Genomic DNA, 72089 nt, shown 5'->3' on the forward strand with positions numbered 1-72089 from the left:
ACTCTATTGAAATTGTATAATTCAATATCCAAAGTATAAAGTTTTGTAAAGAAAATAAATAACAGCAAGGCATTGCATAAAAGCTTTTGGAGGAATAAAGATATTAAGTTAATTTTTTGTCATTTAATATTGGGAGGATTTCAAAGCCTTGGTTATTGCATGCACCATTTTAAAACTTATTTCTTTTTAAGAATAAGCTGCATGTGTATTTAGATGCATTAAAGCATAAGATATTATTGTAATAAAAGTATAAATTCTAAAGTCATGCCCTTTTCTGAGATATTAACTTCAATTCTGTAATGGGTTTTTAGCCTGTCAAATTTAAAAACAACTGGAGTAAGAAAGATAAGTGAACAATACACATGAACAGAAGTTTAACGGAAATAAAAAAGTGAGAAATTTTGGTCAATGGAAGAGAAAAAGTAGAAGTCTTGGCAGAGAAATAAGTAGACCATACTTAGTTCTTAATGGCATGCTTATGGGACATAGCAATGTATGTAGACCCACAAAGCCAATTTATGGCACACTCTACAATTGCAGTGTTGTTGTGCAAAGGGGAATGTGCGGTTGTAATGTGTAAGCTCAAAAATAGAATATATGTCTTTTTAATGCAATATTTTGCAAGGGTGTGACCACTTTTAATAAACTTATAATTTCTACTCAGTCCAAATATCTACCAGGTATAATTCCAGATTTTATCAGTATAAAGTTTGTGTATGTGTGTCTTTGTGTGTGTGTGAATGAGAATGAGAGCAGAGAGGGCAGGGTGGGGGTTGGGAGAGGGAGAAAGGAAGGGAGGAGGTGCAAAGAAAAGGGAAAGAGAGAGAAAAAAAATATGCCTGAACCTCCGAGTGAGTAGGATTATATTGAATATTGAACTAACCTGGGCATAATTAGATTCAACAACTCTTATGTTTCCACATGTTGCTAATATCTACTTCTATTCCTGAGGAAGTGGTAAAAACTGCATAACATCGTTCTGCCTTGGTCTGAATTCTTCGTTTCATTGTGCAGCTTTGGCTTATCCTATTATTTCCTTCCACACTATTTATGCTCCATTCTGTTCTGTCCCGGTTTGGTCATCATCCTCTTGTAGGATACAGATCATGAGTCTTTACTTCCAAATTTGTTAAGTGTTCATTTTAAGACACACTGTTATTGCCAAAGAAGCTTTGCTTCTCCCCAATACACACTGCAAAACTCCAATGGCTTGAATGATTAGAGAGGGCTTAGATGGCTTTTGTGTTGTGTATTCAGTTAGCCATTCTCTCTAACCTGAGAAATCTTTGCTTATTTTCTCTATACTTGATTCTTTGTCAACTTTCAACAGGGGAGTTTGAAATAATTCTTGGAAAAAGAGTTGGACAGGGGGGAAGCAGTTGCCTGATTACAATCTATAGAAGTTCCTAACCAAACTGATTCTGTTAGATTCCACACCACATCCTTTATATCTATCTTTCATGGGAGATGGCCACTGTCCTCAGGCCCAAGAATGAATCATTATTTGTCTAAATGGGTCACACTGGTCTCATTCCCATTCACACTGGTCTTAATTCCCTGAAGTGATTACTTTAGGCCTGGCAGGTTACGTGGCTCTGGCCAATGTTACATGGGGGAACTCTGCTGCATGTCATTTGGGACAGATTTTCCACTCTGATAAAAACTCTTTTTCTGAACTGAGAGGTTATCATGAGAATGAAATCCACGGCATCTTGCAACCAAGAGAAAGCTCACCTGATGATGGTGGAGCAGAAACCTAGAAAAAACCCAGGTCTATGTACAGCTATGTATCACTATGCTGAGCAGTTTAACTAACCAATCCCAACATCTGTCCCAAATTCCACTGAAAGCAGAGATTGGTAAAAACACACACTATTATTTCATTAAGACACATAGCCTCAGTTTTTATAAATGATGAAGGAGAGAGTGAGTTAGAAAGGAAAAAAGCTTTTCTTTTTTTTTTGATGTGTTATCAAACTGATCACCCTTTGTATCAAATGTGGCTAATTGCTCCACCTGGAGCTACTTTCTTAAAGAATCCAAATAAAGAACATAGGGCAGCTCTAGAATTGGTTATTGTGATGTAGATTTGGAAGAAAAGTTTATCTAGGGGCTCGTTCCTCCATTGTGTAATTTGGTGTTCAAGAAGAGAAAGACAAAAAGATCTAGAGTGGTGCATAGCAACACATAATGGTACATATATGTACCTTCTATTTTACTACTTCTTGAGTGCTTCATTCCTTTTGTAGAGAAGTCTCTTCTGGCATATTTTTTCTAAATGAAGAACATCCCTTGTAGTGCAGGTCTGCTAAAAAAGAAATTCTCTCTCTTCAGGAAAAAAAAAAAGCTTCCATCTATTTTCATTTTTGAGAGATCTTTGAACTGGATATAAAATTGTGGGTTGACATTTTACTTCTTCTAATACAGCCATACCTCTTTTTATTGTGCTTCACTTTATTGTATCTCGAAGGTATTGCATTTTTTTTTTACAAATTGAAGGTTTGTGGCAACCTTGCATCAAGCAAATCTATCAGCGCCTTTTTTCCAACAGCATTTGCTCACTTCATATCTCTCTTTCACATTTTAGTGATTCTCACAGTATTTCAAACTTTTTCATTATTATTATATTTGTTATGGTGATCTGTGATCAGTGATCTTCAATGTTACTATTGTCATTGTTTTGAGGCACTGCATTAGAAGGGGAACTTAAGTGATAAATGTTGTGTCTGTTGTGACTGCTCCAGCAACTGATCATTCCCCCTCTCTCTTCATCTTCTCAGGCCTACCTCTTCCCTAAGATACAACAATATTGAAACTCTAAAATGGTGTCTAAGTGTTCTAGAGAAAGAAAGAGTCTCATGTCTTTCACTTTAAATTAAAAGCTAGAAATGATTAAGCTTAGTGAGGAAGCTATGTTGAAAGCTTAGATAGGCTCAAAGGCCTCCTGTGCCAAACAGTTAGCCAAGTTGTGAATGCAAAGGAAAGGTTCTTGAAGGAAATTAAAAGTGCTCCTCCAGTGAACACACAAACGATAAGAAAGCAAAACAGGCTTATTGATGATATGGAGAAAGTTTTATTGGTTTGGATAGAAAAATCAAACTAGCTACAATATTCCCTTAAGCCAAAACCTAATCCAGCACAAGCCCTAACTGCCTTCAATTCTATGAAGGTGGAGAGAGGTGAGGAAGCTGCAGAAGAAAAGTTTGAGGCTTTCATAGGTTGGTTTATGAGGTTTAAGGAAATATGTCATCTCCATAACGTAAAAGTGCAGGGTAAAGCATCTAGTGCTAATGTAGAAGCTGCAGAAAGTCATCCAGAAGATCTAGCTAAGATAATTCATGAAGGTGGCTACACTAAACAACAGATTTTCAATGTGAACAAAACAGCCTTCAATTGGAAGAAGATGCCATCTAGGATTTTCATAGCTAGAGAGGAGAAGTCAATGCCTGGCTTCAAAGTTTCAAAGGACAGACTGTATTGTGTTTGAATCTGGTCCTGTTGATTATTTATCACTTGACAATGACTAGTTTTTCTTATTTTTCTGCATATCTTATAATTTTTCACTGAATTCCAGATATGGGCTTTAGATCTATAGACACTGAGATAAATAATATTTAATATGAATATAGGCTCTTTATTCAGACCATTAGAATGGAGGGCTATTCAGTCAGTCTAATCAGAAACTTAGCTGGGTTTTGGTTTTGTTGCTTGTACAGTTAATGTCAGTATATTACAAGCTTCAGTTCCTCTGGTTGTCAACTAGCATTGCATTATGGGAGGGCAGATTGGGGTGCAACACAGTTTTATTTGAGCACTTATGTTCCACATTCAGCTTTCACCAACTTTGCATGCCCACACCACAGAAAGGGTCTCTCTCCACATTCTTGTCTTTCCCTCAGTCGTTGGCTGATATTGCTTGTTAATAAGTACCAACTTTGTTTTAGGGGTGGGAGGTTCTATGTAATCCTTGTCTCACTTCAGCCTTAGGGAGGCCATATACATCTGGACCTTGGGGTGGGATTATCTTAGCATTGATAATCCACTTCCTCATGGGAGCCAAATCCGACCTTGTATCTGTGGTTGGTACTAGGTGGGAGTTTCCTACCACTGCTCCAGTAGAAGGAAAACTCTGCTTGGTGTTCATATAAGATATAAGACCTAAGAACACTTGCCCTTCCCTCAGAGGCTAGTACTTCATCATAGAGAAGAACCTTGGAAAGAGAGCAGAGCTTTGCCCCTGTTCCTCGTGCTACTGCTTATTACTCCGTTCACATCTTATAGATGAGAGTGTTTGCTACCCCTCCCCAAGCAGCTTAAGGTTTTGTTCCATACAATAGAAAGGTCCACAGAGGTGTGCAGGATGTTGACCTCTCCCCCAACATCCAAAAATCACCTCCTGCTTGCTATCATCATGGATAAGCTCTGTCTCCCCTGACCTGCTCCCAAATTGCCACAATGATGGTGTTCCAGTTATCTATTGCTGCAAATAAACCATCCCAGTGCTCACTGGTTTAAACCATCAATTTGTTAGAATCGTTCATAGTTCTCTTTGTTGACAAGCTCACCTTGGCTATCCTTGAGGTCTTTTATGCAGTTGCAGTCAAAAGGAGGCTGGGGCTGGAGTCAAATTCCAATATAGCTCATTCCCATGACAGATAGTGGATTATGGCTCTAGACTAAAGCTCAACTGGATTTTTTAATGGAACAGCTATTCTTTGTACCTTGTGCTTCTTATAGTGTGGTGGGTTTTTATTAAGGATAAATTCTAAGAGTCAGCATTTTAAGATGCCCAAGTGTAGTGCAAGCCTTTTAACTTAGCCCCAGAATGTCACATTCACCATATTTTATGAGTTAAATAAGTCACTAGAAACAGTCCAGATTTAGGGAGAGAGGGGATTTCACCCTTTAATGTGAGGAGCAGTAGGCGTGGATAACAAGGGAAGGAACTGATGATGAGCATCTTCAGGACAATCCTCCACAGGCTGCCCTATGAGACCCATAATTCATGTCTCGTGGGACATCCAGTTATTCACCAAATAAGAGCTTGAAACTCACCTCATTACAGTACTAGTTTTAAACCCAGGATCTTAGCATCTAAATTGGGTCTAACTCCAGGTTATCAGGTATGAGTCCTCTCCCTCGCTGTCTGAAAATCTGTGAACTATAATGGCTCTGCCTCTTCTATGCCTTCTTCTCAAACCCAGTATAAAATGGTGATGCAGGGATAAGAAAATTGTAATAGACATTCCCATTTCAAAAGTGAAAAAGAGGATGGGGGCACATAACCATCACCAGTCCACCTCTGCGCATATCACCAGTTACCTGGTTAGCTTAAAATCTACCCTCTAGGAATGATTCTCCATTGCTCTTAAGTCCATTTTCCAGACTCTTGGTTCTGAGATCCAAGTCGTCCATAACAAATGACCAGTGTGTGCAGCTAAGTATCTCTCATCTTGCTTTCTGCCCATAGAAGGTTGCGGGCCCTGAAGGCTTTCATTTTGAACTGCCTCTGCCTTTTTTACTCCAAAGTGATGACATTTTTATTCATCCAATATCCCTAAAATGTTAGACGTTTCTTATAAATCTTATTAGGGTTCAATTTACTTGACTGAAGGCATAGTCAAAAATTTCTTTGAGACAAGCCCCATTCTGGTTAGAGCTGAGAATCATGACACAATGCTATAAAGATTTTAGAAATCTTTTTGTCGAGAGAGAGAGTCTAAAAGGTATATCATTATCATACTTCCCAGTTTAAAATGCCTAGGAAGTATACCCTTAAGATTCTTAGAAGTCTTCTTAGCTGAGATGGTACACAAAGCACTGCCTTAAATATTTCTGAAGTCGTAACAAAAGGCCTTATAACCACAACTTCAGTCTGAACATTGCTACCCCGAAGCCTCATTTTACTGGCAAGACCTTGTATTTGATCTTTGCCCAGAGTCCGTTCCTTATTTTGAAAGCTTTTTTGTCATTGTGAAAGTCCAAGATATTAGAAACGATTTAACTTTTGACCTAGAATATCCAGACTGTTATATTTCCTCAAAATTATTTTTGAAAATGAACAATTCGCTTTTCATCCCTTCTCTCTCTATCTGTACCTGATCATACACGGCTTTCAAAACACATTTGTACTTTTATGGTTCTGGAAATCTTAATCAAAATCCATTATAGTATTTTCTGTTTTCTGCTTAATCCCAAGTGTTGCCAAACATTTTTATACAACAAATATAAAATGGGTCACTTTTCTTTATCCTCGAACAAAATTCCCTCCATGCCTTTCAAATCTACCATAATAATCCTCTTGAGATCCCTTCAGCTTGTGTCTGCCTCTCAGTTTCAAAGAATGGCCACATGTTTTAAGTTCTTGTGAAGGCAGCAACCAACCTCTGGCACTGTATTTTTTCTAGTTATTTATTACTGTGGGAAAAAAGTACTGCAAAACTCAGGGGTTAAAACAACCATTTATTGTGATTTCCCATGGTTTTGTAGGTCGACTGATCTCAATTGGTTGATTGTTTTTTTGCATTTCTTATGAAGTTACAGTAAGTTGGCAGCTATGGCTGGAGTGATCTGAAGACTCCACGGGGCCAGACATCTAAGGTGGCTCATTCATATTGTCAGTGATGCTATCTGTTCAGCCTAGAAGCTCATCTTTGTTGTCTACCAGTGCAGCTATATGGTCTCTCCATGTGGTTTCAACTGACTTCCCACTGCCTGGGGGCTGGTTTCCAAATAGAAACATCCCCAAAGCAGGCATTCAAGAAGCCAAAGTAGAAGCTGCAAGACTGTTTTTGGACTAATCTTGTAAGACCCAGAATGTTACTTCTACTGCATTCTGTTGGATAAACAATGCACTAAGGCTAAACCAAGAGCAAATAACAAGCAGTATGTGCATATAGGGAGAGAAGGATATTATGGCAGTCATTTTGGAAACTATCTACCATGGAAGGTATGTGCAAATTCAGTAAAGGAATAATGCTCAGAATGGGCTAACTTGAGAAGTAGATCTTCCATAAAGCTTCTCTCTGTATCTGTGCACCACACATAGTCCATACAGAAAAACATATCATCTCGGTCCTCTACTAACTTCCTTGTCATTAATTTCTATCTTGCCTTTAATAATCATGTTAGAGATTAAACACTATGTCAATCTGTCAATTGCTAAATCATTTTGTTTTCATTGTTTTATAAAAAACTACCGCTTGTATGTGAGCCTCATTTTATGACCCCCCCCCCCACACACACACACACCAGGAAGGCAGAGATTAACACTGTGACAGATGACTCCCCTAATAAGTGCCCATGTACCAAGTAAAATATAGCATTAAACTTCTATTTAGTTTGACACACACACACACACACACACACACACACACACACACACACACACACACACACACACACACACACACACACACACACACACCAGGAAGGCAGAGATTAACACTGTGACAGATGACTCCCCTAATAAGTGCCCATGTACCAAGTAAAATATAGCATTAAACTTCTATTTAGTTTGGTTAGATAAATTTTCAGAGATTAATCTGCTATGGAATTTTGATTCCCAAATACTGTTTTAACTAACCCAAATTTTACTTCTCTTTATACTGTGCTGATTTCTAATTAACCCCCATTACTCAGTTATCTAAATAATGACTACAGTTACATATCACTAGACCATTTTACCAGATTGAGATTGTAATGGTTGCTGGTGATTTTTTTCATTTTTACCACAAACTTGTTGGCTCTTTACCTTCTGTACCATCAGGTTGCTAGCTTTTGAACCACATGTACATTCATAAAAATTTTAGGAGTAAATCACACAGGTAAGTTAAGATAATTAAAAATACAGTACGTAAATGTTCTGCTTTCAAGAAAATTACTTAACCTCTATGTGCCATCTTTAAAAATAGAACAAAATAATTACCCTGTATTATTTCATTGACATGTTTTAAGGGGCTGCTTAGAGGATCTTTTAGCTTGCTGAAGTCCTTCAGTATGCTGTAGTTCAACTTCAAAGTAAAAGAACTGAAGCAAATGCATTAATAACTCCTACTTTCAAAAAAAAAAAAAAGACTGTTACTTTCAAAATGCACACCCACAAGCATAAACATTCTTAGTAAAGTTGGATACAACCAAATGTTTATCACCCCATATTCATTCAAGACATCAATAAATGAGCACTATATTAAAATCTGTGAGATTCATTTTTAAAAGAGTAGTTATAACCACAGGAGCTAATTTTAGGGATAAACAATATATAGAAAATACGCATTTAAATAGTCAAGGAAAAGAATCACAGATATCAGCTAATACATCTTGTAAGAAATTGTTGGGTGAGGTAACAGTAAAGGAGTACTTGGAGGACTTTTAAAATTTTGTTGGTATTACGAAGGAAATACATACTTAATGCAAAATATTTGAAAAATAAAAAATAAGGTAAATAAGAAAATGACCACACTTCTTGGACCCTCCACTTATTAGCTTTGGGAACTTGGCCTGTTTCCTAATTTGAAAAGTGGGAAAATAATGGTACCTACCTTATAGAGTTGTTTTCAGGATTAAATGTGTTAATATGTATAAAGAATCTATTAAGATTAGTTAACACATAGAAAATATTCAATATGCTGGTCATTATCTTATTATATACATTTCTTTTTAAAATTTGTTGAAAGCCTACCAAGTGTCAGGCATTGGTCTGGCCATTAGGCAAAAACAGGAAAAATTAACAGACTTAAATCTTTGCCTAATGGAGCTCATATTCTAATGGAAAGAGACAGAAAATGCACACCAAAAACAAGGGGTATATTTCCTGTTAAAAAGTAATAAATGTTATGGATACAGGTGAGGCAGAACTGATGAGCAGGTGATCACATACTTTTAACCAATGTGGACTGGATAGACCTAACTGAGAAAGTTAATTGGAGCAAAGACCTGAAGGAGGTGATGAAGCAAGCCATGGAAAACACACAGTGCAAAGGTCCTGAGGTGTTCAAGGAACAGCATGGAGGCCTCTGTCGAGAGCAGACTGATGAGGGAAAGGGCAGCAGAAATGTGGTCCGAGAGCAAGAGGAGCCGCCCATCACGCAGGGACATGTAGGTCTATGGTCTCTAATCTGCATAAAATGAGGAGCTATTAGAGAATTTTGAGTAGGCATAATCTGATGGATGTTTTTAAAGATCTTCTTTGCAGCTTTGAGACAAGACCATATGGAAACAAAGGTGGAACTAGGGAAGCCAGTTGGGAGGCTATTGCAGTTATCCAGGAGAGAGATGATGATGACTTGGGCTAGGATGGTAGCAAGAAGAAATGACAGTGCTGAGGAAAAGGCTGGTGATGCAGGAGAGAGAAAACAAATTTCTTAAATAAAATCATTGAATAGGAAAGAGAAGTAGGCAGACTGGCTTTAGATTAGAACTACTGTTCATACAGTAACAGGAAGGATGGCAGGAAGGTGTGGGATTAGGGATTTATGAGACTCTCTTATACCATTGTTTCTAACTGCAGAGAAAAAAAACATTGATATTTGATGTGTCAGTGTCCAGGCTCTACTCTCAATATCACAGGAGAAAATGAGAGCAGAGATTGGGGTGATGCACTTATAAGCCAAGAAATGCCAAAAGATTGCCGGCAAACCACCAGTAGGTAGGAGAAAGGCATGGAAGAGATTCTCCCTCAGAGCCTTCAGAAGGAACTGAATCGGCGGACGTGTGATCTTGTAGTTCTAGCCTCCTGAACCAAGAGACAATAAATTTCTGTTGTTTAAGGCACCCGATGTGTCATACTTTGTTAGGCAGCCATAGCAAACTAATACACTACTATAGCCAAGTGATCAAGGTCAACATCAACAGTAATAAGCCATGTTGATGGTATGTACCCTTGATAGGATGTGATGAAAATGGCACTTTATCTGTGGTCTTCCTCCAAAACACCACAACCACAGCCAAATCATGGGGAAAACATCAGAGGAATCTTAACTGTGGGACATTCTGTAAAATACTTGACCAGTATGTATCACAACTGTGAAAGTCATTAAAAGCAAGGAAAAATGTGAGAAACTAACACAGCCAAGAGGCATCTGAGAGATGATAATTAAATGCAGTGTGGTAAAGTGGATTGGATCCTGGAAAAACAACAAAAGTACATTAGGTAAAAACTGAGGAAATCTAAATAAAGTATAAATTTTAGTTAATAAAATCTATCAATATCAATTAATTATAATTAATGTACCATACTAATAAGCATGAGATATTGGGGAGATTAGGTGTAGGTTGTATGGGAACTCTAATATCTCTCATATTTTTATAATGTTAATTTTTTGCAATTTTAATACTCTGCAATTTTTCTATAAAGTTAAGACTATTCTAAAAATAATATGTATTCTTAAAAACTGGGAAATGGTGCCCCTGCAATGGAAAACAGTATGGAGGTTTCTCAAAATATTAAAAATAATTACCGTATGATCCAGCAATCCCACTTTTTGGTATATATCTAAAAGAATTGAAAATAGGATCTTAAAGAGATATTTGCACACCCATGTTCATTGCAGCATTATTCACAATAGCCAAGAGGTGAAAGCAACCTAAATGTTCTTTGATAGATGAATGGATAAACAAAATGTGGTATATACATATAATGGAATATTATTCATCCTTGAAAAAGAAGGAAATTCTGCCATATACCACAACACGAATGAACCTTGAGGACATTATGCACAAAAAGACAAATAATGCATGATTCCACTTAAATTAGGTATCTAGACCTAATAGAAACATAGAAACAGAATGTAGAATGGTGGTTTCCAAGGACTGGAGGGAGGGGAAAATGAGGAGTTGTTGTTTAATGGGTGTAGGGTTTTAGTTTTGCAAGATTAAAAAGTTCCAGAGATCTGTTGCACAATATTGAGCCTTTATTGTACACTTAAAAATAAGATGTATCTCATGTTAAATATTCTTACTGCAATTTTTGAAAATCTTGCTTTCAAATTTCACTGAACTAATTCTGATCTTCTCTTCCACCACTTATCTCAGCTGATTTAATTGGTCCAAGTCCTAATAATTAATATCATAGAATTTCAGTGTTGAAAGGGACCTAAAAGGTCATTTAGTTCAAACACCCATTTTTCATAGTAAGAAACTCGGTCCAGAGTGTTTAAGATCATAAAGCCACTGATTAACAGAGTCTGAGCAAAAAACATCAAGTCACCTGACTCCTAGTCACTACACTCTAATGCCATTTACAAAAGAGTGTCTCTTCATACCAATTTTTAATATTAATTTGCTATGCAGTATCATTCAATAGTTGGAATTTGCCTATTTTCTTTCTTGTTTTATGGAAGTTTTTTTTAAGGAAAACCTCCCTCCAGGAGTAACATCTATTTAAATGTTTTTATGCGACCAGTGCTTCTTTTTGGTTTTAAACTACTATTTTCCCACCAAGATCATGCTATTTTCAATGAACTTACTCTCACAAACTATATTTAGGATGCAGCACATTAATTTTAAAAGAAGTCACTTTAAATGGAGAAATATTCAAAATGTTTTTGATAAAAATGACAAGACACTACACAATCCCACCACTCTAATTTAACTGTTTTCATTTTCAAACAGTTATTCTAATATTTATACAGAGCCTTACACATTTCATAATTCTCTACATATGGCTCCATTTTTATCAGGCCTGATAACGATTATTTTTGATCACTACACTGTAGTCGGTCAAACTGATACATCATCATATTCTATTCTTAACCATGCACTTATTACAGACTATTTTTATGGTTTCCAATTTTCATTGATAATGGTAAATTGCACATAGCTTTTGTCTTCTGCTGAATAATTTAGTAAAGACAAATTCTCAGGATTGTTAGTTAATTCAAATCCTTTATTGTTTTTTATCCCTAAAGTTAACCTTTAGGGATATGCAATTTAAAAAATTTTAATGCAATTTAAAAATGATTTAAAATTATATTGCATAATTAAAAATCATTCATCAACCGCCCCCCCCAAATAATTTAAAACGATAAGTATGCAGACAGTGTTAGTAAATGAAGATGTGTCTATTAAGTCAGCAGAGCCAACATTTACCAACTAAGACTATATAAATGCATGGATATACATTGATAAAAGTTCAGGAAATGTTCTAAGGTAATATAAAGATATTTTTCAAATGTATAAGGTTTTCTATGTGCTTGTTTTTACAATATAAAACTAAATTAAAAAAAAAAACTGGATTTTTTTTGGGTGAGCCCTATGCTAGTTTAGCCAAGACCTAGACCCTCTCTGATTCTGCCATGCTTAGCTGTGTCTAACCCAAATGCTTTCCACAGTTAGGGTTAAAACATACAGGGTTTTTCTTTGATCAGCTTAGTTTATAGTGACATTGATAACAAGGTAGTGTGTTCACAAACAAGATGAAGGCCATGTTTGTTTTCCTTCCCTCACTAGAGACTTGAGAAAAGGCAAATGAAAAAAAGCTGTTTGATAATGACAATTTTTTTTAATTTGAAAAAAATGTTTAGTCTTCAAATCCGATAGGTACAAAATCTAACAGAGGATAAAGAGGTGAAATTATAAACAGGAAGAATATATTCAATATACAAGTCTGCATGAAAACCAAAGAATAATTTTATAAGTCAATTGCATGCAATTGTGATAAAGAAAATACATAAAGATGTTATATATTGCCTTTAACTGTAATTTTAAAACAGCCAAGTAGATTAAATAAAAACTGTTTGAATTTTTTATATTCTAAAATCATTCGTTAGAATAAAGGGCAATATACAAAATATTCTAACGTTGAAATATAGAGAAATATTTTTAAATATTATTAGAAAGGAAAAAGAATTCCACGAGAATAAGAGCTTCTACAAAAACAAAACAAACAAAAACCCGCTTATAATACTTCTGAATCGAAATAAAATATATAATATTTTAAAAACTTGTTTTACTTGCTTTCAAGTGTGAAATAATCTTTAAAGAATTCTAATTGACTTTAGAATGAATATTATATTTTCCAGTCTTTTTGAGCAATGCTAATGACTGTGGATCTAAATAAAAGGAAAATAAGTGAAATTTAATAAAAACTGAGATGAAACTCTATAATTTCAATATCAAAAATCATGCTAACCTTCTGGAAAAAATTCATAGTATAAACTATTTTATTTATTGTAATGATCAGTTATATTATTTAGCTAATAGATGTTCTAGTCATGTTACAGTGGAAAATAAGATTTTTTAATTGCTGTAATATTTTTAAGTGTATTCTTTGAGTTTGCTCATTTAGAAGAAGTCAATTTGACCTTATGCTTTATAGCAAGTTTCATGTTTTCATCTTTTAAGACTACAAAATGAAAATTAGGAGTCCAAAGTTCATCTTTTATAAATAAATATGTCATTACTGATGCCTGTCTGCTGAGCGTGCTTTGGGGTTGTTGTTCTCACAGTATTGTTCTTTCATCTCATCCCTTCTTGCAAACAAAGGCAACTTGTCAGGGTTTGGGATATGAGCTGTGACCACAGGTTAGAGCAAAGTTAATTATTCTGTAGAAGCATCAAACCCAAGACTTTGACCTCAAGAATGTCATGCTTGAAAAAACTGGACTAGCTTGGCCATAGATAAAGCAAAATAAAATTGCAAATGAGCTAGCATTTGAACGAGTGGTGGTAGGGTAAAGGTGGGAACTCATTTTTCCTCCGCATTTTGATTTTACCTTTGAGTAAATTAATCCATTCCAGAAAGTTCCTGGCACTTTCACTCTCTTCCCCTCCTCTTTGTTTATTCTCATTCTCCCCTGCTCACAAATCCCCAAACCCTCGCAGAGTCCTAAGAGAGTTGAGAGAGAGGATGAAATAAGTCTTTCATCTTCCTTTAATTCCCAATCATCTATATGCTCTATCAACCAGAAAGTTTTTCTATCAATTGGGATAGCTTTCCTAATTTACATAATTTGTAGTTTAAAAGGAAAAAACGCTCATTTTCAGGTTTGGAACACTGATAATGTGTATAAACCCTTATCTCTTCTTCACTCCTCTTGCGAGAGAGATTAATCAAGATGCTGTGCCTACAATTGTGATTTTCCTCTACAATTGTCTTTTGGTTTTATCCTTCTTCACCTTGACACAGCTTCCCCTGTAGTCATATGCTCTCCATGGCTGATCCCTCACTTAAAGAGCACTCTTTTTTTTTTTTTTTTTTTTTTTTTTTTTTGTGGTACGCGGGCCTCTCACTGTTGTGGCCTCTCCCGTTGCGGAGCACAGGCTCCGGATGCGCAGGCTCAGCGGCCATGGCTCACGGGCCCAGCCGCTCTGCGGCATGTGGGATCTTCCCGGACCGGGGCACGAACCCGCGTTCGTTGCATCGGCAGGCGGACTCTCAACCACTGCGCCACCAGGGAAGCCCAAAGAGCACTCTTAATGACTGACTTCCCTGACATGATTCTACATCCTCTCCAATACATTCCACTCATGATCATTATAATGTTCTCCCTCAGATCCCTACATAATTACTGACTCCCCGTCACCAAACATATCACACTCAAGCTCTTCTCACTAACCTCAAGGGCACACAGATATTTCTTATCTCCGTTGATGTTAATTTCTCATTAACATCCAGTGTGCCCCCATTTTCAGCCCAGGGTCAATACCTTCTAAATCACAGAGAAAATAACCTCTGTTTCCCTGTTTTCGAGTCACTGAACCCCCAATAGCTCCCCTCTTGCCCCTCGTGCTCTTCATGGAGTTGATTTCCTTTCTGTGTTCCAGTCCATAACCGTAACACACACACCAGAACCAACCCCAAACACAGCTGAGGAACCCTGACTGCTTCTGATCATATTTTCATGTGGCCGCTTCCAAGTGCTCAAGGACTAAGTCTATGCTATTTTGTTCTTTATCTCTTCAAAGTTAAAGGTCATGAATTAGAGCACTCTACACAAAGCATTGATGAGTCACAAAACACTGGGTGAAAAAAGGTAGAAGAATGTGTAGTTTGACATCACTTTTATAGAAGATTTCTTAGCACAGAAAACAATGTTATAAATATAAATACAAACATTATAAATCTGTCATAGATACATTAAGGTATGATTAAAACATATAAAGAAATGTATGGGAATGGCAAATCTGTAATTCAGGCGTAGAAGCAAGTTCTGTGCAGGAGCAGAAGGAAGAGGGGTCTTTAATCCTATAGAAAATGCTTTATTTTGGGCTTCCCTAGTGGCGCAGTGGTTGAGAGTCCGCCTGCCGATGCAGGAGATACGGATTCATGTCCCGGTCCGGGAAGATACCACATGCCGCGGAGCAGCTGGGCCTGCGCGTCTGGAGCCTGTGCTCCGCAACGGGAGAGGCCACAACAGTGAGACGCCCGCGTACCGCAAAAAAAAAAAAAAAAAAAAAGAAAGAAAAGAAAATGCCTTATTTCTTAAGCTGAGTGGGGAGTACATGAACATGTGTTACATTATTTCTCTTTTTTGTGTAGACTATGCTTTTTTATAGTATACTCAATATCCTTAACATTACATACCAAATTCAAAATACATGTGCTATTTTCTCTACTGACCTGTAATATTAAACACATAATTACAGAAGGGACTTACAAAGTTATCTATTCCAAATTTCCCTCAAATTAAGAATCCACTACCTAATATTCCAATCACGAATTGTTATTCTTTAAATTAAAAGGAAAATTTTAAAGTATCTCTTTGTGGTAAGCACCAAGATGTCAGTGGAAGACACAGAGAGGAATAAAACTCTGCCTATTTACTCTGGGAATTTAGAGTGCAGAGGGAGAGACAGATCTTAAAAAACTTAAGTATTGTAGACACTATGATAAAAGGATCCAGGCAGAAGGCAAAGCCTGATGATGTGAAACTGAAAGTAGCCTAGCATATGGGCTGGGTGCTCAGGCCCAGAGAGGAATAAGGCAACCTCTTAGATATTAGGATTTTGTTTTCCACCCTGCACTCTCCAACCCTATAATCACACTCTGTACATGTGATCTTCATAAGTGTGTTAGAGCTATACACATAATGAATTTAATAATAATTCCCCCCCCACCACAAAGTTCCAATTGGTAAGATCTATGCATAGTCAAAATGCATAGCCTGTGTTTATGAAAGTCAAGCTAAATGAGGTGAAGAAAGGATGTGAAATAAAAGGAGGAATCAGCGGTAATTCTACAATTTTAATTCTAGAGATAATGTTGAAAGCATTCCTTTTGCTTTTTGGATTTTTTGTTATCTCGATTGGAAATATTGTTTTGTTCACCTGACTAGTTATTGATACTTTCACCTTTACTTAAAGAAGTAGTTAGAAGCACGTATGTTGGCATCAGAAACACTGTCACAGTATAGCTGTATGTCTTTAGGGAAATTTCTTAACCTAAGACCTAATTTTCTTTTATGGAAAAGAGGAATGACAGGAGTATTGCTCCTAAATTGTTATGAGACTTAAAATAGATAATTCACACAATGTTCTTAACACATTACCTGGCACACAGTAAACACTCAAATATGTTCATGTTTATTATTATTATTTCAAACTGCTTATAAGGAAAATCTAAAAGGCCACATTCTATTTTTTATCAGACATTTGAAACTCAGTTGTACATAATTCCTTCCTAATCCCCTTAGTTCTTTCACTATACATTTTCTAAGATGAGACACTTTCAACTCTATATAAATATGAGTAATGCTACAAACTAGAAACTTATGAAATCTGCCTGCCACTCCAATCAGGGAATTGTCTACGTGCTTTTCAGCAAGCATCGTCATGCATTTACTTCTATTCTCTTTAGAAAGAAACCATTGATTTTAATGGGTAGCACAGAACGGTTGTGAGAAATTACTGCAAAAAAACATGGCATCAAATTACATGTCACTAAGTGCAACATAACATCTAACGGCAGTGTAAATCTTGGTTGTATCTCCAAGTGTTATAATAATTGTTTGCTAGAGAGTTCAACGTAATTTGTATTTAAAATATTTGTATACTAACTCTGGTATTACCTTAGGTTTTGTGAAGTTTATCTTTCTATAATTTGCAACTATGATAAAACTAATTATTAGAAAGTTGAAAGTTTTATCTGGTAGGTATATTCCTTAGGAAGATCTTGGGACTATAAAGAAATGACAATAGGTAGTCATTCACAAATGATTATTCCCTTCATTCTTCTGTATTGTCGGCCTCAAAATGCATTCCTTACAAATAAGTTTCTTATTGTGTACGTTCAAAGTCTACACAAACAGTAACTACTGATGAAGAAATCAAAAACATTTTTATAATTTGCACAAACTCATATCTGAAACCTTGAATTTCCACAGTTCTTGGGAAATAAGAATTAGGGAGATTTTTTTGGTGTGAAAAATGAGATGCTATGGAAAATTTTTATATATATTTATATAAAGAAATTATTTATGTATGTGTCTTTGGGAATCTTATTAATATTTTAAAAGAGATTACAAACAATAGAAAATTTATTTTTGAAGTGTTTTATAAGATTACTTAAACTAATAACAGCCACCACTTTCCTATACACACAGTGGGACCTCTTTAGAAATAACTACATAAAAAACTTCCATAACCATTTATCACAAAATGTGGCAACTTTTAAAAAATATACATATAAAATGATTGGTGCTAACTTACTGACATATTTTGAAAAAATGCGGTATCATCTATGGTTTTATTTCTCGTAAGTGATTGGTATACATTAGCCTTTCTGCGGGAATATGAAGTATATGACATAATCTGGTATTTTTAAGTGACCAGAAGTGAAATCATGGTCAAGAGACAGTGTGTGGTGAAGAACAGGTACAAGCCATTTATCATCGTTTTCTCTGTCTTTTTTTGGTTAATACCTATTCAGGGTTTTAAGGTAGTGCTGAGTGTCATCCCCCACTTTAAAAAAAAAAAAGCTTCCTTTTTCTGTTAATAAGTAAACCTTTGATTTTTAGTTGACAGAGTTAATAGTGCTTTAAAAAAATTGCTCAACAGGAAATCATATGGAGTGCATGTGGAAAGTCAGGAGAGGCGAGTGCTGGTCATCGAGGAGCCCTTGTGGCTGATGGACAGATCACTGGAGAACAGGAGGTCTTGTACTTATCAGAGCCTGACAGGCTCCAGGAAGGAGAGGTCCTCTGCCAGCACTCACTCCAACACTTGACTGGTGTGCAGTTAGACACAGTACGATGATCACAGCATTGGATGCAGTCAGAATTTAATACCCTGGCAGCTGTGGAAACAGTAAGAGGATCCACCTTGCTATAGTGGGATTGAGTAACGTTCACAGGCTTCGCTGGGGGTTCAGAAAAGCATAGCAGTGCCTGCTCCACTGAGCTTCTTATAATTCTCTAGAAGTTTGAAATTTTTCTGTTTCAAAAGGGACATTAGCTGAAGGTCGTTTCTCCTGACTGAGGTTGCAGTGATTAATTTCATTTCCCTTGTTCAAGTGGCCTGTGTATACCTTACAAAATTGCATCAACAAATTGGGTTAGTGGCCTATTAGGCTAAGAAAAATAAAATTATTGCTCTTCATCTGCTCTTTGTACTTTCTGCTGCAGCATGAGTGTGTCTCCCTAGGTCCTGATATCTTCACATGATAAGACGAACTTTAATAGAAAAATCGTAAGTAAGCAGAAGAATACTGCTAATTCAATTTTCCTGAAATAATTAGAAATCAGGGAAGTAGGCAATACTTCATTTTCTGGGTCCATATATGAGAGTTTAGGAATCCAGCAATGCCTTTTGCTTTTTTTTTTAATTGAGATATAATTGATATATAACATTGTATTCATTTTCGGTGTACAACCTAATGACTGAATATGTGTATATATTGCAGAATGATTACCATAAATCAGTTTAGTTAACATCCATTACCACAGTTACAACTTTTTTCTCTTGTGATGAGAACTTTTAAGATCTACGCTCTTGACAACTTTCAAATATACAACACAGTACTGTTAACTATAGTCACCATGCTGTACATCACATCCCCAGGACTTATCTGTCTTATAACTGGACAGCAATGCCTTTAGCCATATAGTTTTGCTTAGTTCAGCGGGACGCTGCATCTCTTTTGATTCTTGTTTTTTTCTTTGAATGTATGCAACCATTTGTTACAGTGACGTTTCCATATTTTCTGTTCTGTTACAGATCCTTAAATATTTTTTCTTATAGTAATTTATTCTGTTCAAAACTAAGAAATATTTTAAAATTCTAGTCATAGAAATATTCTGTTCTCAGAAGAGCAGAATAAAGGGTCTTTATGCTAGGTCTTTATGCCATTTTTTTTTAAACAAAAAAAGTGGATTTCTTGGATATGGTGGGAAGCAGATAGACGGGGTGTGAGCAGGAAGAAGTGTGTGTGAGAGGCTGGTGGTGTGGCCATGTGTCTGTGTTTTGTTGCTGTTAGTACGCCCCACTCCTTCATCAGGAGGGAAGAAACAAAGAGCAGGTGAGAAGTGTGGGCGATGAATTTTTCAGAGGAATAGATGAAGAAAAACAGACTTATGTGAAAGCTGGTGGAATACTATTAAAAGAAACAACAAACAGCTATTTTAAAAAATCAAAAGAAAAACCTGAGAGTACCATTACAAAGAACTTTTGTCTTCCTATCAGTAAGAAAAGCAATTCATTTTTCTTTAAATTTTTGCCTCAAGATAAAGTATAAAATATGTTGATTTTTTTAAAGATTTGTTGATATGTCAAGTGTTCTGGAATTCTAAATTAGTGATGATTTAGTTAATCATGAATCGGACATCGCATTTCTATAGCAGAGAGGAGATGAGGCTGTTTCATAGGCCAGTGATAATGCTTGTGACGAACAGGGGCACTTACTGCTTTTTCCAATGGGAAGGATCTCTCTGGAACATTTTGGGCTCTGGTGATGAAAATCAGTGCTCCCCAAAGGACTTTTACAAAGGAAACTGTAGGCAAAAAGAAAAAAATACAAATTACTAGTCGTTTATGTCAATTTAGATAAAGGAGTTTTATTTTGGTGGTGATGGGTTTTGTTGTTTGGAGAGTTTGTTAATTTGACTGTTTGCTCTCAGACTTGTATATTGTTTACACATATATCCTCTATGCAGATGTCAGTGATTAGTTTTTCTAAAGGGATAAGGGATATATACATACATACATAGATAGATGATAGATAGATAGATAGATCGATCGATCTTTAAGGGCCGCATAAGGTCTCTGACTGGGCTGTTCCTTCTTTTACCTTCCCTCCTCTCCTCCCCTCTTTTTCATCCTCCCCCTCCTAAAATGCCCGAATTGTTCCTCCCATACAATAAAATATTGCAGCTTTGCGGAGCCACTTGTATAAGAACATTGGAAGGATAGTAACCATAAGACCATGGACCAGTATTTCTAGAAATGACCTTAAGATCATTCCAGTTAACACTGATATGTTTCTGAAGTTGTTTTGTTTTCCTGATGAGGAAACTTACTGAGAGAAAACAGTGACTATATGTTGTCTTCTGTAATTCTCGCTTAAGACACAAAATAGGTTTTATGTCATCAATTTTATTTATTTATTTATTTAAAATATTTATTTATTTAGGCTGCACTGGGTCTGAGTTGCAGCATGTGGACTCTTAGTTATGGCATGCATGCAGGATCTAGTTCCCAACCAGGGATCAAACCCAGGCCCCCTGCATTGGGAGCACTGAGTCTTACCCACTGGACCACCAGGGAAGTCCCTAAGTCATCAATTTTAAATCAGTGCCAATTCTTTTTCTAAGGCATCTAAAATGTTTGCATCTCACTAAAATGCTGACTCTGTAGATGTAACTTATAAGGTCGAAAGGTAGATGATGGTGTGTCAAAACAGCATCAAACTCCACGTTTGCATAGTACAAATCATAACTAGTGTTTAAATATCTATTTTCTTTCAAGGAACATCGTATAAAGGATCTTTTGCTCCAATCCTAATCAGAAATCTCTTTAACAAGCAACTGGGGATTCATTTTCATGAGCCTTCAAGAGTTCTGTTTCAGTTTTCTTCCTTTTTTACTTTTCACAGATTTCTTGAAGGATCTCATCAACACCAATCATTTTTATATCTAGTTTCCCAAATCCCTACCTTTATAACTCCAGTCCTGACTTTTAATCTTTCTCTTGATCCATTTATCTAATAGCCTAATAGACATCTTTTCCTGGGGCTACAACATATATCATAGATGTCACGTGTTAGAAATATAACTAAGTCTCATTTTTCCCAAGCCTCTTTTTCCATCTGTATTATAATATCAGTCCCTTTGAGTTCCTCAAGCCTGAATGCTGGCCACCCTATTTAGTTTATCTACCCACCAACACCCCACCCCCCGCCCTACCCCGTATCCCCATGCTAAACCACTTATCGAATTCTGTTGATTCTATCTCTTTTGTATCTTATATATACATCGGGTTTCCTTTTCCACCACTACTGACAGTGCAGGACCTCATTATCCTGGCTTATACTGGTTCAGTAATCTCCCTGCCAGCAGCCTTGACCCTCTCTAATCCATACCTGACACTGCAACTAGAGTAATCTTTTAAAATGCAAATTTAATCATCTTATTTCCCTGTTTAAACCCTTCAAATGGCTTCTCATCTCCTCTAGGTTAAAGTCCAAATGCTTTCGTGTGGCATACAAGGCACTTCTGTGATCTCACACCCAAACTCACCTCTTGCCCCTGCACCCCCCTTCCACCCATTCTAACTCCCAACCATGAAGGCCCAAATGGAACTTCTCGGAGTTTCTGCACAACCCAATTCTAATTTCTCGCATTCTGCTTTCTCTACTTATGAGTCCTTTACCTCTTCATCCCTTCTCAAAGTCCCACTCACGAGTTTAATGTTTAGGATAAGTGGCATACTCTGTATTAGGGCTCTCAAGAGAAAGAACCATCTATATACATCTGTCTATCTATCTATCTATCTATATGATATATATTAAAATATATGATTTAGAAGGAATTGGCTCATGCAGTTATAGAGCCTGGTAAGTCCAAAATCTGCAGAGTGGGCCAGTAATACGGGGGCCCCAGGGAGAGGTGAGGTTCCAGTTCAACGGCCATCAGGCAGGAAGAACCCATGTCGCCAGTGAAGACTGAGGCAGTCAATTGTAGTTGTTTTTCTTACCTGGGGGGAGGACGGGGGGTGTCAGTCTTTCTGTTCTATTCAGAACTTTGACCCGATGAGGCCCACCCACAATGGGGAGGACAAACTGCTTTACTCAGGTCCACTGATTTAATACTAATCTCATCCAAAAACACCCTCACAGAAACACCCAGAATAATGTTTGATCAACTACTGTATCTGGGAACCCAATGGCCCAGCCAAACTGATGCATAAAATTAACCATCACACTCAGTATGAAGTAATTTTTCAGTCCTCTAAAAAGAGTGAGTTGATTATTCTCTCAGTGTAGCATAAACATCTATTATATGCCTCTATTTCTATTTACAATGTTTTTACAATTATTTATGTCAGTCTCTCCTATCAGATATGAGCTCCATGAGAAAAGATACCATTGCCCTGGCCAAAAATAATGGTTATGAAGATAATAATAAAACCAGAAATTGTAGAGCTCTCTATTATTTTCAAAATATGCTCTCTCATTTGATTCTCACATTAACCATGCTTATATAAAAATGGCTGGTATTTTTTCCATCTAATAGAAGTGGTATCTGAGGCTTAAAGAAAACATGGATTTGACCAAAGTCACAGAGTTAGCAACTGTCACTGCCAGAACTGCTGGATCCTATCCATTTAGCACTTTTCCCCTCAATAATCAGGTTTTAATAAAAGCCTGTCCTAGTCTCTTATTTTGTCATTTTTTTTAGCTAAGTGTCTTTTGCTTGGTTATTAATTTTCAGACTCTTACTGTACATAGTGAAGTGATATGCTGTTACTTGGAGCAATATGTTGGAACATGCTACTGCTTGACTCATTTCCAACTTTCAATATCTGTAAAAACTAGAAGTGGTTCAAGTAGCTGCAAATTAAAGCACAGTTTAAAATCACTGTATCATATCAAACCTATCTGTACTTAGGCTTATAAGTGCATGCTGCCTGTGCAAGGATAATCCATTACAGCTTAAAATTAGAAAAAGACTCACAGCAGGTCACTGGTTTTGCTGACAACATGACCTTCTAAATACTTCTTAAACTGTATAGATGTGTTTTCCACTCCATGTTTTCAAATCCGGACAGTTTCAATGGAGCCTCATTTCTGTCTGGGAAGCCTATTCGAGTCCATCATTTAATTCAACTGATATTTGCATTTATAAAGCAGAAATGACATAAGGCAAGGGCATCTCCTTATACGTGTGCCCTAGTTCCATAATGGAGATGTGCACATCTGTCAAGGTTGTTGAAACTGAAGCCATGTGTCCTCTGATGTTGGATGGTGTTCTGGACACACTGCTTTAGCTTGTCTGCAGAGCAGTGTCAGATTTCACAGCCCCTCAAGGGATAAAAGGAATCTGTACTGAGATGTGGTAGTATTAAATTTGGTCAGTATTTCTCATCTCCCTTTTAAAAAACCATTTTTATTATGTTTATTTTCAGTGAACACTTAAGAAGTCTGGGGAGAACTATAAACGTAACTGTTCCCAATACCCACCCGATTCAAATACCCAGCTATTTAGAAACATGTGGATGACTGTGAGAAGGGTTGCTCTTCACAAAGATTGTGCCAATACAGTCTCCTTTCTAGACTCAACATCCATGTTATTCCCTCAAACCAAATTTCTTCTCTTTGTTTATGTGACTGCAATTCCGGGTATTTTCCTCAGTATGCATTATTTTACATAACCACTTATCCAAATTTTTATCTCCCTGCCCCCCATACTCACAACAATTAAAAATTTTTATAACATTAAATTAAACACATAGTGGGTGATATTTTATGAGGCATTGTAGGCTTCTTACAAAGGTAGCGATCATATTTTAGCCAGGATCACCAAATTCTTTTTTTTTTAAATTAATTTCTTTGGCTGCATTGGGTCTTCATTGCTGCACACAGGCTTTCTCTAGTTGCAGCAAGCAGGGGCTACTCTTGGTCACGGTGCGCGGACTTCTCATTGCGGTGGCTTCTCTTGTTGCGGAGCACGGGCTGTAGGCACACAGGTTTCAGTAGCTGTGGCACGAGGGCTCAGTAGTTGTGGCTCGCGGGCTCTAGAGCGCAGGCCCAGTAGTTGTGGCACACGGGCTTAGTTGCTCCACGACATGTGGGATCTTCCCGGACCAGGGCTCAAACCCGTGACCCCTGCATTGGCAGGCGGATTCTTAACCACTGCGCCACCAGGGAAGCCCCACCATATTCTTAACTATGAGTGGAAGGCTGCTTCTTTAGGATAAAATGTAGGTTCCTGGTCTGCCTTTGGTGGGGAGGATTTTAAATTGTGCAGCTGAGGGAGGAAACTTCAGGTTTCTTAACTGTTAAGCTGTTCCAGGAAGTTGTGCAGCTGAGAGGGGGAATATATCAGTGGGCTTCTCCTCACTGGGAGGTAGTGTAAAAGTGAGAGTCTACAGTGACATGGGCATGGGGAGCCGTGAGACCCTGCCACAGCTGTGGAGAATTGCAGACTTCCTTTTGGCTAATGAGAGGGATCTAGAAGAAGCATCTGGCAGCTGGGAGGGGCCTACGTTGTAGTATAGACAAGAATAGAAGATAAAAGGATGTAGTAGATGGAATACATGCACTTTGGTAAAGCATTTGATACAGTGTCTGGTGAAATTGCACTTTAAAATACTTCCAGTAGGTATAACTATCCAAACAGATGAGAAACACATGAGAAACTACACATAAAGGCAAAGGCATCGTAGCCTGGCACGGTTGGCATGGGACTGCCTAGAGGACTCAGCTTGCTCCGTGGAATCCGACGGATCATGGTGGTGGGTCTGCCTGGTGCGTCACCTCCTCCAGTGACTGGAAAGAATGGGGGGGGGGGTTGTACATAATTCACGGATGATGCTGAGCTGGGGATGTGATATGTGCACAAGTAAATCCTACAACAGGACTCAAGGAGCTCGGGGTATATATATATATCAGAGTCTAGAAGGTCATGGGAAGTAGGATTTGTGTTCTTCCTATGTTCTGAGCAGTACCTGGTTCACTTTGGGGATTCTGCCCTCATTCATTTAGCCCAAAGTGTCAAAGTCCATCCTAAATAAAGACTTGATTTTGTTAACCTATCTTGACAAAATTAGCAAGAGCCAACGACAGCAACTGGAAGCTGACACTTCCTTAATATGAAAAACGAAATAAATGATATTTATTTTATAAAAATAAAATTTTATTTTATATAAAATTTTATAAATTTATTTATAAATTATAAATAAATAGTTAAGAATAAATATAGTTAATATGAAAATTAAAGCCGCAGAAATGTACATTTCTATGTAAAATACAATAAAAGTCATCAGAATAAAAGTGAATTGTATTTTTAAACTGTTAGTGTGAAAATTATATTCCTGTATTTAGTAAATAGAAGATCTTCTAATGAATAAAGAAAAAGATACAAAGCTAAATTTAAGTGAACAGAAATTATGTTTTTAGGTTTTGTTAGAGTAACAATAATTTAAAATGCAAAGATAATTGTAACCTTGAATGATTGCAGAGTATTTTTCTTACAAAGAGTAAGTCAGAATATGCTAATGATGAGATAGGATGTGATAACGTATTTCAATAGCTTCACAAAGCTAGGACAAAAGCCATATGGTGAAATCAATGTATATCTCCCTTTCTAAATCTTGTTATGTTTAAAAGTGGTCTTAAAAATCATTTGTCTTATAAAAAGACACATGTTCCTCTAATGGAAAACAGTGCGCATCTGAGCACAATTTGTGACTTTAATCTGATTGCTAATAAGAAGAAGACTATATAAATACAAGGCAAATAATTGATGAGAGAGAACAAAGGAGGAAATCTAACACAAATTTTCTTCTCTTTTGGCCCTGAAAAAGGAAAGATGCAGAAGTTATCAAGCTGCATGGAAAATGTTAAAAAGGCAGCGTAAGGCTTTATCTCTAATTTACAGAAAGCTGTCATGGATGAGACTTGCACTCAACTGAAAGAGCAAAGCAATTGATGGATATTGGCCTAAAGCCCTAGAGCAGTGTGTGCACTTTGAAAACATTTTAAATTTAATTAAAATATTCAAGATGGTTGAAAGAGAGGTCTACTCAAACCAGAGTATAAACTAGTACTAGAAAAATTAGTCATTATTAACAATTAAGGATCAAAGTCAAAATACAATAAAATTGTATGTAAGTATTGGTTTTGGCATATAGAAAAAAAGAAGTCTTTTCCAAGACCAAGACCTATATTTTCATAGCTTACATTTTAAAGTAAATAGTGGCTATTCCCCCATAACCACCACTCAAAATCCTTATCTGTTAATTTTGTTTTTAGGAAAGCTTGCTGTCCCAAACATGAGGGTATGCCAGTGAACCATCGCTCTCAGCATAACCTAAGTTAGTAATTTTAGTAATAAGCTTAAAAGATTAAACCTAGAAATGGTGATAAATAGAACCTACCTAGATGCAGAGGGTTTACATTTTAACCAGAGAGGGAAATTTTGTGATAAAAATGACCATTGACCTTAAAAATGTTATCTATTATCTTTTAGAAATTCTTTTATTGTATCAATCGCTTTTACTTCTTTCATTCTTCGTTATTAACATTATTGTTTTCTTTATTCTCTCCTTATTTTGCTCTTTATTGCTTCTATTTCTGGGTGGAGACTAAGCAAAGTGAAACAGTAGGCTTTTGAAGTTATGTGAAGCCTGGTCTGAGCACTGACTGGGTGCCTGGCCTCCCACTCAGCAGAACTTGCATCTACCTGAATTTCTGCATGCCACCCTTTTGGCCTCCCCTATCTGGAAACTTCCCTGGGTAGGAATGGTCACACACATTCAAGGTGCTCCCTACTTTCTTCACATTATTACATTCTTATTTGTTCATATTACATCCTTTGTGGCTCGGTTTTGGTTTCAAATCTAATACTGAGTAGTTTATATATGGGGATTCAAGAATTTGAGAGTGTGTGATCTGAGGAGAGAGAGGTCTTTGGTACAGGAAGAGGGAGGGTCTTGTGTCTGTTGTCTAGTCTGATATCCTTCCTCAAGCTGGCCTGGAGTCAGGTCATCCCATGAATGCACATTTTCTACAATATTCCTCTGCCCTAGTGATGTCCAATCTGTGTAGACTTCTTCCTGACATCTTGTTTCTCCTGGTCTGGAACATTTCATGTCCCTTTTGCAAATGCTTAAGTATTTACATTCTAAAAGGAAATTTTCAAACATTTCAAAAGAAATGTCTTAATTACCAATTCAATTTTAGTAGAGAATAATAGCCCTCACAAAATTAAAATATGGAAATATGTAGGTTCATATAATAAGATTTACATAATCTTTACTATTTAAAGATGATATTATTGATGATAAACAAAGGTTACTATCAATGACACAGTAACTGGAAGTAAGAGTGCCTGGAAAGAGCAAAGCAAAATGAGTAACATTTTCTAATCAAGGTCCATGAATTATATGGCTTAATCCACATTTCATTTGTCTTTTGTAATAAAACACTACATTATCAGAAAGTGAATATGTATATTTAATATTAGATCACATCCATTAGTAAATGAAAATAGTGTTGACATGAAATTTAAGTTTAGAATGTTAATTTGGTAAATAAATTCACTATGTTACTATTTTATTCTTGAAAGTAAATTATAAATAAATATATACATACATATACATATTTATTAGAGAAAAATTAATGTGATTATTTTCTATCCATACAAGACATTTAAATCACAATTATTAATTGTTTTGGCAATAATCTTTATGATGCTCACAGTGTCGAATTGTTTTGGAAACATACTCATTGCAAGGTAAAAGAATCCAGTAGAACCAAAGAATAAAGCTGTCTGGAATATGAAAGTGGCAGTGATTCATCCATTAATTCAATAAATACTGGTATCTACCATATACTCGACAACCGTGCAAAGTGCTAGAAATTCACAGATAAGGTGCTCCCTGCTGTTAATAGTCTAGCCAGATACGGTATCTCTCAGTTAGCCTAGCTTCCTGCGTATTAATAAAGTGGCAACTCCATGTTCCCTGACAGACTAAGGCCCTGGCTGGACACTACTTTTCCTCTTTCCTTTTACTCTTGATTCTTCCCTCTTTTATTTTTCATTTATTATTTTTAATTGAAGTACAGTTGATTTACATATTCTTCCCTCTTTGAAATCCTCTAGACTTGAGCCCTACTATACTAATTTCTTGCTTTCAGTTTATCTTCAGGTTGGACCTGAAAGATAACCCCTTTTTATATAACTAACTGTGGACCTTCCAGACAATCTTGCAAGTTCTCCTCCTGGCTGTACTGTTTCAAGTTTCAGCCATCCTGAGTAAAAGTTCCTTTTTGTTCACTTGGTCCCAGCCCTGAGGTCCCCATTCTAAATACTTCACATCTCCCACACACTCTTTCATCATATCCTTGAGCGAGATCTGGAAGTCAAACAAGAGAAACAGATATGTAAACACATAATGAAACCATGTGTGGGGGATATGATTCCACAGAAGTCAACAAGGTACATTTATGATATAGAGCAAAGAAGAAATACATCAGTTTTTTTTTAAAGTATAAACTAAGATCATTTTGCCATAATTTGAAAGCATTCTCTATATCCTCTAACATAGTTCTTTACCCATTTAGTAAGTAAATATTTACCTACTATAGCTCTGGATATTTAGTAGTGAGGAAGGCCCTACCCTCTTAGAGTTTACAGTTTAGCAGTGAAAACAGACATTGAACAAGAATCACAGCGTGTTGTGTGCTATAAAGGAGAAGAGCTAGGATCATTGAGACGTATGATAGCCTTTACCTAGCCAGCCTTCTGGGAGGAAGTGAGAAGCAGTGACTTCACATAATAATGTGTCAGTTTCTCGAGCACCATATCCATTATTATGAGCCTACCTGGGATTCACCCAAGAGAAAGTGATCAACAATTATCCACATTTTAATTCTCTTTTAGGACAAGGCGCTGTACTCTTAGGAAGTAAATATATTTACTGCTTGATTGTATTGCTTAATGTATAATAACACATTTCTCTTGCTGATGACCTTCTATTATCATAAGTGCTTATGGCAACAAAAAACAAATGAACCAAAAAGTTAACGGACAGGAGTGCATTCAGCTTTTCCCATAACATGTTCCCCAAAGCACTAAGGTGGTAAATCATTCGACACAGCATGAGAAATCCACAGGTACTTTTTTTGTTCCATATAGATACATTTAGGAATAAGTAGATGCATACATTTATTCAGGTGTCCAAGATGCTATCTGCATAATGTAGTTTTGCAACAAAGTACTGAATTGCTCAAATCCCACCTTTTCCATTAAGCCAGCCCTCTACCCATAAATTTGGATAAATCTTTTATTATTATTTTCATGTATTGCATATCACATTTGCCCTCCGTGTCAGAGTTTTGTCAGTCTATACCATTGGAGGACCCTCTGCTACTGAGTGTTTGTTTATTCCCCCCTTTAAGTTTCCCACAGGAACCCTAGCACAGCGTCTGTTCTGCAGCCAGTATTTAACACATTTTTGGTGGGTAAAATGGAACGCAATGGGGGTAAGTGAAATGTCTATAAGATCAGTCATATTAAAAGTTGTAAAGTAAATGATCTCAAAAAACACATCTGAATACTGAACAGAAGGTCCACAATTGTATAAACATCTTAACCATGATTATAATTATTTTCCTACAGAACATGGGGACATGAAAGATTGAAATCACTGAGTTATTTATTTCAGTTGCTTTTTTTTCAACCAATCTTCTTATTAGAATCGGTAGCTAATTTTCTGATTTGAGAATTTTTTTTCTTCCAACTGATTTATGTTATAAAGGGAACAACATCAGGGGAATGATTAAATACTGAGGAAACAAAAGACCTAGGCAGCCCACAGAGGACAAGCCCTGAATTATCAAGGTTCTCTTGCTAATTACAGCCCAATTACAACAGATTGGGATGTTGCTATGTCAGAAAGACCAGAATCAAAACCCATAGATGTCAGTACTAAATAGGCGTAGAGAACACACACAGCCCACAGGGAAGACAGTTATCAATACAGTTCCTTCCCCCGTGGAAAAGACTTTGGTAACTAGCGTTAGTCTGCAGGAAGTAGCTTTCCTAGAAGGAATAGGGATTCAAAAACTATCCCAGGCTAAGAAGGATACTAAATGTGATGAAGAGGTCATTGAGCAGAGATCAAAGGAAGTCTGCAGCTGTTGTATTCTGGTTGTCCAGGGGTGTTCTTTGATGTCTGTATAACTGTTTGGGCTAAAATCAGAGTCCTGTGGAGGAAGAGCCACGCCCCCCTACTTTCCCCAGTCCTACCCAGAAATTGAGAATTGGGTAAACACCCAGGCATATCGGCTATTTAAACATTTAGAGTTACGGGAACGTTCTTACTTTGGAGAAGTGTGGTAGATGATTAAATAGAAAGTGCACACAAGTTAAATGTCCTTTCTCTTAATCCCCGATGCTAGTATAATATTTCATGTGTCAGAATTTCAGATTTCCAGTGATGAATCTTTCAAGTTGCATCTGTAGTACCTTACTACCTTCAAAATCATCTGAACTTTGTCTATCTTTAGACATGTTCCTAGAAATTAAGAGGTTAATGTTGAACTAGCTAAATTAAATATATTAGCCACCATGAATGTTATGTGTTACGATGTCATTATGCTTTGTCTCGCTAACACTTTATATATATTTTTTAAAACTCAGCAATATTTCATTTAGACATATTTCTTTTGGTAATGGTAACTAACTAAAACATAAAAGGTTTAATTGTGAGAGGAAGAGTGCTTACATGTGTAAGGGATTTAAGGATAAATTAAAAATCCCCTATTTTCAGAAACCAATTGAGTGCACATTTCCTAAGTCTTTCACCATGGCAACAGTGCCGGCGGGTTCACTCAGACCAGTGTGACACAAATCTGGTATCACTGGCACATTTTCATAGCCAAAATGAAATTGAGAGTAATTATTGAATAACTCAAGCAAGAAACCCCTATCCCACAATTCCCTTAACTATTTGTCTAATAGGTTTCTGTCTGAAACATCCCAATTAATTACAGCATTTCACACTTCAGCCTGACTGTGGACACTTGCCAATTCAATGATATTCGTCTGTCCTCTGTGCATGCAAATGTCTCCATAGCAAGGAACGTGCTTTCTGAAGAGTGACTCTCCTAGATACCTTAGAACATAAGTGAGGCAATCCAAACAACAGCATTGCAAAGTGGGTCTGTTTTATTTCTATTTAAAAGCCAGAGAGACTCAGCACCAAAAAGCCAACCTGTTTCCTCAACTGGAAAATATAATTTAATCTCTGTGACACTAAAGGAACAAGTATTTAGAAAGTGTCCAGTTAATGGGGGCAATGAAGACCACCGATACAGACCATATATGAAGAAGCTGATCCCAGTTACTAAGTTTGTAGTAGTTTATTCTGAAACTCACTATATCTGCATTTATACACCATGAGCAAAGGCTGGTTGACTGGGTAGATAATACTCTGACCAATAGACAGAAGACAGAAACAATATTTGCTTTTTTATTGAAGACTCTGAAGATGAAGAAATAAACATTTTAAATAAAGCTTTTTTTCATCTTTATTGCAATTCAGGCATACTTCATCTGCTAATTTGCAAAATATAAATATCCATTTTATGATGCATAATTTCTGGACAGACTTGTTTCTAGAATAATTTTTAAAAGTGCTTTATTTCAGCTGGGTTTTTGTCTGGCTTTGTTTTCCTCAGAAAGAAAGCGAGAAACTGTAAGGTTAGACATTTCAGGCTTCTTGAAAGCTTTTGATGCATTCTATTTCCTTTCAAGGTTTTATGTTGAGAAGTTATTTTAGGGATAGAAAAATTAATTACAATTATAGCAATTACAAAATGGAAGGCAAAAAGATACTGGGTTAATATGTCATATACAAAGCGCAGGGTCTGGTTTATGTAAGGATTTTATAAAATACTCCTGTATTACCAATCACATCATGCAAAAGTAGTTCTAGGGTAGCCAGCAGAGGGGATTTAGAGATCAAGGGCACATCCCATTGCTGTGCAGTCCACCATGGGTAGTGCCTGTTGCAGTGTGGCTTTTGCTTTTGGTTTCAAGGGGAACCTTGGCACAGAGTTGGCCCTGGAGATGGAATTGTGGGAGCAACATACTGACCATTCTGGCCTGTGTGTTCAGCATCTTAAATGGGAATGAATTGAATGGCTATGCCCATGGCATTCTGTTGTCCTGCCCACTTTGTCTGTCCCTGCAGGGATGGAAAGTAAAGACACCGAGTTCTGGGAAAATTAAGAGATGCCTAAAGGGCAAAGGGGCAAAGCTGCACTGCGGTCAGGCATGAAAATTTCCCCAGCTGTCAATTTGGACTCCAAACACTAATTTTAAAGCAGAAAGATAAACCTTATCAAGTTGTATGCCTTCCCTAAGTGAATCTATCTCAAAATGCTGGCCTCCTTCCTAACAAAAAACCAGACAAATAAAAGCTTATGCTCATTATTCTTATCGAAAAAAGAAAAAATTACCGAAATGATGCACTACTCTTCCCCTGTTTTCTGGTTACTTCAGTCCTTTTACACTCTTATGCATGGTTTCTTCACATGTAATATGAATGCTGTTCCTATGTAGAGCATTGCTCTTTGTCTGTTTAAAAAATTACAGTAATGGTTTAACCTCAGTCTCTAATTCTGTTCAAAGGCAATGTTTTTTTTTTTGTTTGTTTGTATCAATGTGTGCTTTCTTTAAAATGTCCAAAACAAAAAAAACATTTCTCCAGATGAGTGAAAATTAAAATATAATGTTTTAGCAAAGAGGAAATCACCACCCCATCCCCAATCTCTTAGGGTACAATTGGTGACGAGCCCACCATTTTGCAGGGCTCAGAAACATACCTGTTAGTGAACTTTGTTTGAATCTTCACTTTCAACCATCTCCACTTTTTTTTTTTTTTTTTTTTGCGGTACGCAGGTCTCTCACTGTTGTGGCCTCTCCCGTTGCGGAGCACAGGCTCCAGACACGCAGGCTCAGCGGCCATGGCTCACGGGCCCAGCCGCTCCGCGGCATGTGGGATCTTCCCGGACCAGGGCACGAACCCGCGTCCCCTGCATCGGCAGGCGGACTCTCAACCACTGCGCCACCAGGGAAGCCCCCATCTCCACTTTTGAACCTTTAAAAGTACAGGCCACACTACTTGCTACAGTTTAATACAGTGGTATCACTGTTTCTCTCGTAGGTAGGCAGTACAGCCAGTACGTTGCTCCCTGGGACACTCATTCAACAGGCCTGCATTCAACAAAAATTTATTGAGTGCATCCTATGCACTCAGCATTTTATGTTCCAGCCACACTAAACTACTTGCCATTCCTCCCACATGCCACCATTTCTAGTCCTCATTCCTTTGATCGCACCAACCCTCCGCCCAGATTGCTCCCCCCGCAATTACTTCACCACATATATATCTGTTCCAATCTTCTCCTCTTCAAGGCACAGCTCAAATACGTCTTCCTTTTGAAACTATTTCTTATTCCTTTCGAAACTATTTCTTATTCCTTTCAGCAGGAGGAGATTTCACCCTATTTCATGCCCCATAGGACCTCATCTGTACCCAGCTACTTAGTTTGTGGGATCCAGTACAAAATGAAAATGAATTGCCTCTCGTTCACAACTAAATAAGAATTTCCAGAGTGACAGCAGAGCATGAAACCAAGTGTGGGCCCTTCTTAGCATGGGGCCCCGTGAGACTGCACAGGTCACACACCCATGAAGCCGGCCCTGTCTGTGCCTCCCCAATGCACTAATTGCTATCAATTTTGTTAATGCGTGAGCTATTTTTACACACAGATTGACTTTTCTTTTTGCATATACTGTACACTCCTTGAGAACAGTGTCTGCATATATTCCCACAGTAACTAGGAGAGAGAGTGTGAGAGCCTTGCAAAATACCAGATATTCTAATTCTTGCTACTAAAATGTAGTCCACAGACTGACATCACCAGGAGCTTGTTAGAAATTCGGAATCTCAGACTTTACCCAGAACAATGGAATTAATCCCCATTTCACAAGATCTCTGTGTGATCTGTATGCATATTCAAGCTTGAGAAGCACTGTTGAATGAGTAAAGGAATAGCTCTCTAGAACAGAAGGCTCACGTGAGGTGAGAAAAATGATCTGTTAAGGGTTCTGTTACTATCTGTTATTCCTTCACACTCTGACAGAAAGGAGATTTCCGCCTTTATCAAAAGGAGGGAAGTGTTGAGTTAATGGTTCCTGCCCCTCATTTAATCCTCTGATTTTCTCTTCCCTTTGAGAGGAGGGGCTACTTTTCTCATTGGTGATACAGGGAAAAGCCTGGTAGCTTCTAGAAGTGGTGCCTTGTGAAACGCAGGTATGGAAACACAGATCTGGAAATTCCAGTCTCTCTCTCCATCCCACCCTCCCTCTCTCTCTTTGATCTATCTCTCATTCTCCTGTGCTTCCTGGTATTCTGGTTTGCCCATGACTCCTATTGTTAAATAGCCAAACAATTCTGTCAGTATGACAAAAGGTAAACAAAACAGGCTTATTAATTGATATAACTCAGATTTCATCAGAAAACTCAAAAGGCGTCATGTCTACTCTAATGTTCTGCCTTGGATTCTCCCTTTGATTCCTGTCAGAACCGTCCACATTAAGACTCTTTCAGAGCAGCCAACATAGTGGTTGTGTGGGAAGATGGAGTATTTTGGAAATTCTCTAAAAATTCCAGGTCTCTATTCCAGGAGATGCTGAAATATGTTTCCTCGAAAAGATCGTAAGAAGATTTGTGCGATCATGTAAATCACTTTCTCATAATGACAGCTCTGTGACTTGGCTTTTAAAGAAAACCTAAATAAGTAAATAGGAAATGTGGAAGGAAAAGTAAACTTAACCTTATTAAAAATTATCCTAGAGAATCTAAATTCACCAACTTAGGAAAAAGTCTATTGAATAAGTAGTTGCTTCGATGGTGCCAGAAAGGAAGCCTGATTTTATTTAGAGTGTATTCTGACATTTACTTATGACTACCACTGGCTTACTTGCTCCCGAGATAGTTTATTTTCACAGGGTTAGATCTTAGGGCTCTGGATTCTTAAGATATATAATCAAAGTTTAGAATTTCAATACACATGGATTTTAAGAAAATTTACAAGACCTTTATAAAATTGCAACTCCAAAAGTGAGCTTATGTATCCAAGCACATTTGTGCATAAAAGTCCTCTAGGGGGAAGTTTTAGCTATTTTTAATCTGGGTAGTCCTCTAATTTTCCAGCCCTGATTTCACTTGTTCATATTCATGGAAGTGACGTTTCTTTGCTGTTACATTTCAGAACCTGTTTGTGTTGTAAAGGTAATAATTGCAGGTAACATCATATCGAGTTCTGCTACCGAAGGTCCAAAGTGTTAAATAGAAGGCAATCGTGGCAGACCAGTAACATAAGGGGAAAAGCCAGAAATTATATGCTGAGTTTGCTTAGAAGAGAGAACTTTATTCAAGTCTTTTATGGTGATAGTAGCAGCCAGGAGATTCAGGTAAAGCTGAAACAAGCCGAATTTCCCTTAGCAGATTGCTTTTTGCTAATTGGTGGCAAGAGGTAGCTACAGTTTTACAATAGCAACTTTGATTCTGTTGTATAAGCTCTGATCATGATTCTATTCCTATGTATTTTTATCTATTTCTGTGTAATATACTACTCCAAAGCTTAGCAACTTAAAATAGTACCCATTTGTTATTTCATATTTTCTGTGGATTAAGAATCTGTGTGCTGGGTATCTAGGTGTCCACGCCTCCAGCTCACTCGTGAGGTTGTAGTCAACCTATGATCTGGAGCTGCAGTCCAATCTAGAGATTTGACTGGCAGACGATCTGATTCAAATCTAATTAACATGGACTCCTCCACAGGACAATATGTGACATGGTGAGAAATTCACGAAAGAGCAGGAGAGCTTCAAGAGGAAGCATTTGTTTCTTTATAGCCTAAATGCAGAAATGATGTCATAGGTCTCTATTGGTTAGAAGTGAGTCACTAAATCCAGCCCACAGTCAAAGGGAGGCGATTATCAAAGGCAGGAATACCAGGAGTGGAATCACTGGGGGTCATCTCAGGGACCACGTATTACACCCTCCCACTTAAGAGAAAATAAGAGCTAAAAAAATGAGTCATTTCTTCTGTTTTAGTCTACTACCAACATTTTCTAAGGTATTTTTATTTGATCAGCCTAAAGAAATTTATGTGTAATTCTCCCATTCCATCCTAGAAACATGTCATACTCTGGCACATTTTTGTTTCATGAATGGAACACACTCTTCACTTTGGGGGAAATATGAAACAATTGAAAATGTGTTAATCAGAATTCTTTCTTTTACTAGTAACCATAACCCAATTCAGATAAACGTAAATTTAAAAAAATTTTATTCAATGCCTGAAAATTACAGGTGTGTTTGGATTTAGGCATGGCAGAATATAGGAATTTATCCAATTTATCATGTCTTTCTGTCTCTCGCTCTTACATGCTCTTTCACTCTCTCTGTTTTTTTTCTGTTTTGAACTCTTTCCTGAACAGGCAGTGTTGATGTGGAGAAACCTGACATTTCCAGACTCATGTCATTTTTATAGCCAGAATTTCTATTAGAAAGCAAGATTTTTTTCTATTCCAAAATTCCAACTGACATCCTAGAATCGAGCATTTATCATACCAGTTTAAGTTGCATATTCATTTTGACCAGGAAAGAGCATATGTAAAATATGTGAAGAGCCAGGCCTGGGTAATAGGTCTGTGCTTTAGGTTGGGGGTGGGGGAGTAGGATCAGTCTCACTCAAATAACAAGTACTGAGCGTGAAGGAAGAGTAAATCCAGAAAGTGAAATTGGGTGCTGAAGACTGCAATGGGTCCAGCCAAAAGTACGTGTCCGTTCCACGTATTTGTCTATTACAAATATTTATTCAATGCCTATGACGTTCCAGGCACAATGCTGTCATTAGGAACAGTTCTTCTACCAACTAGTAGGGTTTTCTTCAACTCCTGGGAGAACAGCACAAGAGGGCTGATGACAAAGCCCCCTAGTTCCGAGGAAAAACAAAATCAGCCCAAGTGAGTATTGTGCATCATAAAACTTTTTATAATTGCGTACGGCTTTAACAATTATGTTAGTTATTCTAACATACTTAAATAGCTTATAATAGAAAATATTTTCAAAGCGATTATTTTATGGTTAAAAATTAGGATCCTCCACCTTTGGCATCGTAGGAGTATCAACTCTGGTACCACCTCCTGCCTCTTTGGCTACATAGTCATGGGAAGAGCAGAGTTACTTCTTCATTGTCCTGATTTGTCTTTCTCTCTCTTTGATGCCTTGGAGCCTCTTTCACCAGAACCCTAGGGAGGCCAGGTTGGGCTTAAAATAATCACAAGGATCAAACATTATGGTGATTATTTTTACTTGGGAGTATATTCCTAAGGTGAAGTTATAAGTTTCCAAATCCGGTTTTGTCAAGGATGATATGTTAATTCATGTCATGGAATAGATCCAACCTTTAACGTGCTTTAGGGCAGTCACATTACACACATTCGGAGTTCTCTTACACTTTGTTAGGAGATGAAGATCTAAAGGAACACCAGAAGACTAAAAGTTACCAAAAGAGACATACTGTTTTTCTGGCTTTAACCAAAAAAAAAAAAAAAAAAAAAAAAAAATCAAACTGCAGAAGAGCTGAGGGTCAGTGTATGTGTGCAGTTGTTTAGGGAATATGTTCATTTTTATTTGCTTAAGATCATGAACTGTTGGATCACTGCGGCAGTTGTGAATGATTTATGGAATGAGACACATCCCTGCTTAGTGCACAGACTATCAACTGTGCTAGCAATTACAGAGACATGGTGCTATTTTTAGTGGTACAGTTACACAGGAACCACATTATTATTATATGAAATATCATGAAATATAAACTAAGCTTCTCTCACAATGGAGTTCTTAGGAAGTTATGCCTAATAGAAAAGTCATAAGAGAATGATTATATTTCTCTGCAGTCTGTGTCTACACTTGCAAAATGAAGGGATTAACAGATTATACATCATTTTAGTTATAGCACTTGGTTCCGCAGGGAACCTTAACGGTCACGTGTTATATGCATCCCACTTCAAGGGTACACATCCTCTACTATATTTGGGCAAGGTCGGTGTGTCTTGTCTCCACTTCTCAGCCAGGCATTTGCCAGCTGCTTCTCTGCTTACACTGTGTACTAGGCATGGTGTTCATTGCTATATTATGGCTCCTTCAGGTATAACTCAGATTATTTTATTCTCTAAAGCACCACCAACTTATAGATGTATGTGTGGCAAACATTATGTACATGTTTTGGAAAATGGAGGGGGTAGTTTTCAGAGCATGGAAACCAGAACATTTTTTAAATAGATTTTAAGAAATGTTTTTCTTAAATATTCTTCACCATTTCTGCTATGGAATCTTCACACTTGTAGACTCTTACCCCCAGGATTCAGCTTTGCTCCCAGACTGTAGAACTCTCCTTTCGCCCTTGACCTCTTCCCCAGTCGTCTCGAGCATTTTCCAAGCCTCAGATACCTGTTAGTGTGCTCTGCATATTATTTTATCTAGTCTTAGTTATCATTTTATCTAGTATTAGTCCACGGGGCTACAGACCTATTAAAGTATTTTCCTTGCAAGGTAAATAGTTGATTGCACAGCTGCATAAACTAACACAGACGACAAGACTGAGAGACACAGAAACACACAGAAACACATGCAGAAAACAATATACAGAGAGATACAAAGACATGCTATGTATGCATGATACACACATGCACACACTCAGCATATATGAATAACAAAATAAGACTGGAATAGAAAAGAGTGATTTATTCTTATTGTTGCCACTCATTTGAATCAACTTTTTGAGGTATAATTTGTGAAAGAGTTCCTTGCAATCTAGACATAAAAAACCCTGAATATTGTAGACATATAAAAAGTAATGGTTACTAAATAAACCAGGATCAAAAGACCAAAATGGTTACTAAGTAAATAGGATTCAGCTGAAGCATGCTAAATTAAAATCACAGAATAAACACACACACACACACACGCACACACAAAAGCACACACACATGAGCTCGCACACACTGAGCCGATGCAGCAATCTACACAATTCAGGGGAATACTGCTTCTAAGTGCTGATTGTGCGTTTACACGATCAGCATGATGGAAGGATTTCTGTAACTTAAGTAGCCATTGTATTGTCCCTATTCTTTTTGATGACTGTGTATTGTCATTTTTATCCTGGCTTCTGAAAACCATCATCACTCTGTGAGTAGAGAAGAGACACTGTGAGCAAGAAAGGTTTGTCAAATGCATGCAGGAATAGGAATAAAGCTATCTGGTGTCTTGTCCTCATTTTATTTCTAGGCTGGACAATCTTAGAAAATCCACCTAATCTCTCTGTACTCTTGTACTTTCCTATTTTATAAAGTGAGACAACCACATATTGTTTATGATTTCTCTCAGCTAAAAATTCCTATTATTCTATGAAAACATAATAATAGTCATATCTCACACTTGGGATCACAGAGTAATCATAATGCTGACAACTTCATTTATAGAGAAAGTCCGTCAGTAAATAACTAATATGTGTGATACTGGATAACCCTCCCCATGTATGTGGTGGGTGAACCCAAGAAGGGAGGGCCGGTTCTCCTTGGGTGCTGTGGAAGTATCAGGATGATCTAGGCATCATTTCCATAAAATTTCCTACTTAGGACTTTTACATGAAAACTGTACCCAAACAAAAACAGAACTGAAGCTCGTTCAGTGAGCACAGGATGGCTAAAAAGGCATATACCGATTTACTAAGCCATTTTATTAGTTATATACAACTAATTCAGACACCTGGCTTGAATTGAGGCTACTTGTGTGGGGCTCGTGGCTAAGGACTGGAGGCGGGAACACAGCTCCAGGTTCGAGCCTTTTTTTGTCCTTTGCTCTTAAGCTAATTTCTTATGTGTCACAAGTTGTCCTTGTGAATCAAACTTGTTCACCTGGCCATTATATTGTCTTGTCTTTTTTTTTTCCAGTTATTTTATATTGCAGTGGGTTTACCTATACAAGTTATTACTATATTTTGTTATCATTATTAAATATTAGTTCATATTAGTAATGGTAATAGCTAATATGTACTAAATGCTCACTATATGCTTAGCACCATTCTAAGTACTTTATAGAGATTAACTCATTCAGTCCTTGTGGTGCAAAGAGGAAGGAAAGCAGTCAGTATCTCTATTGTACTGTTGGGGGAACTGAGGCACAGAGTAGTTAAGTAACTTTCTCAGGGTAACACAGCCAGTAGGGGTGGCTTCAGAACTTGAATCCAGATGCACTGATTCTAGAGTCTATCCTCTTAACCACTAAGTACCATGCCTTTCATTGGTTTAATTATTTCTATTGTATATTAACTCATTTATTACTATTGTTCCAATGCTCTGCATCCTTGTTGCACATATTAATATTTTTACTGTATCCATTTTACCCCCTTCTCCTGTATTTTTAACGTTTTCTCTATGGGACAAGGCTCCCTGCAACAATCTACTCGGACCTGATAGGGTCCTCCTTCCTTTTCTCTGATCACTGTCTGCACTCTCTTTTTTCTCTCTTCTCACACCACTTCCCAAGCTTGAACATAAAATGATTCCTACCCTCTCCCTTCTAGCATTTCCACTCAATCTCTGCTCCCAAGGCTGTTGGATCAAAGATCCTCTCCTCCCAAAATGTGACTTAGTCTCTGATTTATTTTTATTATATGTGGCTTGAATGAATAAATTTCCTTCAGAAAAGTCCATTCCTTGAATGAAAAAAACATCCATCCAGGTTTTTGTTGTTGTTGATGCTGTTTCGTTTTATTTTTAAACAATGTTCCTGGAGAGACCAATACTCTGAAATTCCTTTCCATTTACTTGAAAGAGTCCTCCCACCTTAAAAAAAAATCCATATGTCAAAACTTGTCAGCTCTTTATGAATGGCAAAAGTATCGCTTAAAGGCTAAGATACTTAAGATTTGATTGACCGGTTTATGTGTGCAGGACTTTGCTAGACTCCAAGGAAATGGTGATCTGAGTGTCCTTTGATTGAACTTACAAAGAGACTGGGCAATTTACTCAATTTTACAATGGCTATCCCCAGCACGACCAAATTGAAGGCTGTTGCTTTTATCACCAAGTACATTTAAAGTATTATGGGACTTGTTTAATCCAGATATCAGCTAAAAGTTGTTTTTTCAGATCTTAATGAAATTGTTTCAAACCTCTAATCTACAGATTGTGGAGAATCAAATATCTTCCCCAAGGTTTCTATGAATTTCTGAAGATGTTTTTGATTTTCAGCAGTTCTCTTATTTATATTTAGGGATTAACTAAGTGTCTAGACCGTCTTATTCTGTTTTTAAGTTCTAACACTGGGGAGGAGCTCAGTATACTCTGTGTATAAACCTTTATTAAGGGTTACAGGGATAGGAGTGCACAGCAAGGTTCTCAACTTAAAATTCCACCTTGGTGGGTAAAGGCAAGGGAGGGATCAATAGGCAGAGTATAGAGGATATTTAGGGCATTGAAACTACTCTATTTCATACTATAGTGTGGGTACATGTCATGCATTTGTCAAAACCCACACAATGTACAACACCAAGAGTGAACCCTAACGTAAAGGATAGTCTTTGAGTGATAATGAAGTGTCAGTGTAAGTTCATCAGTTGTAAGAAAGTACCACTCTGGTGTGAGATGTTAGTGGGAGAGCCTGGGGAGGTGGCAGTGGAAACAGGGGGCATATGGGAACTCTCTGTACTTTTGCTGTGAACTTAAAACTGCTCTAAAAAGTTGTCAATTTAGAAAATAGCCCCCACTGGAAATACTGCTGTTCCTAAAGCTTCATAACCGTTTCTTTTGTTCTGACTTTATCTTCCTACCATGCTGCCCAGCCATCTCCTATCTCCTATTTTCTTTACTCTCTCACAGCCGCCTAAGATTTCTGTTCATATCCAATGCAAAGCAGTACTACAGTCACCTTTACCAGCATGGATTCCACAGAACCATGCTTTCAGAGTCTCATCAACCACTTCCAACTGTCTTAATAAGGTATTTTCCCCAAAGACAGTTCTCTTCCTAAAGTTAGAATTCTGGAGCCACCTGCTGAAGTAATTAAATCTCAAACTCCACTCAGTGACCAAGGCTCTGATTGCTTGAAAGCAGCCCAGTACTCAGAATACAATACTATTCTGAGTATTTTAATGCCTAAAATAATTATAAACATATTATTGTTCTACCTCTTTTCTTCTCATCATGCAGTGTAAAGGTGCATTTCCTAAGCCCTTTTATTCTCTCATGATTATTAAAAAAGGATAAATCCTTTGAAATCCCGAGACATTCCCAGCCATTTAAATTTTTGAGCTTGTCTCTGTTAAAAGTCAGAGTTAAATATTTCAGATTCTCAACTTGACATTGATTACTTCCCTTAGTCCTTTTATGTCTCTAGATATTCCAAAAATTCCATGTTCATCTAGGCAACCTGAGGCAAGAATTCCAGCACCACAATTTCCATTCAACATCCATGTTACATCAGGAGAGTTATACCACAGTTTAAGTTTCCAATCCACCTTTACAATCTTCATGTCAGTGATGCTGACTTTTGATCCAAAGTGATATCCAAACTGACTAAATTAGCTTCAATATTGATCTACTGCCTTTTTGTCATTGACTTTTCTACTTAATAGGGACTTATTTAATCCTGAAAATGGAGGTAAAAATGATTCTCAGTTGAGTTGGTATGTACAGCAACATCCTTGTGGTCTGTTTATTCTGGACAATTTCATTTCATTTGTTAGACACAGTGGTCAGAAGAACGTGAATTTAAAATTAATATACTAAGATTACTATTGTAATTATCTATACAGAATTTAAAAAAAATTTTTCTCTATTATGTGTATGCCTACACTTTGAAGAAATCATTGTAAGTTTAAAGTCAAGTTTAAACCATTATTCTTTCTGTTGCTAGTTGCTAATTAATTGTGTTTAATTATAACTCACTTTAAACATAGTCATTGTGAAAGTGTATTTAACTATTCCACATTGTGACAGATTGGGGTATAAAATATGTATTCAAAGAACATCAAAATATTCTGTTGAAGTAAATATTTTCCAAAGTTTGTAATTTTTACCCTCTGCTGCTGAAAACTCTATGAAATGACTCATTTTTAATATATATTATTATAAGACCAAATTAAAAATTGTTGAAATAAATATTATGACTTATCTATATTTTATATATGAACTTCAATTTTTTCTGCTAAATGTATGCGCATACATTTAACAATTAAAATTGAAAGATAGTTGAGCTATCCAATGATGCAAACTGAACAAAAATGAGAAAAGAATGCAATAAAGCATGACTTTTTAATGACTTTAACTAAAATAAAAAAGATTTTCATTGGTGAAAATGCTTCTATTAGAACTGAGATCATACATAGGAAAGTTTAAAAAGTGTTGCAAAAGACTCCGTCTTGCATTGTATCTTATATCCCTCTTTCAGCTCTCTGTTGTACGACAAACCACTCCAAAACTTAGTGACTTAAAACAGCAACCACCATTTTTATTTTTCACCTTTCTGCAACTGGGGGCATCTTTGCTCTACATGATATTGTCTAAGGTGGCTTGACTGGGGCTTGATGATCACAGATGGCTTCACTCACACGTCTGGCACCTCAGAATAGCTAGAAGAACTGCAGGGCTGCCTGGGACTCTGCTCATAGGCTTTATCACTCAGAATTCTTGCCCAACCTTCTTTACACGGAAGTGGGATGCCAGGAAAGCAAACATTAAGCAACCAGGTTTCTTAAAGCCCAGACTTGGAACTGGCAGAGTCATTTTGGTAGCATTCTGTTGGTCAAAGCAAGTTACAAGGTCACCCAGATTCAAGGAGAGGAAATGGATTCCCCCTTGTGGCGGGGGTTTAGGACAAGCATGTAGGGGAATGTGATGAACTGTTGGCAGCCATCTTTGCAGCCGTCGCCTGCAATCACTATCAGACTAGCACTTAAAGAAAGAAAGTGGTGGCTAACAGGAATTTCCAATGTGTGAGACTTCAGATAGCAAGTGAAACACCAACACTTTTTCGATGAGGTTGCTGCTATTTAAGAAGTCTGAGACTCCAAAATAAAATTTTAAAATGAGAAAGAACATGCTGAGATGTTGGCAAAGTTAGATGCCAACTAGCAGCTACCAGTTAGCACTGGTTAATTAAATACCACTGATTGTAGCCAGTTCAGTTGTGCTAGCAATCTATTTTAGGCACTCAGAATTTTTATCAGAAGGACATACAAATATTAGAATCAGTGAATGACGTGCTAATAGCCAAAATTATATGTCAGTTATCACATTTTCAATTATCTACCACATTTGACAATTAACATGTTGTTAATCACCCGTTTTCCAATTTGACGTGACTTTCTAAAGTAAGTAGCTTACCCTCTACCTCTGAAAAATGACTGTTTACCATTGGTGAATACATAATCAGTTCCTAAACTTTATATTTAATTTAGAACTGTCTTGTAATGCATTCACCTCAAGCAGGATTTGTTTGGAGTAGTGTACATATGTGAGAGCAGACCTTTGAAGCAATGGTTCTGTGGTCTGGATGTCCTCACTATACAAATAGTATGCCAGAAATGATTCTCAGGCATTAAGAAAGGATTTTTAATGATGCTCATTTTGACAATCAGTGTGCTTTACATACAGGAGTGTTCTGGTGGCACTGTAAGGAAAGCAGAATGCTACTTTGATCAATATGAAATTATATGAGCTGAGATTTTGAGTAGTACTTCAAATGTGGTTCTTCTGTGTATATTTTGGCTCATGAAGCGTGGTATAGTGGAAAGGACATGGATTTTGACAGATCTGAGTTCAAATCTTAGCTCATTGAATTATTAGTGGATTTGGCAGCTACTGGGGTGTGAATGCTACCTAACAAACCATCCCCAACAACAGACATTTAATTTTCTAGTTCATAGGTCTACAGATCAAGGCAGTCTGGTTCTATAGGCTATGCTTGGCTGGGCAGCTCTGCTTCAATCTGTGATCAGGATGGGCCTGATTCTTCAGTACAGGTCAGGTTTAGGTACATCTCCTATGGATCAGTGGCCACCTAGGGTATATTATTATCATGATAAATAGTTAAAGGCAAAAGGCAAGCTGAACTACGCAACGCATCTAGAGGCTCTGCTCACAAAATATTCAATTATGAATATTCCATTGCCAAAGCACATGGCCAAATCAAGATAGGGCATAGAACATACTGGATTCCAAGAAGGAGGCAGGGACGTGAGTGAATATTTGCTGAATAATACTTCAATCAATCACAGTAGCTCTCTACATTTGGCCACTATCCTTATTGTCACTGAGTTTTAGTGCTGTCATCTGTAAAATGGGAATAATGATATAACATGTTCAGAATTATGTGGGGATTAGCATGTTCTTGACACAAAGTTGATTGGGTAAAAATAATTATGATGTCATTGAGTTCAACAAGGATCTGTGTTATGCAATAGATTTAGCTAAAATTAAAAGAGAAGAAATTTTTGATAGTTTGAATTTCTGTCATCAACTAGTAAATTGCGTTCACTTCTGTTAAAATTAAAGTTGAACTCAGGCTATTAGTGAAAGTTCTCATAAAAATACTAAGTTCCATTTAATATAGTCATAAAACCATATTCCTTAGATGTATGGCATTGACTTAGTAATATATCAGTAGATAAAATAACCAACAAATATACATTAAATGCTCTGAAAATTTGTGAAATTGCTATTGTAGCAAAGAATTGAAAATAGATATAACATAAGAGATTTCCCTTCTAGCAGCTTCCAATCTTGATGTGGAGTATAAAACAAGAGCATTTAAAACACAAATTAATGATGCAGATAATTAGATTGCAGAATTAAGGGAGGACAGAAATATCAGTAGCTTGATAATAATCATGAATAAAACTCATAAGACAAGAAGTAATATTGTTGTAACTTAATTGAAGGATTAGTCTTGAGTAATAGAAATGGTTGGAAACTACTAGCTGGGAGAATTTGCCACCATTATTACAGTTACTACCAGCTTTCTTTATAGAACATCTCCCTTGCCTCAAGCTCCATGCAGGCACTTTACCTTCATTAGTTCATTATCCTACAAAGTTGGTGGTTGTCCCCCTTGAAGAAGAGACTGGAAATTTAATAATTTTTAGAAATGCATCATAAGAGATAAAAGACTAGTGTTAAAACGACAGGTCTCAAACTCTATACCCAAAGTATTGACTGTGCAACACCCTCTCACATGGTGTGACTTACCTGGCTAAACAAGAGAGTATATGTAGTATAGCAGTAAGAAGTAATAATTAAAAGGGAAGCTTAGTTCATATTATAAGTAACTCTGAATATCAGGCTAAGGAATTTGAATGCTTTGTGTCAATAGGAAGCCATTGATGGATTTTGAGCAGGAGGTTGAGGAGAGTAAAGAAGTGTTATAAACAAGTCAGTATGCTACAGAGACATTAGACCACATTAGACAGATGAAAATTAGATTACATATTATGCCATAGTCCAGCACTGCCAGTGAAGGGTATGCAGTAGAACATGAGAGAAGTGAAATAGAGGAGGGACATTATGAAGACAGCATTAGCAGGGTCTTGAGAAAGGGGATTCTACTTTTTTGAATTCTTCATTCAGCCATATTTTTATATAGCATACAAGGGGAAAATCTTTCATGTTATTATTATATAAGTACAGCCATTAATATCTTCTGTGTGTATGTGTGCAAATATGCCTGGAAAGCAGGGCCAATAAATTGGTTACCTTTCCCCTGTTAAGACATTCCATTGGCTCATACATTATTGTTGAAAGACAGAAGCAGATGTTAATGGAAGTGATGTTTAATGATCTGTGACCCTATATACAAAGAATACAGGCATCATAGTCATCTGCTAACCACATCCATGAAACCTGCCAGTGTGATAGAATTCCTGACCTTCAGATCTCAAGCACCAGCCTCTTCCCAGTGAGCTGAAAGAGCTCAGCTGGAAGAGGAATAAAAAAGAGTGTAAACATTTGAACAAGTGTGACATCCCCTTGTATTGGGGGTAAGTAATATATACACAGCCTTCCCTTTACCTCCCATTTCCCTTGCAATTAGGATGAAGCTTGTTCTCAAGATGCAGAGCAGCTGGGGTTCACAGAAGGGCATTACCACAGTTGGATGCCAATCTTTAATGATGCAGTACTGTGTATGTACACAGACATCAAGGTCAGCAGCAAATATGTGAAAAATATCACAACAAGATTCTATTAAAAGCATCAATAATGATTCAGTGACCAAAGGAAGAAGTTCACTTTGATTAATTAGAATCTATAGACAGCTGAACACATGAACTTTGTAGATGAAAGAAAGGGCAGTATGTATTATCAGTTTGAGGGTAAATCTCCAAAAAGTAGGTTACGTTAATTATCATTACTGAAATGAAAGTTTCACTTTGACACTGAGAGTCGCCAAGAGAGAAGCAGTTCAAAATTCTTAGGCATGCTGCCATGTTATGATTAATTTTACAGTCCATGCATGGAAGTTTAGTTAGAGAAGAGAACTGTAGATATCTTGTACAATCCATCAAAATAGTAAGAATAAACTGTCACTCCCAACCTGAGCCGTGAACATGTTTATTTATGAGCCACTCTGCTGAAATTGAAAAAAAAGAAAATCAAGACAGCAATGCAAAGAGAGGTATCTAAAATGCTCTCTGTTAAGCAACAGCTAATGGAAAATATGCAACAAAGAAAGCCTGACTTATTTCCAGTTTTCAAAAAGATTGAGGACATTGGTTCAAATGGTTCAGGTTTCTTATTTGACCCACCTTAAGACCCTTAAAATCTAATGTGATTGTCTCTAGAATTTGGCTTATGTTTTAAAAGTGAGTGAAATCTCTTTTTCAAATCTTTATTTAAACCTTAGTAAGAAAAACTGGAAATAAGCACACCAATGTTGTAACTGTTCATCACTGATGAAAAGTACTGTGGATGATTTTGTGTCTTTCCAGTTAGGCATTTTTTTTTCTCTTTTTCTACATTATAAATTATATCTATAATGCTACATAAAGCCAGGATCTTTTTTCCCTTTTATAGCAGCCTTATCCTCATTTCTTGGGGCAATGACTAGTGTAAGGTAGGGACTCAGTAAATATCTGTTAAATGAATAAACTAATTGATCAAAGTGATATCAGTCTAATACCTCATAAGGAAATTGCTATTAAATTACCACTAATATAATTATAGATATAATTTAATGAATACAGATTTACACAAACTTTGACAGCTTCAGCTAAAAAAATCTACTTATTATTAGCACTTGGAAGAAATTTCTACAAACCGCAAGGCCAAACTAGAAGCAAGTAAAAGTTAATTGGTGGCTCCAATGTGCTATGCAAAAATAAGAACCATGTAAAACTTAAAAATATTTGATCCTCTTATTAAATGTTATGTCAAAGGGAAGACAAAACTTTGATTTACAAAATCAAATGATATGTTGTCAGAGACTTTTTGATGGGGAAGACAATTCATTACTTAAAAGTTTGATCTAAGATGTTAAAAAATTGACAAGAAGATAATAAATAAGGAATCAAGCAAAAGAGCAGTGAACTGACAATTCATAGTCTGATACTTTGTAAAAAGATGACAACTAGAAAAAACAACAACAAAAAGAGCAAACATTGGAAACCTTTCAGAGCAGAATAAAGAAAATTACTGAGAAGAGTAATTATTGAATACAAAGAACTACAATTGCAGTGGGTATGTTAAAAATCATGAGAAAATACTCCATACACGATGGAAATAAATTTGAAAACAAGTATTTATTTTAAACAGGTATTAAACTGGTTTTCTGAAGTGGTAGAAAATCTAGGAGTTAATCTATAACCAAAAATATAAAATACCAAAAGTATCAAAGAAATACTGAACCAGACGCAGCCAGTTCCTTCTGATTTTTCTGACAAATGCTATCACACCTTCAGCAAGTAAATAATCTCTAGTCCACTGAAACATAGCCCAGAAAATAGAAAATTCTAAAGTTTCTCCCAATAATTTTTTGATGTTGGTATTACCAAACCTAAGAGTAAGGTGTGACAAAGCGCGAGAGAGGCATGGACATATATACACTACCAAACGTAAGGTAGATAGCTAGTGGGAAGCAGCCACATAGCACAGGGAGATCAGCTCGGTGCTTTGCGACTGCCTGGGGGGGTGGGATAGGGAGGGTGGGAGGGAGGGAGACACAAGAGGGAAGAGATATGGGAACATATGTATATGTATAACTGATTCACTTTGTTATAAAGCAGAAACTAACACACCACTGTAAAGCAATTATACTCCAATAAAGATGTTAAAAAAAAAAGTACATAAAAAACTAAAACCACTTTCTTGGAACTTTGCTTTCTTGCCTTCTCCCTGGAATGTTCTTCCTAAGCTGTGAATCCCTCTCATCACTCAGGCTCAAATGGCAACTCCTGAACTTTCCCTCAAAGGCTGTTCTACCCCAGCATTACTGTCTTTCTTATTCAACCAATTTTATTTTACTTGTTGAATCACAATGTGAACTTATTTTTTTTTCTTTTTAACATGCTTTCTTTGCACCTCTGGCCACTGGAGGGTAAATTCCATGAAGACACAGCTGAAACCTAAGTGCCTTGAACACTGCTGACCAAGCACTGCTGAGTAGGCACTCAATAGATATGTCTAAGTGTTGTTATTTCTCATTTATGAAAGACATGGAAACATCTTAGATATAAATTAGATATTAATGAATGATTTCACTGTAAGTATAATTATATATATTTTATATGATCATAGATTAAATACAGCAGTGCATTAAAAGGATACTAGATCATAAACTGATTATAGTTTGTTTATTCTGCAAAAGCAAGGATGCTTGCTTCAACATCAGGGAATCTGTAATTGTTCACATACACATGTTAAGAGGCAAAAATATGATTGTTGGTATAGATGTATTTAAAGTATTTTATAAAATTCAGCAAATACTCCTACTTAAAAACATTTAGTAAAATGGCATATTATGATGGAGATAACTATGTAAGTAAAAGTGAGGTTTTGTGTGGTATTTGGTTACAGTCCTGTGGCACATGGCCATAGATAACGGGTGTTGCTGTGGTCTGGGAGATAACTAAGATTGACCAGGTCACCTGACAGGAAAGCTTGAATTCTAACTTGGCTCAGTTATCCCTCCCTCTGATGTTCCTGATATAACTCTGCATTCTTTAAAGTTAACAAGTTTAAGAAATGGAAGAAGTTATTAGTTGGACTGAGACTCTACAACCCCCTACACAAACTTTGTGGAAGTTGGACTGGAATGTGTGGCTTGGCCTATAGGAACGTGAAGCTGCAAACGTTGTGGAAAAAGCACAAGGTCCAGGGCACTCAAGGGAGGCCAAGGACTTCTCTATGCAAATACAAGAGAAAAAAAAAAATAAAGCAAGCTAGCCAGGTCTTCCAGGAGAGAGGACTTTAAGTCACCAAATTAAAAAATAAATTATTAATGGGGACAGAACATGCCAATTGGCAATAATATTAAAATATTTTAAGAATCTAATGTAATTTTAAACCTTCAAACTAGAACAAAAATAGAAATATGGCTTGCTGAAATGGAATTAAGTCCAGACAGAGAGCCAAATTTTAAAACAATATGATAAAAATTATATTCAAAAGCAGTGGGGGATATACTGCATTAGGACAGATGAAAAGCCATTTGCGAAAAATAGTTAAATCTTTATGTTATTCCTTCTACTTGAATAAATTCCACATTCATTTCTAAATTAAATATGAAAATGGAATTATTAAAAGTTCTAGAAGAAAATTTAAATTTAAAAAATTTTATGGGTATCACATCCTTTCTAATTCTGATCTAAAACCAGGAAAAAAATCCCTCACAAAATTAATTTTAAAAAATGAACACTACTTGTGGTAAAAACATGACAGCATATTTAACAGACAAATGACAAACTGGGGGAAATGTACAATATTTGACAGTCAACTATGAGCTACTTCTACAAATCATTAAGAAAAAATTACTGTCTAATAGATAACAGAAAAAAATACACATAATTTAAAAATAAATACATATAACCTATAATCATTATTAGTAATCCAAATAGGTAAAAGTTATAATTAAGATGAGATATGATTTTTGCCTATCAGAAGCAACTTTTTTGTTTTTTCTAATAATAATAAAATGATAATGATAATTATGAGGGAAATCAGGCCACTAGTGTACACTATTTGACATAAATTCATAAATAGGCATTTGAAACTATATTACAGTTATGAAAGGGGCATGTGTTGAAATTCTCCTTAGGGAACTTGTATCAGTTAAATAATCTGATAAGTGCAAAGACATATGCATAAGGATTTCCATATCAGCACTGTGTTTTTTTTTTAATTTTTATTGGAGTATAGTTGCTTTACAATGTTGTGTTAGTTTCTGCTGTACAAAAGTGAATCAGTTATACATATACATATATCCACTCTTTTTTAGATTTCCTTTCCATTTAGGTCACCACAGAGAATTAAGTAGAGTTCCCTGTGCTATACAGTAGGTTCTCTTTAGTTATCTATTTTATACATAGTAATGTCTATATGTCAATCCCAATCTCCCAATTCATCCCACTCCCCCTCCCCCCCTTGGTAACCCTAAGTTTGTTTTCTACATCTGTGACTGTATTTCTGCTTTGCAAATAAGTTCATCTGTACCATTTTTCTAGATTCCACTATAAGTAATATTATATGATATTTGTCTTTCTCTTTCTGACTTCACTCTGTATGACAGTCTCTAGGTCCATCCACATCTCTGCAAATGGCACTATTTTGTTCCTTTTTATGGCTGAGTAATATTCCATTGTATATATGTACCATATCTTCTTTATCCATTCCTCTGTTGATGGACATTTAGGTTGCTTCCATGTCCTGGCTATTGTAAAGAGCGCTGCCAGCACTGTTTTTTAATAGACAAAATGACACATGATTGAAATGTCCATCAGTATTAAAACTTTTACAGAAATGTTGTACGTCTATCTTCACAAGGGAAATAATTCTATGCAGTCATGATACAGTTATGGATGAGTGCATTTTCCACTGTGACTCTATACGTATGAAAGAATTGGAAACTATATGTGAAATATTAACATTCTGAGCCTATTGTAGTCCACTGATCTTTATTTTCTTTTATATATATAATGATATATAATGATAATCTTTATATATAGAAAGATATGTAAATATCTTTAATCAGAAAAAAATAAGAGTAATAAAATGGATAAAGAAAGAAGACTTTTCTTCAAGATATTAAATCATAGCGCAAAGTTTTAATTATTTCTATAATGTGATTCTGGTGTAAGAAGGTAAACAGACAGGTCAAGCAGAATTAATTTTGTTGATACTTAAATATAGATAGTTGATATTTAGAATATGCCACAGGACATATCACAGATAAATCAGGGATAGGGATGGATTATTCACCAGATGGTATAAAGAAATACATCTAATTATAGTAAAAAATTAACTTTGATCCTAATCTTACACTATACTACATTTTGGAATAATAGATTCAATCTGAAAAACGAAATAATAGAAAACTGAAGTGAATTTTGATCTGTGGGATTAAGAATTATTTACTAAATATGAGAGCAGTAGAAGATATTATAAAGGAAAATAAAAGTTTATCTAAATACATCAATTTTAAAAGCATTTTGTGCTGAGAAAACACACTTTAAGAAATACAATTCTTTATTCAAACAATCAAATGTTAAGGCAGAACAAAGGTATTTCATTCATGAAAAGATTCTTACATCCTGGGTACCTTTCATAGGAAGATACTGAGGTTATACTTTAAAAAATAACATGAGTACAAGAGATAAGAAGCAGTTAAGAGATTCAAGATTGAGTTGATCTAATCCTTTAGGGCTACATTTGGCCAAAAGATCAGGCTTGAGAAAAAGATGCTCCACAGGATAATTATGATAATAGAGACATTAGAAGAAATAAGGTATGAAATAACAGGCAATCAGAAACTTCAGGAAAAACAAACAACTGTAAATGACAGCCACAGATCAATTGTAAAGAAGCCTATCCAAGACAAAATAAGGAGACTTTGGTGTTTACGAAGAAAAATAGAGGAGAAAGAGTACATCAAAAATAAAAATATAATGGCATCATTACAACCACAAATATTCTTTATGGAGAAGAAAGCATGTATTAATTTTTTCCCAACAAAACAAAAGAAAGGTAATTAGCAGCTCTAGGAGGAACCAAAGGAGGAACGTTTTTCAGTTCTGGAAAAGCCTGCTTCAAATATGAAGTAGAGCAAAAACAGTGTAATTTGAGACACCTACTAGGCTTTAACAAAGAAGACGCTTTTGAGTGGTACTGGAGTTGTGACACTGAAAGCACAGAGAAGGAAGTGTAATTATAGAAAACTATATGATTCTGCAGTGAATTTTATCTATTTAGTCATAATCATAAATAATGCTTACTTCAAATTTTAGAACCAACCTATAAATAAAGCAAGAAACATTTAATAAAGTGTGCAAAACACAGGTATAAGGGAGAAGAGAAAGAATGAGATGGCAGAGTCCTTGATAAGTTCATTTAAAGTTACGAGGGAATGAAGAAGTACTTATTACCTATATGTTTAAGGTATTGATTTAATGATCGAATTATAAGCAACAGAGGAATTAAAGATGGGTTTACAAAACTAATTGGAGTTGGAGATAGAAGGGGATGTAAATTAGCAAACCCTTATCAAGGATTGAATTGATGAAATTTATTATGAGCAAATTATTTAGACATCTAGATGTGAATGCCAGAAGAAATAAAAACAGAAATGACAATATGGGGTTAACTCAAGAAAGTGGCCCTGAAATCTGGGAGGAATGAGCACGAAACTGTTGCTACTGAGGTTAAAAATATAAACCTCCATATTATGATAGCCCTATAAATGAAGTTAAAATGAAAGAGGCAGGCAGGGAAAATATTTGTAGCACATAGGATATTTTCAGGGTTAAAAACATAAATATCTTCTAAATAAATAAACATGAGTGTACTAATTTTTAAAAAGAAAAGGAATCTAAACTGGTAACTAACAAAAGCAAAAATATAGTCAATAAATATAAAAAATGTTTCATCAAACCAAATAAACTAATACATGAATTTGACAAAAATGTCTTTTTAAGCAATTAATTTTCAAAATATTCAAAAATATTATATTAATGCTGTGATAGGGACAGTAATGTAGATACTTTCACGCATTGCAGTTGGCAGTGTGATAAAAGGTTACAGGTCAAAGAATAGTAAATGTATCTAGTAGGTTGATCTAATAAATTTTTAGTAATTCATCTTAAAGATATAATCTTATTCATTCAAAGATTTATAAGTGAGCATATTTATGTCAATATTATTTATAGTAGTCAATGCAGCCATCCCTTGATAGCCCCGGGGGAATTTGTTCCAGGACCCACCCCCGAATACCAAAATCTGCGATACTCAACTCTTTTATATAAAATAGAATATTTGCATATAACCTATACATATCCTCCTGTATACTTTAAATCATTTCTAGATCACTTATAATACCTAATACAATATAAATCATTGTAAATACAGTGTAAGTGCTAGGTAATAGTTGCTGGTATGTGACAAATTTTGCTTTTTGGAACTTTCTTGAATTTTATTTTTTTCTAATAATTTTGATCTGCTGGTTGGTTGAATCTGTGGATGCAGAACTTGCAGATATGGAGGGCTGACTGTAATTGAAAACAAGCAATGTCCAGCTAAATGATTAAGTATGAGTGAAGATCCAATCAATGTTTTCTTAGACCATATAAAGACTGAGGAAAGCACACACAATATAAGATTAATTGACACAGCAGGCTGCTTACAATCTCAATTTTAATGTATTTCCATTATCCATATAAATTTAAATAATTTATTTGTTATAAATATGGATTATATGCACAATTAAATTTATATGTATGCATATATATGAACTTAGGAGCAATTGCAAAATATTATCATGTCTGAGTGGCTTGTTTATGGTTAATATTTTTCATGTTCCTTATATAATTCAAAATTTTAAATGTGTTCTTTTATATTATAATCAGACAGAATACATATTATTTATAATAAACTAAAATTAACTAAAATAAAAATAGTTATTCACAAAGCCAAATATAAGTTATCTAATAACTTTGTACTTAGCTCAAATCATATCACTTGAATTAAATTGCAAAGTATTTTCAAGGACTTTGTGAGACTTAGTGATGAGTGACTAGCTATAACTAATTCATCATTTATATAGCAAACCCCTCATTCAAAAATAGAACTGAGTGGTCTCTGAACACATGATCAAAAATGAGTAGAGTTTTATTAGTGAAGCTTATTGGGTCAACAGAAAGTTTTAGTTACCTATTTAGACTTAATTACAGTTATAGAATTCCTCCAGAGATGGTTGACATAAGTATTTATAAATTTTAAAATTAAATACATTTATTTTCATGAAGATATAGCATTGCAATACTGGTAATTTTGTTTCATTACCTATTTGGAGGAATTCATCAAGCCAAGGAAAGATAATAGGGATTTTTAAAAATTCAATTTCAGTGTATCTCACTTAAATCAGTAGAATATATCAGTTATACACACACACATATAAAACCTAGAATTTTGCTGTGATATCACTTATTATGGTAAAAGATTTTATACAGGCATATCTGTTATAAACCTCAACCAAAGAGCTTTAGATGATAGTCTCAGGCCATGTTCCCTAAGGGGAATATTATTTTAAGTTTTCTATGTATAACAATTTTTTCTTCACTAAAAATACAAAAGTTAATTATCCAATAAGCTAGAATTTTGAGTACCTGAACTGTTTGGAAAATAAAGATCTTCTGTTTTCTCCCAGTGGAAAGGTGGGCAATAGAAGAGGGTGCCAGTAAATGAAGAATTAAAATAGATTGGGGCCAATTTCAAGGGAAATTATAAACTATAATAGAATTTGAACTATGTTCTGTTGGACAGAGGGAAACATTGTGGGTTTTTTTGTTGGGTAGAGATTGGGTCTATGCTTTGGACAGAATATCCCACAGAAATGCTCTGTGAATGAAGCTTTCTTGATTTAAGAATTTAGGAAATGCATTCTACATTTATAGACATTTGTTCAGATAATCACAATGAGTTTTATCATAGGAAAGGCTCTGAAAAGTCCTGTAATAAAATGTGAAATCTGCTTAACTTCATTAAATATATTTGTTCAATATATTTCATCAGAAATTAGTTTTGGAAATAACATCTAATCTTCTAAATAATCTTTGGAAACAACTGCTTTATAATGACATCAATATATTCTACAACGTAGAATATAGACAGCAGTAAAAGTCTACATTATGCATCATTCATATGGCTTACCAGGCGAATTTATTTTTAGAAATTTTTTATACTAGGTCTGATTTCTAGATCTTAAGCTTGTCTTTTTGTGTAAAACATTAGTAAGCCCAATTATTAAATATATGAAAAGGTAAATTCCAACAGGTTAAAATGTATCTAAAATGTATAAGAAGAATTATTTTAAAATAGTAAATAGTTTTTTTCTTTATGACATATGCTATAGTCTATTAATTCCCTTAAAGGTGTTAATAATTAAATTTTAAAAAATCAAAGCTTAGAAAGAATATTTATTTTAGTGTAAGTCCATAGGCATTACTTTCAAATCTTAAGTCAAACTCTATAATCTCCACTCCCACCCCCCCAAAAAAAATCCATAACCACTAAAAACTTCTGTTTCATCCAAACCAAAGCTACAGTTTAGGATTTCTGAAAGATTTAATTCATACTTTTTACACAGAATTGATTTTGTGAGAATAAAAGACTATTTTACCAAATCACTTACTCTGAGCAGAGAATAATGTTCACATAGGCAAAATTAGAAAAAAGCAATATTAACATCTTTGAATGTCAGTGTTTGAAATACGTCTTAAACTATTGACAGTTCTGTCTGGCACAGCTTTCTGACCACCTCATGAATTAGGAGAACGAACACAGCCTTGAAAAGTTAGAAGCTTTCCTCTTTCGGAAAAGTCATATTCACAATGACTTGTCATCTCCATTGTAAAACCCCCTCTCTGTGGAAGTTCTCTTGGGTCTTTATTTCAGTATTAGAAGGGACCAAACTCATTATGCTATTTAACACCTTGAACTAGACAGCAACTTGGCACAGGAAAGGAGCAGCCAGTGTTATATTTGCCATTAAACACAGGCACCTTTTAAACTATTCAGAGTGCAATTTTATTAAGCAAAAGACATATTATTGGCCTAGGGCCATTTACTATAAATATTTCCTGGTCAAGAACAATTGATGTAGAACATCTTGAATAATGCTACAGGAAATATAAAACAAGGCCTAGATGTCAGAGGATATAAAACATTACATAAATGTTACAAATTAAACTTAAATTATTTTGAAATCATAATTCATAAATGATCTGGATATTGTTGAAATAAGGTACATAAAATCCAATCCTAGATATAATGAGAAGGCTGAGTTTATACAATATATAGGATATGCAAATGTCTCTCTTCTTTAATGCTCTCAAAGTAGAATCCATGAAAAGCAAATCAGTTTTTGGCTCAAGAGAATGTTTCTTTCCCTCCAAATGTGGGAACATTAACCAATCAGTATCATTTTGGATGTCCTTTTTTGTCTTCATTACTTTCAACCAGGAGTCCTGAAAGTTAAGCAGTAATAAAGGAGGAAAATTGAACACATTATAATGAAATTTTACTGAAGCCAAAAGCTTATTTCAGTGGCTACTAAGTGGTTAACATCAATTTGTAGGAAGATGGTAACTTAGTTATTCTTGCCTTGTTTCCAGATGGATACAGAGCAGCAGGAGGACTTCATGAGAATTTTAAAAAGAAAGAACTATTTTGGAATGAATAAGAAACTGATAGTCCTTATTTTAAAGGAATTCAAAAGCAAATCTCTTAGGTAGCAAAGGTATAACTTTGATTAGTAATATTTTGCAGTAGATATCACCCGTTCTTTGCCAACAAAGTTTTAGCATTGCTGTATAAATAAAGAGAGAAAAGTATATTTGGGGCTCACGTAATATATACTAAAACAGAAATGAAAAATTATTTTTATTTAGAAATGTTTTCAATGTAACAGAATTATCTTAGCAGAAACTTGCTGTATTTGCCCTTAACTAGGTTCAAAAATTTGTCTAATGATTTTTGCTGAATAAAGTAATTTGTCATTTGATGACCCTGAGACCAGCAATCTCTTTCATCTAAGCATAGTTTTTTTTCTTGATACAGGAAGTGAACAATGTAGAGAGAACAAAAAACACTAGGAAATGAGAAATTTGTAATATAGACACACCTTTCATTTCACATACCCTCCCTCACTAAGAAGATTTGCATACATGTGTTATAATTTCCTAAATAGAATACCAATTCCTTAAGAACACAGAGATAATCCTTCTACTTAGTTGACTTCTCACAGGAATCAGCAAATTGTGAGTACCTAAGACTAAGTTAAGGATCTGTTAACTAAATTAAAGGTAAAGTTTAATAATGACTAATTACTATACATGAATCCCCAAATTTCAACTTAATTAACTGAATAGACATAACACAGGACAGAGTAGGAAGATCAGTGTCTAAGTTAATTCTTCCCACTTACCAAGTGAAGTCAACTTGTGGACCTTAGGGAAGTTGCCTAATCTCTCTAGAAGTAGGTTTTGTCAAAATTAAAATGGCAATAAAACAATACCTACTACAAAGTTGTTATAAGACTGTAATCAACTGTATGTTACATATAGTAGTGAAAGCACTATGGAAATAAAAGTATGTATCATAATTTACAAAAAAAGATGTGGCAGATCAGCTCTATACCGTCAATAAAAGGTATAGAGTATAGCTCTATACTCTTCAATAAAACTTAGTGTTTAAGTACTGATGATTATTACATCTATTTTAGAAAAGAAACAGCTCTAGATTGAGAGCACTTGAACAAAAGAGTATAGGATTAGAAATCTATAATTAAACCTAGAGAAGTATGTATAGTTATACCACATATTCCTGAAAAAAGAATGAAGGAGCTCACACATCTAAATACAGTTTGAAAGGGACAATTAAAAATAAAAATGGGAGAAAAACAACTCCTAAGAAACAGGGAAATAGCCATATTTTCAGAACCTGTTATGACTTATTTAGTGTAGTTGGCGTTTAAATGCCATCTGAGCTTTACCAAAATTGTTGCTGTGGACAGATTGAGTGAGACCAACTTCCCCCAGCTGGTGTGAACTTCTTCATGAAGGGTGAGCAGCTGTAAGCCCTCGTACGTGATTTGCAGGGTCTTGCATACTCCCCAGTGAGTTGTCTCCATTTTACCTACACTCTTCTGTCTCCAGCCACAATTATAGTTCCCTCACAAACAGAAAATCTCCTCACCCTGGACTTTATTCTGATCTAGGCTTTTTAACTCTATCTTCCTCAAATATATTCTGTCCTATCTGAAAATATCTGTATGTTTTCATCCATCCTCTTCTCCTTCCTCTACTGAGAAAAATATAAAACCCCTCCTGTTTTCTAAGGCTAACTATCCTCTTGTGATCTTGATTGGTTTCTAACCCTCTTCCACCATCAATTTCCTGTCTATTCATTGTATTTCAAACTCTTCCTCTCCACTGGTTTCTTACTCTCTACTCAGTAAAATCTTGATCTTTTCTTACAAACTGCATTTCCTGATTCCTGACTCATCCTAAAGTACAGAGAATACAACCTAGGAGGTAAACCGAATGCACCTTGAATACCAGTTACTCATGAGCTACCCAGATCCCCATCCCAAGTATTCAGCTTGAGTCTTATTTTGAATTTTTCTCCCCTCCCAACTATATTTGAATTTAGCAGTGTCATCGTGCAGATTTTCCCAGCGATGTTTTTGCTTTGACTTCTTCCTATTGGTTTTTTCCAGAATCATACAAATTTACACTTGATTCCTTCTTTCCTGAATTATTGTCATAGCCTACTGTTGGCTCTTCCCACCCCTAACTTCCCGATCTCTAATCTATACTTTACGATATTACAAGAATTGTTTCCCCGAATCACACTTTTTATCTAATTCTTGTTGTTAAAATCTCAGTGATTTCCATTGCCTGAGAAATAAATTGCTATCTCCTAAGCAAGGCATTGAAGCATTCTACAGCATACCCCAAATGAGCTTTCCAACTCTCCCTACAACGGAGTTTCATGGACTCTCACTTCCCAATTGCAATGCAATGAAGTTGGCCCTTGCTTTCCTGCCTCTGTGCCTGTGATCATAATTTTTTTTTTTTTTTTTTGCGGTACGCAGGCCTCTCACTGTTGTGGCCTCTCCCCGTTGCGGAGCACAGGCTCCGGACGCGCAGGCTCAGCGGCCATGGCTCACGGGCCCAGTCACTCCGCGGCATGTGAGATCTTCCCGGACCAGGGCACGAACCCGTGTCCCCTGCATTGGCAGGCGGACTCTCAACCACCGCGCCACCAGGGAAGCCCTGCGATCATAATTTTTGATACCAAGATCACTCTTCTCAAAACCCTGAATGTCTTTGATGTCTTTAAAGATGCCCTTCAAAGTCTTCCTCTTACAGTAAGTTTTCTAGGATTCCCCAGCCTGAACTTTTTTCCATTTTTCAATTTTCCACAAGACTTTATGGTTTTCTTTTGACATTCACCTTCTTCCTTATCCTTTAGTTCTTTCTCCATGTATCTTTTCTTGGCTGGTAGACTCAAGCTCATCCGTACCAGTCATTATGTCGATTTTGTCTCTGCCCCATCCCTCAGCAAATCTTTCTGCCTTAAGAATACTTGGCGCTCATTTAAAAGTAAATGAAGGTTGACTTTGCACATCTCTACAAAATAGAAAATAAAGACCCAATTCTTCCTTTCTTCTTACATCAAAACAGAAGTTCACATTTTGCAGCCTGTTTGTGCACACCTACACACACAAAGAGCCCCTGAGATCTCATCAACTTCAAAAGTAAAATCTTGTGCCAAAGTGATGTTTACATGGTGGGTGAAAAGAGAGAACTGGATGACAGGAAGGATGACAAGTCAAGTGAACCAAATCTGAAGTGGTAATTTTTACAACCTGAATAATCTGCTCTCCATATGTTCCCTGCAAATCCTAGGAAAGGTACTATAACCATGATCTTTGCATTAGAGTTGCACATATATAGATTCACCTCTACGCAGGAATAAATTTAGAAATAGAAAAACGAGGAAAGATTTTTGGCAACCTTTCCTGAAAGTGTGTGCAAAGCTGAAAAGCCAAATGGAGAGAGGAGTCTGCTAGCCTTTATCACACACCACATACAAAGTAATCACACATCATAATGCTTTCATATCCTATGTTCCTTTCACATTCTCGGACATGGCACCACATAGTTAAGCTTCCAGCAGCTGGAGAAATGATAATGCAGCAATGCTCTGTCTACCCATAGAGTTCAGTGCCTCCTTTAGAGATCTTGGCTTCAACAGTTGGAGACAAATAGAAAGTTTTATGCTCATAAGCTGAATCCAGACTGTGACCTAAATTTGTTTTCTTAGGTATTTTTTAACGTTTTAAATCTATACAATCAAAATTGGAGAAAGTAAGGTGAGTTCACTTTTATATGGAGGTGTATTGCAAATTTTTATACTCTTAAAAGGAGATCTTGTCTTTCCCTCTTGTCCCCTTTGTTCTCATTGTCCCTTATGTGTCCCATCATAAGCAGGGAGATATGGACTACCATTTGGGGAAGAGATATTTTAGGTGATTGGTTCACATCGTTTTTTTAAATATTTTTTTTAGCAGATCTTGAGATTTTTAACTTAATTGTGATGCTATTTACTTATTTGTTTATTTTTGGCTGCGTTGGGTCTTCATTGCTGCGTGCAGTCTTTCTAGTTGTGGCGAGCGGGGGCTACTCTTCATTGCGGTGCGCGGGCTTCTCACTGTGGTGGCTTCTCTTGTTGCAGAGCACGGGCTCTAGGCGCGCGGGCTTCAGTAGTTGTGGCTCGTGGGCTCTAGAGCACAGGCTCAGTAGTTGTGGCGCAAGGCTTTGTTGCTCCGAGGCAGGTGGGATCTTCCCGGACCAGGGCTTGAAACTGTGTCCCCTGCATTGGCAGGCGGATTCTTAACCACTGTGCCACCAGGGAAGTCCCTGTTCACATCTTTAGAAATGATTTTATTGCCATCATCCTCAAGTACCTACGTACCCTTTTGGTAATTTTCATTAGATAGCATCCCCTTTATTAGAAAATATGAGTGCTCATGAATACAGCACATCAGAAGCATTAATATTTGGGCTCTGTGTTAATGAGAACCTGTTCTCCTTAGGTACTCCAAAGCAGACAGAGGCCGTCATTCTTGCCCCCCTTATTTATCTTATCGGCTAACAGAAGACCAAGAAAAGAATAAGCAAATTGTTAATATACATCTGCATGGCTTTTCGTAGTTGTATTGAGGTAGTGGTGTGATAGGAGGAGCATGTTTTGGGCCTGGTTGTCTGGGTTTGAGCTATTTCCAGATTCTTCTCTTCATTTGCTGGGTGATACTGAACGAGTTACTTAGAAAACTTATTTTGCATCTATTTAATCATCTGTGAAATGAGGATAATAAAACTCACTCTCAAATTGTCCTAAGGATTTAATAATACGGTATGACTAAAAGTGCCTAATACGCTCATTAAATTGTAACTCCCTTTTATCTACTTCTTTCCCCCACCTCCATTATAAAGGTAATTCAAGCACTATTTTGTCTTTCAGGTGGACTCTAGGTGTGGACCTAGTTTTCACTTTTATCTCACATCTATCTCTGGACCCATCTCCGTGCTACGTCTATTTCTAAAGCACTCTATTGCTTTTCACCATTTTTTAAAAAATGCTTATTTTTTAAAAAATGCTACCGGTATACAAACCACTTACCTCTGCACAATACCTCAGTGAATTGTCATAACAGTTATTCAAAATAGATTATCTGTAATCTATACATGAGGAAACTGAGGTTAAAAGGCTAAGTGACTTTCACAATACCATGAAGGCTGAACAAGATTAAGTAGCTTCCACCATCCCATAACATGAGGAAGTAGCAGTTCTGGAAATTGAACCCGGTTGTCTAATTTCAAACTGACTGAACTTTCTCCTCCTTCATCCTGGGAGAGCTTTACTTTAGAGAGTATCCCCCCCTTTAATATACTTCTATAATTTTCATATTAAACTCAACATTTTGCCCTCGTCCGTTTCCTCTTCCTGCTCTCCTCTAGGAACCGAGAGAAAACTCTGCCTATTTCTGTAAATAGTAATCTTTAATCATTATTATGTTAAAACAGACTTTTAACTGGGGAAAAATATTTCAAGCCATGGTATTTGAGCCAAATGAAAGGGGGAAAATAGTGCTTATCAATTATATTAAATGACTTTTTTGGGTAAATGGCAGATTATACTTTTTAAAACACATACCACTTTAGGGTATTACATGATCATTAACTATACAGAAAAGACATTAAATTAACTATGGCAGAAGGAACATAACTATTTGTACAGTTAACAGTTAACAATAGCAATCTTGGAAATAAGGTTGTGTAAACATCATTAGGTAAGTAACCAGGCTTAGGCTTTAAGGAAGGAAAAATGAATGCAATATGGAATTTGAATGTCTGGATAATGTTTAGATCACTTCTATAGGGTTTTTGAGTAGCATTTTGTGGAAAACAATATAACCTATCCTTCTGATTAAGATGAAAGACAGAAGGGAAAAAAGAGACTATGCTGATGTAAAAGAAATGTTTTTGCACAATAAAAAGCAGCATTTCCACAAAAATAATGTATCCTCTTAATAAATAGTAGGAACACTGAGAATTTTTCTTAAGCTACCATCAGTCATTAAATAGTAAAGCATATTATTTCTAAGTATCTCTATTATAAATAATTTTTTAATTCAGATAATACCCTAATAAAATTAACAGCAAGAAATTATAAAAGACTATGTTAGAAACACATTTGGCTGAAAGATGAGAATATACATGTGATTCCTCTTGAAATGAGAGCTACCAAACCACACAATAAAGTATAGTGTAATGGAATACAAAAAAAAAAAACAAAAACAGAAAGTCTGAGTGATTTGAGCAAAGAGGATAGGGAAAAAAGAAGAAAATGAGTAAGTTTGTCTGCCAAAATGTTTACAATTTCAGACATTCTTATTTTGGACCCTGAGAAATCAAATGATTTTATAAATATGATTTACAAATAAACTCGAGGACATCCATACAGTTAAGTTGCCAAAACCATGAATATGATCAGGAAGAATCTTTAAAGCAATGGAAAATTGTTAGTGATAAAGTGAGTTAAAAATGGTAATGTACCAAAAATACAGACTCTGGCCCCAACTGTCTCTAAAATCATTACATTTAGATGTATGACAAATTGATAATTGTTTGGGAAAATATAAGCAAAATATTAACAGAGGTTATCTCTGGATAATGTGGTTGTGCAAAATTTTAAATTTCATTTTCTGCCAGTATTTTCTAAAATGGACATAAATTAATTTTGTCAAGAAAAGGCAATAAAGCCGACATCAGAAGTCCAAGTTGACTTAGCCTATTTTAGATGCTGGTCACTCAGACATGGCTCACGCATTTTCTTCAGTCAGGGAGATGCCACTACCAAGTGACTGACAAAGGGAAATAAAAAGAAACTCCTTTTTCAAAGGAAAAATAATAATAAAGCAGCCCGTTTTTGGCTGTCAGTACGATCACATCAGATTCTAAGACCCATGGAGAGAGACGTTTCATTTAGGCTCTGTTCTGTGCAGAGCTACCTGTGCCATGCACACAATTATGATCACTGACAGTCACTCAGTCTCCTTCTCTTCTGTGCCATTGCTGCCCTGGTGCTGCCTCGGCAGCATATTTAGGTTTTAAGTTGTCAATCATGATTCTTTTATATTCCCGCAAAATGAAAAAAATTCGTAATATAAAAAAGATGCCTGGTGGGACAAAGTTTTTGCTGGACAACTGCATTCTTTTCCGTGTGTGTACTCTGCAAATGTCTAATACACCAAATGTTCCATAGTCCAATCAACGTAAGTTTCCTTGTTTTAGTTTCCATCTAATATATGTTGGAAATTTGGCTCATTTTTAAAGAATATTCAGCTACTGTTCCACAACTTCCCAAGACTGCCTGAGATTAAATAGGGAAACCAATCAGAACAAAACAAGATCTCCTTTGCCCTTTTACATCAAAACACTACAATCCATTTTCTAACTGTTCCCAAGAGGAAAATCTTCATTAAGCTGAAATACACACATTGCCATAAATCAAAGCAACAATATATTTCTGCTTTGCACCGTTCTATTTTAGGCTGAGTGATCAATACTACTTACCACTTAGGGAAAGAAAATAGGTGTGTGTGTGTGTGTGTGTCATTGTGTGTGTCTGTGTGTTTCAGTATTTCAAATGGAATTTTCAGAGACTCTGAAAGCTACAGAAAAGCTCTACAAGCACAAGATTAGCATTAAAATAAACAGACATTTAGTGAACTTAAAATTGAATTGTAAGAGTAATGTGTGTATATGTGTTTTCTCTTCATGAGTCAAAATGACCTAGGAAATATTTACTACTCAAGAGATCACCTTTGAAAGCCCTAGAATCCTAGGATGAACAAGGAGGTGGCAAGCTTGGTGTTTTTAGGAACAACTACTTAGGGTTTAAAAAAATAAATTGTTTGATGAAGTTCTCATCGCACTGCCAAGAACAGCTGGCCAGATATGTGGCTGGTCATGCTGAATAATAAAGTTTGGGACTGGATTGTCCCCTTGAAGTGTGTGAACTGCTAGACCTTCAAGTTCATTACCAGAGTTCTTCATGCACACACTTCTCAGTAAACTAGAACAATTTACTATGCCTAAAATTGTGTGACGCATTTACCTTAATTGACAATGAGAAGTAATTAATTTTATACCAGGGTTTTGTTTTTTTATGTTTCTTCACAGAATAAATTAGATATATGCAAAATCAACAACAACAAAACCTTGTCAATTATCACTGCACAATTTTTGTTTTCTGTGCTTATTTAGTCTTACATTTATAGATTAAAATGCAGTGTTTTTTCTTTTTCTTAATTGAAGTATAGTTAATTACAATTAACTTCTACTTAATTGAAGTATAGTCAATTTACAATGTTGTGTTAGTTTCAAGTATACAGCAAAGTGATTCAGTCATATATATATATATATATACACACACACACATATACATATTTTTTCTTTTTCAGACTCTTTTCCATTATAGCTTATTACAAAATATTGAGTATAGTTCCCTGTGCTATACAGTAGGTCCTTGTTTATCTATTTTATACAGAGAAGTGTTAATCTCAACTCCTAATTTATCTCAAATGCAGTGTTTTAAAAGAAGCTTGCTCCTGGAAAAATAAGCCAAATACTCAGAATGAAATTTATTTGCTGTTTGAAATAAATGTTTCAAATTTCTGACGTTTTTAAGTGGAGAAAGATTAATGTACAATGTGTTCCAATAAGTGCTGTGAACAGAAGCAGTTAGGACTTTGATTATATGTCTCATCTCAGAAAATCACCTTCAGAAACCTAGAATGCCCTAACTTGAGTATAGGGCACTACTGAAATTACATTAAAAAGGCAGGAAAAGTGTGGTTACAAGGTAAAAATGTAAGAGTAGTAATTACTTGGTCTGTGTTAGGGCAAAGTCAGGAGACAGAGTCATGGAATGAAACCCGATTAGCAGAGGTTACAAAAAGAAATAAGGAAGCACTTATTGTAAGTGCCTGAGAATCAAAAGAATGTCACTGAAGAGTCCAAGTCCACTACTTAATAGGAAAAGGGAAAATTACAGACTACAAGGAGGGCAACACATTTAATTGCTCCTTGGGTTTCTTTTCTAAATACTAATAATTGTAAAAGGTTGCTTAATGTGATAATAGTTACCAAGGTTGAAGAGATCAAAAGGCAATGTCAGAAAGTAATAGATTGAGGTTAGTACACATTATTGTGAATGTATTCATATTAATGGTACCTTGAGATGGACCAAGGAAGGAGATGCATCTGATGCTGAGGTGACTGTGAGTGTGGAGAATGGTAAGATAAATGGAAAATATTCATTTCAATTTGAGTGGTCAAAAGACAACCATTATTCCAGCAAAATCTTTTAAAACTGATAATCATAAAATCAGTCAACTAGTAAATGTTTGTTGAATTTAAATTGTATTACTTAGAGAGACTATGGACCCCAGTAGATCTCTAAAATATACATGACTTATTGCTACTTAAGAGGATTTACTCCAGATTTTGGTGAGTAGCTAATAATGTATGTTACTTGTGTACACATTATTAGCTAATTGTGTACAGTAATTAAAGAACAGTTATGAATATGAAACTTGGTAATGAAGATATTCTAGGTCATATGTGACCAATGATCCAGGGTATTCAGCTTTATTACTAATGTGACACTAATATGAACTCTAACCACATCAATTTCAGTGTGTAGGATAATTCTATTCTGCATTCTAATACCGTTATCAAATTTTTCTCTTCAAGAGGGCTTGTTCAAGTCCCTGTGAAAAAAATATGAATTGTAAATAAATACCTTATACCAAGGGAGAAGAACATATAAATGTACATTCTGACTTCCTTAGATCACAAAATAATTTTAAATATTAAAAAAGGCTTTTTCACTTGATTTATCTGCTTTCCTTCAAAGAATCAGCATTTTTTTTTTATATTTTAATTTTTTACTTAGTGGCATTGAACTTAAACTAAAGAAAAACAAAAACTGTTCACCCATTTGTCCCATCACCTACCCCCACCCCTCTGGCCTCTGGCAACCACCAATCTGTTCTGTGTACCTGAGCTTATTTTTGTTTTAAATTAATTTTTAGATTCCATATATGAGAGATCATATGGTGTTTGCTTATTTCACTTAGCATAATGCCCTTGAGGTCCATCCATGTTGAAGCAAATGGTAAGATTTCATTCTTTTTTTATTGCTGAATTATATTCCATTGCATGTATATGTGTGTGTGTGTACATATATATATATATATATATATATATATATATCTCACATTTTTTTTATCCATTCATCCATGGATGGACACTTAGGTTGTTTCCATATCTTGGCTACTGTAAATAATGCCGCAGTGAACTTGGCTGGTGCATATATCTTTTCTTTTTCTTTTCACTCTTTTTTTTCACTCCTTTTTTTTTTTTTAAGTATAGTTGATTTACAATGTTGTTTTACTTTTAGGTGTATAAAAAAACTAATTCAGTTATATATACATATAGATCTGTTTTTTCAGATTCTTTTCCTTTATAGGTTATTACAAAACACTAAGTATAGTTCCCTGTGCTATACAGTAGGTCCTTGCTGGTTACCTATTTTACATAAAGTAGCATGTATATGTTAATCCCAGCCTCCTAATTTATCCCCCCTCTTTCCCCTTTGGTAACCATAAGTTTGTTTTCTATATCTGTGACTCTTTTTCTATTTTGTAAATAGGTTCATTTGTACCAATTTTTTAAGATTCCACAAATAAGCGATATCATATGCTATTTGTTTTTCTCTGTCTGACTTACATCACTCAATATGACAATCTCTTGGCTATCCATGTTGCTGCAAATGGCATTATTTCATTCTTTTTTCTGGCTGAGTAATATCCCATTGTATAAATATACCATATCTTCTTTATCCACTCATCTGTCAATGGACATTTAGGTTGCTTCCATGTCTTGGCTACTGTAAGTAGCACTGCAATGAACATTGGGGTGCATGTATCTTTTCGAATTATGGTTTTCTCTGTATATATGCCCAGGAGTGGGATTGCTGGATCATGTGGTATCTCTCTTTTTAGTTTTTAAAGGAACCTCCATACTGTTCTCCACAGTGGCTGTACCAATTTACATTCCCACCAACAGTGTAGGAGGGCTCCTTTTTCTCCATAACCTCTCCAGCATTTATTATTTGTAGATTTTTTGATGATGGTCATTCTAACCTGTGTGAGATGATACCTCACTGTAGTTTTGACTTGCATTTCTCTAATAATTAGTAATGTTGAGCATCTTTTCATGTGCCTCTTGGCCATCTGTATGTCTTCCTTGGAGAACTGTCTATTTAGATCTTCTGCCCATTTTCTGAGTGGGTTGTTTCTTTTTTTGATATTCAGCGGCATGCAATGTTTGTATATTTTGGAGATAAATCCCTTGTCGGTCACTTCGTTTGCAGATATTTTCTCCCATTCTGTAGGTTGTGTTTTCGTTTTGTTTATGGTTTCCTTTGCTGTGCAGAAGCTTTTAAGTTTAATTAGGTCCCATTTGTTTATTTTTGTTTTTATTTCCATTACTCTAGGAGACAGATCCAAAATGATACTGCTGTGATTTACATCAGAGTGTTCTGCCTATGTTTCCCTCTAGTAGTTTTACAGTATCCAGTCTTATATTTAGGTCTTTAATCCATTTTGAGGGAATCAGAAATTTTAAAAGGAACTTCAAATATTGTAACCCAACTATCAAACGTTATTGGGGGTTCATGTATATTTTTTCTTTAAAATATCCCTTATTTAAATTACTGCACCTTGAACCAATAATTAGTAATTGTGTATTTACAGAACTAAACCTCAACTTCTTCACCTTCCTATTGTACAACTTGTAATTGAGTGCAAAGCAGACCATATTAATAATAATTAGCAGTATTATTGGTATCTTATGACTACAGTAAAATAATACTAAATAAACCATAAAGCCTCAGGCAAAATAAAATTGAAATTGCTATAATATCTTTTTGGGGATAACTAGTAAATAAATAAAAATAAATTTAGAAGTAAAGATAGTTACTACTTTCCCCCAAAGTACTATCACTATTGGTTTCAAAATTACATGAGTATTTAAAGAGTTAAATATATGAGAAGAAATAATAGGAACAGACCAAAATCCATAAAACAATGTTGAAAAGACTTCTAGACTAGACAGTTTTATAGGTGAGCTGTTTCCTACTTCCAATGATAGTAATAAGCATTTACTGTAAGAGTAAAAGGTGAATTAATTTAATAAATTTATTAGTAAAATACTTTCTTTTTCAAATTAAACAAAAATTATATTCATTAGTAAGCTTATAAAAGTTAATTAAGAAATCTTTTATGAAATCCCCAAAACTATTTCTAATTTTTAAAATCAAATTATCATAACAGATTAGAAATAGAGAAAAGTATTTTAAAGGTGAACCACTGAAAGCAGTCTCATTATAATGAAGAACAAAAGAAGTATGGCAATCACTATTACTGTTATTCAGAAGTATTCTGTACATCCTAACCAATTCATGGTTCTTATATGCTGAATATCTTCTATTCAGTTGTAGTCATTATTCTTTTTCATTTGTAAATTGTCTCAGGTTTGGCAACTGGTACCTCTTTCTAATTGTCTTCTTTGTCAATTTGACTTGGCCATATTTGTTGTTGAGCATATTTGCTTTCTGACACAAAAAGACCAGACCTATCCAGACCTATCCAGACCTGGTCCAGACCTATCTTGTATATTTCCTGTCTTAAAACTGGAATCACCCATTTCTACATGAACCCTAGTTCCTTAGTCAGAAATGGTAAACTGATGTTGGTTCTTTAATACTTTTACATACACACACACACACACATGCGCGCACACACAGTGATTTCTAAAGCCTGTTGCCATGTGTATTCTAATTTTTAGAAAAGAGTATAATGATTTATTGAATATATTTATACTAATTTCTTAATGTGTTATGTTTAGTTCCCTTTTTAAAGCTATTTTGAGTCAATAAATTCCTGTACTTCTCCTCCAGTATCAAATTTAAACTGGTTAACTTTTAGTCCCAGTTTACACCTGTGAGGTAATAGTGAGTTTAGTCCACTTTCCATGGACTCTCCCATTCTCTTCTTATATTTGTCAGTGGCATTACTCTTATATTATCATATATTTCTGTCATCTTTATGCCCATTATTTAGTCCGAAGTATAAAGTTAAATTATTATATGTTCATCAACAGTAACTGTGGCAAAGTTTCATCAGTCATATGCTGGATAGCTGAATCTTATTTTCTAGTTGGTTCTTCAGGCCAACCACATGGGAACAATATTCTCAAAGTTCTTCCATGCCCATAAATGTTTGCCTATGATCTATGAACAGTGTGGACAAATTTAAAATACCTGACTCACGTTTTCTAAGTGTCTAAATAATGCTGCTCTAAGGTCTTGTGGCATCAAATATTACAGCCAAGACATCTGATACTAGCTGATATTTTGTGTGTGATTCTCTTTTTATTGAAGTATAGTTAATTTACAATGTTGTCTTTCAAGTGTACAGCAAAGTGATTCAGTTACATATATACATTCTTTTTCAGATTCTTTTCCATTGTAGGTTATTACAAGATATTGAGTAGTCTCCTGTGCTATACAATAGGTCCTTGTTGTTTATCTATTTTATACATAGTAGTGTGTATATGTTAATACCAAACTCCTAATTTATCTCCCCCTGCCCACTATCCCCTTTAGTAACCATAAGATTGTTTTCTAGTTCTGTGAGATTATTTCACTTTTGTAAATAAGTTCATTTGTATCATTTTTTTTTTTAGATTCCTTATATAAGTAATGTTTTTCCTTGCATTCTGAAAGTTTTTAAACCAGTGGCTGGTCAAAGTTAGTCATTTTTCTGGAAACTCAAAACATGTTTTTTAAATCTTTGAAGTTCAGTTATATTTTTAGGATATATCTCAGAATTTGACATTCAGATTTAAATTCCCAGGTACATTGTGCCTTTTTAATTTATGATCA

Source organism: Delphinus delphis, chromosome 14 (genome assembly GCF_949987515.2).
Source record: "Delphinus delphis chromosome 14, mDelDel1.2, whole genome shotgun sequence".
Lineage (NCBI taxonomy): Eukaryota > Metazoa > Chordata > Mammalia > Artiodactyla > Delphinidae > Delphinus > Delphinus delphis.